Here is a 60,224-nt window from a genome sequence, read left to right on the forward strand (position 1 = left end):
AGTAAGAATATCCACTTTTCTACCAAACATGTTAGGAGACAAGACAGCTACCTCCTTCCATTGTTCAATGGCAGCAAGTTCCTCCTTAAGGTCATTTCTTTTCTTTCTATTCATTCCAAACAAGTGAGATCTCCAACCTTTAAAATATTTTTTAAATTTCTTCAGCTTGATATTAATAATATCAACAATATTATCCTTAGTGACTGGTTGATTCCAAATCTCAGCCACCTTAGGAAAAAAATCTTCATTCTTTAACCAAGCAAGATCAAAATGAAACTCTTTTTTTTTCAAATGAAGGGACCATCATTGGAATTTAAAAGCAAAAGGTTATGATCTGACTTGGATCTGACAAGTTTCTCAACAGTAACCAAAGGAAACAAATCCTCCCAATCAAATCGTGTGCATGCTGTGGGTCGTTGATCGATCCATATCTATTACTGCTCATTAATTTCCAGTTTGCATACGTTGGTCTCGTACGTCCTTTCCCTCGCGCGCCCGCACGGAACGGAATAATCCTCGTGAAAAAACCGTCCTCCCTCACCATCACGCATGGCAAAAGCCTCGTCAAGAAAACCATACTCTAACCCCACGGTCCCTCCCGAACAAAAACAAAACCAACGCCCCTCACAACAAAAACAATCCCTACGAAATCTTTCCTCCTCATCCAATCCTCCGTCCCAGCGATTGTCCCGCCGCTACAGCTACCATGTCGTCCACCACTGCCCCTCCTCGCCTCTCTCGAGGCCGCCGCTTCTGCCCCTCCTCGCCTCTGTCGCACGCACCCCATCCCGGTCAGGGGCTGCGAGATCCAAACTGTGGCACAGTCCGAAGGACGACGAGGTCTGGGCGCAGCGGGATGCGGCGGATCTAAAGGGGTGGCGGGGTCTGAACGGGGCTATGCGGTTCCTGGCGGCAGTCCCTAGCGCATCTTTGACATTGGATCACTAGCCCTGTTTGCCGCCCGCAGGTCGCCGGCAACCATGAGTTTTCCATCGTCAGTCATTGACTCCGTTGCTTCGTCTTCCACCATCCTCCGCCCGCCGCACTGCCCTGACGGTCCATTCTCCGGCCAATGCACCGCGCCGACGTCCACCCGCTGCTCCGTCCAAAGGCCGGACAGCTGCGCCGCGACTACCCAGTGCTCGGGTCTGACTTTGAGGAAGCTGCATCACCCCGAGCCCCCGACCTGCGCGGACCATCTGCCCCTTCCGTCGAACAGGCAACTCCTCCGACACCCTCCACATCCTCTTATTCTTACCGGGTCTTTTGTAGCTATGGCAAGAAAAGTTCTAATTACCAAGAACTTAATGTTGTATGGTCCTGGGTGGCTGGGTATGGTGATTGTAATTTACAGAGAATGCATTAGTACAGGATATTAAAAAAATATTCTCTATATTTCAGGCGGCTAACTGCTTAAAGGTCCTATCTATCTTTGAATTATTCATACTGACCTTCAAGTTTCTAGCGAAGATCTACTTTCCATGGGGTTAAGTTCCAGTTTTCCAATGAGATGCAGATTCTGGTGCCAAATCCATCGTCAATGGCGTAGCTAATGCTGTACTGAAAGCTGATGTATCACTAAAGATCTTCTTGGAGAACATTTTTTCGTTGAGTTCACATGTGAAGTTTATGCATTGGTTCGTGAATGCCGCACAACCATGTGTGCTTGAAAGTTTTTTATCTGGCCACCATCACTGTTGGTTTCTTTATTCTGCATTGAGTAGTTTCTTCAGGCAAGACATGGGTATATAATAGACTTAAAAAAAAGACATGTATGTTTCAAACAGGATGCTCTCTCCTTCGTTCATGTCTGCATTTTCTCATGGTTCTTTTGTCCAAATTCATATGTTTCAGCTGTGCATTTATGTTTCACAATGGAAGAAACAGGTGCTACAGATTAGCTTGATTCCTTTGGTCGTTCAGAGAATACTGCACAAATGTACAACCTCCTTTTATACTTCTATTCTGTAATAGGCTGTCATAGATGGGAAACACATGCAATGGGATTTGGTGCTCTTCTGTGCAGTTGCAAAGAGACTGTCAAATGTTGTGAGCTTCTATTTCAGGATGAAAATAAAATAAAAAGACCCTCTTCGAGGTACTTGTTGATTAAATGGTAGTATGGTACCTCTCTGAATCCAACCATGCATTAGATTGTTGAACCTGCAATTGTTAACTGTTTGGTAGCTCTCATGAAATATGACCATTTCTTATGTCATTTATTAGTTTTTTTGATCGGGTTATGTCATATATTAGTTTGTTCCGTTGCAACGTACGGACACTCTGCTAGTATCCATATTTTGGCTGTCCCATGTCCTTTGCATCGATCTAGCACCACCACACGTCGCCGATCGATTGACATTACCCACCGCCATTTGCCAGGTGCCACGGTCGCTAGCTGCCGCAGCGCAGTCGTTGTATGGCTGGTGCTTTTTCTTCTGAAATTACTCTTACAATACAATGCTTGTTTGTTCCTAATTTTGCCTAATTTATTATACTAAGCACCAGCTGGGTTTTTCTCTCTCAAAGTTTTGTTATGGCTGGACGATGTCAAAGAAAGAGACACCGATAATAATTCTCACTTGACATAGACTGAATCCTAAGCCTCTATGTCCCCTGTGCAGAGCAGGTATGGCTGCGCCTTCAAAGCGCAATGCGCTGGTGAACGTGACAGTCGAGGACACCGGCGCCCTCCATTGCGGCGTCTGCTGGCTCCCTCTCAAGCCGCCCATCTTCCAGGTACCAAACTTCTTTGTCCCTCGATCGATTTCATGTTAATTTGCTTGTGTACATCTAGCTCTGCCGATACACCGTAACAAACCGTGCATACATTGATACATCTCGATCTCATACATGTTTGCTTGCAGTGTCAGGTCGGCCACGTGTTCTGCCTGCCGTGCCGCGACAAGCTGGTCCAGACGTCGGCGCGATGCCCCGTGTGCCGCGGCGAGATCGTCGACGACAACGGGGGCTACCGGTGGAACCACGGCCTGGAGAAGCTGCTGGAGTCCATCCGCATGCCATGCCCCAATGCCGCCCGGGGCTGCTCCGCAAAGCCAGCCTACTACGACCGGCAAGCCCATGTCAAGACATGCCCCTGCCGACCATGCCACTGCCCGGCAAAAGCCTGCGGCTTCGCCGGCTCCATGGCGAAGCTCCTGCAGCACTTCCCCTCCGTGCACAGGTGGCCCTTAACCAAGCTCACGCATCGGCGATGGCAGGAGATCCAGCTCCGCCACGGCTTCAACGTCCTGGACGTCGGCGACTCCTACGATGCCGCCGCCAAGCGCCTTATCTGCCTACTGCTGGTGGTGTCCAGCAGGCGGCGTCTTGGATGCGCCATCTACCCTGTGTGCCTGGACGCTGGCGGAGGCGGCATTGATGGATGCGACCTCGAGCTCGACGTCTCGCGGCACAACGACGAAACCGATAGTGGCGACTGCCCGGCCTAGAGGACCGCTTCCAGTTCGTCATGCCTAAGTCGATTCGGCCGGACATGGAGGGGACTATCAAGGTTTCAGCATATGTTAGTTTTGTGTGCTCGGTCTCCTATAGTTTCTGTCGATATTCGATGGTGTGAAAAGCGGCTCATTCAGTTTAAAGGAAAACAAAACATAGTAAAAGTGGAAAGGGAATGACTAGGGCTATGTTGACTGTGTGATTAACAAATTCTTAGTCGATCTTGTCTCTACTAAGCACATTACCCTCTATTCTGGTCCTGTATTACACATGTAAGTTTGGTAATGATTTTTGATAGCTTTTTTTTAGCAAATGATTTTTGATATCGGAAAGCATATACGCACATAAACTTTCACGAGCAATTTTTATATTGCACCTAAACTTTCACTTGCTATTTTTAAAGTTGCACCTAAACTTTCACGTGCTATTTTTTAAATTATGGGCATAACTCTTAAAATTACATTTGCACCGTTGATGCAACTAAGAAAATTACAATGCAACTGAATAAACATCAGTTAATACGCTAGGGTTGCACAAATAATATGTGAAAATTTGTGTTTGATGATACAAAAAAAACCAACAGAAACAAAAAAGATAAAGTGAAGAAATAAAAAGAAAAAAACTTACGTATACGTATTTTTAAAGTTGCACCTAAACTTTCACGTGCTATTTTTTAAATTATGGGCATAACTCTTAAAATTACATTTGCACTGTTGATGCAACTAAGAAAATTACAATGCAACTGAATAAACATAAGTTAATACGCTAGGGTTGCACAAATAATATGTGAAAAATTGTGTTTGATGATACAAAAATAAACCAACAGAAACAAAAAGATAAAGTGAAGAAATTAAAAGAAAAAAACTTACGTATACGTATTTTTAAAGTTGCACCTAAACTTTCACGTGCTATTTTTTAAATTATGGGCATAACTCTTAAAATTACATTTGCACCGTTGATGCAACTAAGAAAATTACAATGCAACTGAATAAACATAAGTTAATACGCTAGGGTTGCACAAATAATATGTGAAAAATTGTGTTTGATGATACAAAAAAAAACCAACAGAAACAAAAAAGATAAAGTGAAGAAATTAAAAGAAAAAAACTTACGTAAAATTGGCGTGATGAAGAATTGAACAGCAAACCTCACTCAAGACCTCCAATAGATGACCACCAGACCAGCAAGATGATTCTGACTAGTTCTGAACGCTGCCTTATTTATTTTTCTCAAACTATCCGTTTTCTCCTTATTGCACAAATCTTGATGCCTGATCCAACCTCCCACATGCGTTGACTGAGAAAAACTAATTCTCAGGCGACTGCTCGCTAGCAGATTCGAAGTGGAAAACATAGGATTGTGTACTTGCCATCCTAAGGAATGGTTTTTGCTTCATTCGTATGGAAAAAACAGGTTGGATCTAATGTTCATTTTCTCCAAAAACATAAAAAAATACCGAAAATCAGCCAGCGGAAAAGATAAGTGCCGGTAAAAAATAAGTGCTTGATCGTCACATCTAGCCTCACTAATAACTAATTTGCTCATCTTGAACTCTTTTTTTTTAGGCCCAACTTGAACTCGATTGAACACACAAATCTCAGAGGTCACCGCTCTTTTTACTTTTTCTTTGTTTTGAACTGCCGGAGGTAGCCCAGGTTTAATTTGTTGTGTCCTTCATAAGCAGGGCTTAAATTTGGAGAGAAAAAAAATCCAGGTAGATAGCCTCCGACCTCCGTTAAAAATAAAAAGGAAATAAAAACAGGTATCTAGATAACGAGGCAGAAACCGAATCGGACACAACATAAACACACATGGCAAGACGGAAACTAGTCAAACTCGCCTCCAAGACTTTGGCTCTATCTACACTCGTACATGGCCCCCGGCGTCGAAGCGGCAGGCCCTGGCCAACGTGAGGGGGGAGGACGTCCACGGCCCGGCCTGGAATGCGGCGTCTGCTGGCTCCCGCTGAGGCCGCCCATCTTCCCGTGCGCCGTGCGGCACGTGCTCTGCCAGCCGTGCCGCGACAAGCTGGCCGCCGCATCCGCATCATCCAACAAGTGCCACGTGTGCCGCGCCCCGACAACCGGCGACAACAACAACAGGGCTACCGCCTTTGCCACGACATGGAGACCCTGGTAGACTCCATCATCCGCGTCCCCTGCCCCAACGCCGGCCACGGCTGCGACGCCATGCTGGCCACGTCTCCAGCCTTTTTTTTCAAAAATGGAAGCTTGTATTGATCTCAACGTTATATCGAGTGATACAACTAAAGAATATCACACCTTCGGCCTCTGCACCGAGACGCACACAGCCAAAGTACCACACCACAAACTTATTACATCAAAAGAAATATAACGACTCTAAGCAGACTCAATCTGGCGACTAGACCGTCACTCATGATGGCTGAAAATGACCCTGACCACTTGCTCTAGTTTGCTGCACGCCATCAAAGCCAGTTGGCGATCCGCTGGCTCGAGTAGCGTAGACCAAGTACGGAGCCAAAGTGTGCATGAATATAACACCTACATAGGAGAAGTTAATTTCTTGCAATTAAAATATGATCATTTCTACATAGCCAAATTGTCCAACATAAAGCTGCAGCCCCAACCAAAATAAGTGCTCTCAATCTATTATTAACCCCACGTAACCAAGACCCAAACATATGAGAAACATCAGAGGAGGAAAAAGATTAGAAGCTATTTGGACTATTGACCATACTGGTCGAGAGACATGACACCGAAAAAAGAGGTGTACAATAGTCTCATCCTCATGACAGAAACTGCACTTTGAGCTACCCTGATCCAATTCCGCTTTAGCAGGTTGTCTTTAGTTAGAGTGACCCCGCGCCGCAAGAACCAAAGGAATATTTTTATTTTGAGAGGAATCTTTAACTTCCAAATCCCATCATTAGAATTCGGTATGTCAGAGTTAACCAAATCCTGATACATTGACTTGACCGAAAACAAACCACTAGGGTGAAGGTTCCAAAGAAACTCATCCCGTCCGGTGGACAAATTAACATTGACAAGGCGATTCAGGAGCTCCGTCCAGGCCACCAGTTTAGGTCCAACAAGGCTACGCCTGAAGGACACATTCGGTGGGAAGGAAGCAAAAACCTGTGCCAAAGTATCATGCTTATTCCGAACACGCGCTGCCCCCCATGCGCCCTCCAACTGCCCCGCCGCCGACTCCTGCGGCGGATTCGCCAGCTCCTCCAAGTCTCTTAAGCCGGATGAAAAGGGCGCTATCAAAGTCGCAGCACGTTTATACTCCCTGCCTCTGATATGAAATATAGGTACAGGGTATTATTAGACCAAAGATTAATATTTTCGACTCTGTCTATCGTCATTATCTAATTAGCCCAAAGATTAATATTTTCGACTCTGCTACCATTAAATTCTAAACCCCCCCTACTTTTTTCTGAGGACGCAACGGTCGATCCCCGTGATTCGATTAGAAGATTAGAATTAGCCATGTTTATGAGGAAAACCGGGTCCGAAAACCGATACAAATGCACGGTTATTTAAGGAAAGCCGTGCGAAAAACCTTAACAAGAGAATACACAAGAACCAAACAAACAAACCGCCACCACCAAGACGAAGACCTCCTTCGCTCCAACGACGCCGAACAGGGAACGGCTCCTTGCCCTATAATAAGGTAGGCAGAGCGGGGCTTCTTCGACGACCGGAGACAGAAGAAGTTGCCCCAACGGTAGCGGCTCGCGCATCGATACTTCTGTGATCTTCATAATTCTGCCACTTGAAAACTTGATCATGTGGTATCTTCATTGTAATCCAACACTCCTTTCCAAAATAAGCGAGCTCTAACCATGTACAATCTGGAATGAATCCCCTCATGTAGTTTGGAATCGCATCATATAAGTTGGCACGTTACCTAGACACACGAGTCAATCAACACTTTCCTACTCCCATATATATGATAAGTTGGAGCCTTGCTAGTTGTCCAATTGATTTTCTACCGTGGTCACTGGTCCGTTGAGACTTTAAATTGGCAGTTTCTTTGGAGCAACCGGAATAAATGCCAAGTACTTAAGGAAATAATTCTTCTTGTCAGTTAAACATATTGGGTACTCACCACCAGATACACGACTGTCGAAGGCATCGGACTTTCCTGAAGGCTTTCCTTCATGCCTTCGACAAAGGCACCGATATGCCGTGGGCCACCGGCAAAGATGGCCCCAGGACAATTGCAAAGAGCGGCCCACAACAAAGACTACTCACATGTGCACTCCCCCGCTGTGGTTAACAGCGTGTGAAACTGCGTTATCTTTGGAAACCATCTTTTTTTTACCCCTACCCCGCGGGTCAAAATCATTTTGCCGCAATGATCACAATTTTTTTATCAAACTCTTTGCCCAAGGCCTGGCCTTCAGCGGCTTTACAACACGAGAGATGCACTGCCGTCCGCATAATGGGCCAGCCAGGCCATTTCCCTGCGTCACCGTCCAACAGCGCTGCGCTTCAGTGAACCGGGTTGGAAATTTAGTCCCACCTCGGTAGTTTAAAGCGATTTCAACCAACATAAAAGGGCTCCTCCGTCCGTGGTGTTGACTTCCGATTAAATAAACGTATTGATCCTACATGCTCTCTTGCCTGGCCTGTGGGCCCGGTTACTGCATCTGCTCTCTGCCCTGTGGGCCCGATTTGATTGGGGTCCGCCGTAGGTAGTAAGGGTGACAAACCGGGGACGCCCGGTGTAAGCTTCTGGACCCGATCTGCGCAGTCAAATCGAGCGGGCATTTTTTCAATTTTTAAAGGGTTGTTTGCCGAAGGCCCCGAAATAAAGCCTTCGTCAAAGAGCATTTGTTGTTTTCTCTTTTGGATTTTCTTCTTCTTATAAATCTACTGTTTTATAAATATATACACCATTTAAGGGTATGTTTTGATTGAGCCCAAGATTGACTTACAAAAATTAAGAGTACTCTTAATTAGTTTGCTCCTCATCTTGTACCAATACTTCAGTTTGCGGTAGTTTCTCTCCAGTCTGATATTTCATCATAGCAGTATAACAAAAAGTTGATTGTTCTAATCCCCTAAAAGAACTTTTTGGAATTAAATAACTGTAGTTGAGAAACCCCTTTTGGAATTAAATGGAACACCAGCCTTCCTTGGATCCTTGTAACATTATTGACCCCAAGGCATCTCCTAAGAAAAAAAAAAGGGGATATTTCATAAAGGATCTCCCTAACTTAGCCCCTTAAAGGTTATGAAATATTCCTCATTTTCTCAATTCAAGTTGATGGAGGATTTTCCTAATTCAACTGCCATCCTGATCGAGTTGATCCATGTAGAGCAGAGCCACTTTCTCTGCATGACCTCGGTGAGGAAAGGCCATTAAAATTTATCATAGGCCATCTTGAAATCTATATTTAGCATGGTTTCCCTTCCTAGTTACTTCTAATTCATACAACACCTCGATGACTCTTACAGAACAACCACACCTTCCATAATATGTCTGCTAGGAGTGAAAGCAGTTTCGGCTCTGCTAGTTATCCTGCAGCTGGAGGAGTCAATCTGATTGGCAACACTTTCAGATCATTTTGGTGATCACCTTAGGCAAACAAATAATGAATCTGTATTGCTAGATAACATTATCATATTTTAATCTTGGGAATCAGGGAGATAACTCCGTAGTTAACCCCATAGCTTTCAGAAGAAAAACTCCATAGTTGTCTCCCGGGATTCAATTAATCTAATCTCATATAATTCACCTAGCATCTCTTTGTCCCCAAGCTTGACTTGGTGCGAAACCAAGGTATTTGGCAACATGACGGAAAACCGCAGCGCGGAAATCGAGGGGCTCGCATGACGTATCATGCAAGGAAAACAGAAAACGGTGGGGCCCTAATTAGGTGGGCCCCATATATCAGTGAGCCAGGTTAAGGAGTCGTACGTCGGACTATCCGCGTCGATACGCAACCTTCTAGATCAGCACAATACATCTATATCAAGCAAGGCCCATACGTATTAATCAGCTTTAAATACTTACGTTTTTTGCGAGAATTAAATACTTACGTTTTATAATAGACGCGTACGCCACGGCGTATTTTTTTTAATATACTAGACTAATTAGACAGCCGAGTCTGTAATTCTTCCATGGTATTTGCAACAACAGAAAGAAAAAAATCTGTGATAAATTGTGCAATGGAGTCATAGGAGATTTGATGTGGCCGGATTTACCTTCCTTTAGAAGCATATAAAAATTCAAGAAAATGAACCAGCGATGGCATGAACAACGGGAATTAAAACGATAGTAGAGAAAAAAAGTAAAGAAAAACAATGACGACGCTCTACATTCTCACAGCCTCCAAAAACCGCAGCGCGGAAATCGAAGGGCTCGCATGACGTATCACGCAAGGAAAATGGAAAACGGTGGGCCCCATATATCAGTGAGCCAGGTTAAGGAGTCATACGTTGAACGATCCGCGTCGATACGCAACCTTCTAGATCAGCACAATCCATCTATATCAAGCAAGGCCCAAACGTATTAATCAGCTTTAAATACTTACGGTTTTGCAAGAATTAAATACTTACTTTTTATAATAGACGTGTACGCTACGGCGTATTTTTGTTTTAATATACTAGACTAACTAGACAGCCGAGTCTGTAATTCTTCCATGGTATTTGCAACAACAGAAGAAAAAAAATCTGTGATACATTGTGCAATGGAGTCGTAGAATTTTATGTGGCCGGATTTACCTTCCTTTAGAAGCATATAAAAATTCATGAAAATGTACACGCAAAAAAATCATGAAAATGAACCAGCCATGACATGAACAATTGGGAATTAAAACGATAGAGAAAAAAGTAAAGAAAAACAATCTACATTAATTCTCACAGCGTCCAAGAACTGCAGCACGGAAATCGAGGAGCTCGCATGACGTATCACGCGAGGAAAACGGAAAACGGAAAACGGAAAACTGTGGGCCCAGGCCAGGAGTACTGATCCGAGGAGGATCCGCTGAAAAGGAAATCCGCGACAGACGGGAGAGAGATATACATATACGGCACGGAAAGGCAACCCCGAGTACTGATTGACAGACACTCGTCCAACTCTGACTGATTTCATGCCACTTGTTGATCGTATCGAACGGCATATGTCTAACTCCTCTGCTCTTCTGTCCTATGGTGGCCGGGTCACAATCCTTAATTCTGTTATCTCTTCGTTGGCTACCTACACTATGTGCTCCCTTGAAATCCCAGCGAAAATCTTGGAGCATGTTGACAAAGCCCGTCGCCACCTTCTCTGGAGCAAACAATCTGATATTGGCGAGAAGTGTCTGTCCCTGGCGGCATGGGATTTGGTGTGTAGGCCCAAAGCTCGAGGTGGTTTGGGAGTCATCAATCTGAAAATCCAAAACAAGGCTCTGCTTCTCAAGCATTTGGACAAATTTTACAATAAAAGTGACCTTCCTTGGGTTCACCTTTTGTGGAATTCCTATTATACGACCAATGTCCCTCGTGCTGTTGCTCCATGTGGTTCCTTTTGGTGGCGTGATGTACTCAAACTGAACCCAATTTACAGGGGGATTTCAAACTGCATTGTGGCAACCGGAGATAGCTGCACTTTCTGGAAAGACTTATGGAACAATCATATGCTCTCCGAGGAATTTCCTAGAGTTTTTTCTTTTGCCATTCAGGAGGATATCTCAGTCAAGGAGTTCATTGCTGCTCTACCCCATGCTCCCTCTCTTCAGGCACCTTTATCTGCTCTTGCTTTTGAGGAATTCACGACCCTTAGATAGACTGTCTCAGGTTGCCTTGACAGCTGACGGCGAGCATGATTCTTGGACATATATTTGGCAGAAGCCTTTCACAGCTAGTCGATTTTATGCTCATTATTTCGACACGTTGCCTGAGCATCCTATCCTGATTCATCTGTGGAAAAGTAAGTGTGTTATGAAGCACAAAGTTTTTGTTTGGCTCCTTATGATGGATAGGCTGAATACAAGAAACATGCTGAGATGAAGGCGCTATGTCCTTGCTTCTGGCTGGTCCTGCTTGCTCTGCCCGGCGCACCCGGAAGAGAATCTCGACCATCTATTCTTTGCTTGCCCTTTCAGTCAGCAATGCTGGAATATCCTTGGGGTTCATTGGCAGATGAATCAACCCTTAACGGAACATTTACAGCGTGCTAAGCTGGCTTGGCGTAAAGGGCTGTTTTGGGAGGTGTTTATCCTCGCTGCCTGGGGTCTTTGGAAAGTGCGTAACGCCAAGCTATTCGAAAACACCACACTCTCTTCAGCTGCCAGGAGGATCTGCCTCAGAACTGAGCTTCTCCTGCAGGAGCTAGCATTGTGATCTAGGGGATCTAAGGGGGCCTGTCCCTTGGATCTTTTGTTTTCTTTTCTTGCTAATGTAACTTGTACCGTTCTAACCCCTAATACAACGTAGTAGGAGTCTCTCCTGCTGTTTTCCCCAGTCAAAAAAAAAAACTTATGTGATACACATTTTTTATACCACACTTATGTGATACACATAATAAAAAGTACTTAAGTCATTTTCAATATGAATACAATATTATCAATGGTATTTCACATAAGTTTTATACTAATTACTCCCTCCTTTCTCGTTTATAAGGCCTTTCTAAAAAATTAAACTTGTACTAGATTCGTTCAAAACTCCGGTTTATAAGGCCTTTATTTAAACATCACTACTGTTCATTAATATATATACATATGTGAGAGTGCAAGCCGTGTGACGACAAAAACTAATCATCCTACGACAACAATGAAACTTAAAATTGGGTCAGAGAATTAACCAACAAACTTTCCATGCTTCAACAGTCACCATCCATTTTTAGTACTAACTAATGGTCATACTATAATTGGACGGGATTAATTTGCCGTTGGAACAAACAACATAACAAGAGTAAGTATACAACATAATCCTCTCTGGTCGGCATGTATTAGGACATTATGCATGTGTCTGGAATCATTAATTGCAGCCAATAATTGAAAAACATTTTGGGCAATAGTTGTAGATTTAAAATGGACTGTCAAGATCATGCAGCCATCAGATGACAGTATCAACCTCATACCCTCGATCAGCCTATAAATACCCTGCAAAGGCGGGGGTATACGGTGCACAACAATACCCACAAGCATCATAGGCTCCTGCTCGTGGATGATGGAGCACCAGCAAGGACGGGCCAGAAACATCCGGTGGCGGAATCCTCACGGTTGGAGGGGACGGGACAATCAAGGTGTGATCATGGTGAAGGGTGCTGGCCCTCTAGGGTTAGATAAGAGGAGATTCGGGGCAGCGGCGCGGCAGCATGGGCCCAACTGGAAAGGGGACCCTGACGTGCCGCACCCTAATACAGGCCATTGAAATGTGGGCCCCTAATAGGTGAGCCCAACATATCAGTGACCCCATGTTAAGAAGTTGTACGTCGGGCAATCTGCGTCAATATGCAACCTTCTAGAGCACAATCCACCTATATCAAGTAAGGCCATAGGTGATGATTAGCTTTAAATACTTGCGTTTTCAATATAGACCCGTATGCAACCACGTATGTATTTTGAAAATAATATGCTAAACTGTTTAGACGGTCGAGTACATAATTTCACCATGGTATTTGCAACAACAACAACTATTACTACTACTAGCCAAGCCAGCCAGCAGCCAGCTAAGCCCCTTGCATGATGACGCCGCCGTGAGCTGGCAGCGGCACCGCCTCCGCGGTCACCGACTTGAAGGAGGAGGATGTCCGTGCCGCTGCCCCTCTACGGGCTGAGGCTTCCTTGGCCCCATGGTGGCACTCCTCTGCCACGTCCCCGAGGCGCATGGCTGGCCCTGCGTCACGGGGGTCTTCCCCGGGGACAGGGTTGCCATGCGCCTCCAGGCCGGCTTCAACGTGGTTGTCGTCGACCGTGGCTCCGACAGTGCCACCGCCGGCCACTACCATGGCCGCGTTCTGCCTGCGTCCGCGTGCTGCGGAGTTGAAAGGGCCCCGAGGCGCACGGCTGGCCCTGCGTCACGGGGGTCTTCCCCGGGGACAGGGTCGCCATGCGCCTCCAGGGTGTGATTTGTTGGGTGTCGCCAGTTTTTTGCCCCGTAGTCCATGCACAGCTGGTTTCCTGGTAATGTGTTGAACTTCCCTCATTTCACACCCGCTTGTTTGTTCTATAATGACATGTAAAAGTAGACCGGTTTCAGCAAAAATGATTGTGGATTATGTTTGTTTGTTTTTCGGTATCTATACCATTTTGATTTATCTATAACATGTTTGGCGTTTATTTGCCATGCGGAGTGATGTCTCTACATCTGGGGTTCTTTGCTTGTGTCAGTCCATCATGTGACAATGTTCCGCCATACTAGTGATGCAGACGCAATGTCACGCTGGAATGATAATAGGAGCACAGACGCAATGTTCCGGTTGCCTGATATGACCTGGTGCTACCTCTTTTCCAAAAATACAAGGGGTAACATTACTCCATTAACATGTGTCTGTCTTATGTGAGACACATTTTTCATACCACACTTGTGTGATACACATATAATAAGTAAGTACTCCCTCCGTTGTTTTATATAAGGCGTACATGTTTTAGCGCGAATATTAACAGAGCTCAACGACCGAACGGAGACGCACGCACGCACACCTGCATGTCAACGGCCGGATCTGCTGCATGCAGCCGGGAAAGATGCTAACTTCTCTCCAAGCGAGCAACCGCATGAGCGATTTTTCAGCAGTTACGACGCAAATCGCCCCAACGCTTCGACGGGCCAGTGCGTGGGCGAGCGGCCGGCTAATCGCGCGGGCGGGTGAGCGGGCCTGCGCGCCTTACATTGCGTAAAAAGCTAGAAAAAATACACGCCCTACGTAAAAAAACGGAGGGAGTACTTTGCAATATGAATACAATAATATCAATGGTATTTCACAGAAGTTTTATACTAATTACCCCCTCCTTTCTCATTTATAAGGCCTTTCTGAAAAAAATTAAACTTCTACTCCATTCGTTCAAAACTCCAGTTTATAAGGCCTGTATTTAAATGTCACTATTGTTCATCAATACATATACATATGTGAGAGTGCACGCCATGTGACGACGAATACTAATGATGCTACGACAACAATGAAACTTAAAATTGGCTCAGAGAATTAACCAACAAACTTGCCATGCTTCAACAATCACCATCCATTTTTAGTACTAACTAATGGTCATACTATAATTGGACGGGATTAATTTGCCGTTGGAACAAACAACATAACAAGAGTAAGTATACCACATAATCCTCTCTTGTCAGCATGTATTAGGACTAGAATAACTTAATATTCAAAAGATATTTTTTGAATATACAACATAATCCTCTCTTGTCAGCCTTATAAAAGATATTTTATTTCCAATGGACCAATTTTGTACAGTAACCAAGAACCAAGGCAAAATTCAAAAAAAGAATTAATTATATGGTTTTTCAGATGTTGGTATTGTTCACCATATTCAATGTAATTGCACCTTTTAGAAATAAATTAATATCGGTTTTCACATGTCAGTTTTTTTTAGCATATTCCGCACCGTTGCACCTTTTAGAAATAAATACTTACAGACAACGTGGACATGCGGCTCCCAAACCTTATGGAGCACACTGCTCTTATATCGACGAAGGCCATACATGTTAATTAGCAATAAATACTTACGTTTTATTATAGATGCATATGCTGTTGGTATGCTTCTCAAATAAAAAATACTAGACTAATTAGATAGCCGGGTCTATATATATTTCCTCTGTGGTATTAGTGACATCAAGAAAACGCTGCCATGCAATGTGCAATGGATTTCTAAAATTTGAGTGGACAATCGACGATGCCACCATCACCCTCGGTCAGGCATCTGCTTCCTCCCGCTCAACGAGATGCCGCTATTCCAGCTAATCAATCGATCGATCAGTCGATCCGTCCATCTATATATCTTACCTAGATTCATGCTGATCCGTCGAGATTTCACTTGATTAATCGATTCGATCCCTTGAAGTGTCCCGCGGGCGCATGATCTGCACGCCCTGTTTGCATTGATTGGGGGGTGGCGCCAGATCGATGCCATGTCTGGCTGTCCTGGGCTCCCGCTGAGGCCAAGGCGGAACTACGGCCGACTTCCTATGAACGCCGTGCTCGCTAGTGTGCATGTGGCCCGGGGCCCAAGCTACTGCCCTGCCAAAGGTTGCGGCTTTCTTGGCTCCACGGCAGCACTCCTCTGCCACATCACCGATGTGCACGGCTGGCCCTGTGTCACGAGGGTACTCCCCGGGGGACACAGTCGGCCGACATCAACGTCGTCGTCGTTGACCGTGGCTGATGGCGCCACCACCGGCCGCTCCCTGGTGGTGATGCAGCTGGTGCCGGAGCCTTTTGGATGGATTGTGGTCATGTTCTGCCTGCGCCTCCCCCCCCCCCCCCCCCCCCCCACCCCCAATGCAGCCACGTTCGCCAGGGCCTTGTTCCGGTCGCCTGAGAGGACCTGGTGCCAGATCAGCCTCACCTATGTGCGCAATGTCTATGTTGATGATGACGATGATGGCTGCGATGGCGACCTGATGCAGCACTATGAAGAGAAGACTGATCTGGATGTCATGTGCACAAATCTTTGTGCAGGGTACCCCGACCTGGACGATTGCTTCGGACTGCACGTGTTCATTGATATCATTGCCAACCAAGATCTTGATAGTATCCAATTAAAGGAGTGGATGAATGGATTTTTATAAAACGAACGAAGGCAACCCGCCGAAGAGATCAGTGCAGGGTACGGTAAAAGTAGATTCCCGGTGATGGCTGCCGCAAGGACTCTCATAAGCACGCTTGGGTCGGCACTTTGTGGACATCACCACCACTGATGATGACTCATACTCGTTGATGGTGTCTGCACGGTGTATGTAGAACACGGTGACAACGCGGCCATGCGGTCCCAAATCACTCACCGACGGAGTCTGCACGCGCCCACTGCCAGGTGGACCCATTTCCTCTTTCTGCGCCTTGAAAGAACCATGTGTCCCACTTCACACTGCAATTTAGCAATGGTGGCATAGAAGGAAATTAATTTGCGATAACAAGAACGACACATGTAAGCTCTCTGCAATTGTTTCCGTAGGCACACATAATGTACTACCTCTTTTCCAAAATATAACGAGTGTAACATCACTGCATTAACATGCGTCTAACTTATGTGATACACATTTTTTATACCACACTTATGTGATACACATAATCATAAGTAAGTACCTTTTTAGCTAAAATGGTGCATCCATTAATTCTCTCGCATGATACCGCTTCATATATTAACTCATGTCTATTCATGACCGATGCGAGATTTAATTAATTATGCGAGCTTTAATTAATTCTTGATCTACACACCTCATCTCCATAAGGGTTGGATCTTAGTAGAAGGAGAATGCGAGCGCATCATCAGGGAAAGGGTACTCATAGGGAAAATTGAGTTCGTAAAATTACATTACAAGAAAATTGAGCTTTAATTCGAGATCTGCACACCTCATCTCCGAAAGGGTTAGATCTTAGTAGAGGAAGAATGAGAGGGCTTCGTCAAGGAAAGGGTACTCATACGAAAGATGGAGTTCTTGAAATCATATTACAATATACCTGATCCACCACATGACAGATCATTAATAATAATGGTACAAACATCCTCTCCCATGATCCCATTGACCCATTTCACACATTCTCCCATGATCCCACTTCATATAGACACTAGAGTACTAGAGTTACATTACTACATACCCGATTCACCACCGATGCGAGCTTTAATTCTAGATCTACGCGTCTCATCTCTGAAAGGGTTGCATATTTGTAGAGGGAAAATGAGAGGTCATCGTCGGGAAAGGGTAGTCATATGGATGATAGAGTGTTCTTAAAATTACATTGCAACATACCTGATTCCACCTTGACTGCAAACTTTAGTCCTAGATCTACACTCCACTCTGCTAGCAAGCTTGGATCTATGGAGTAGGATTCCAAGAGAGATTGTTAGTTGAAGGACACCACGACAGGTCTTCATCATGGGCTGCAACGTAGATCTCTTTTGGGCACAGTTACCTGATTCGAAGTTCGCTGGGTCGTGATTCATACTTGTGGTTCCTGACAAAACCAATCAAAGTGACACTAACTTATTACACTCGACTCTTAGGGTTTTAATTAGGAGATATGAATAAAATCAGCAACCTAAGCCACTAGTTCAATGGCTTCCATCAAGTATCCACCCGCGAGTATTCTCTACCTTCAATAATTGCATGTGTTACCCAAAACTCTCTTCTTTTTTAATTTGGCAAGGCAGGGACTAAGAGTTTTCTAAACATGCTCACGAATTAGATTGCGAAATCTTTCAAAAGTATAGTCAAGTTCATATGCAATGTGGGCATTTGAGGGCTAGAATTCGACCAAATAAATTCTATGCACAATCCAAGGTAACCTAGCATCAGCATAAAGCGAGAAAGTTTTGTACCATTCCTTGTCCCAGCATGTTTTCATTAAGCACGGAGCAGACGCTATTGTGGTTGTAGTATTCAAAATTGACTTTGGACTTAAAAGGCATTGGAACCATAGTCATTAAAACAAACTGGACACAGATCCCCTGACGCACCGCACCCTGGCATAGGTCGTTGACATGTGGCCCCTTTATATGTGGGCCACACATATCAGTGACCCTGTTTTAAGGTGTTGTCCGTCAGACAATCCACGTCCCTATGGAACCTTATGGAGCTCAATGCGCTCATATCGAGCAAGGTCATACATGTTAATTAGCTATAAGTACTTATGTTTTATGATAGACGTGTATGCTACCCATATGTTTCTTAAAATAAAAAATACTAGACTAATTAGACAGCCAGGTCTACAATTCCTTCGTGGTATTTGCAACAATAAAAAAAAAATCCGCCATGCGATGGTGCAATGGAGTTCTATAATTGGAGCGGACAATCGAAGTCGACACCGTCACCCTAGGCACTGCGGCATCTGCTACCTCCCGCTCACCGAGCTGCTGCTATTCCAGGTAATCAAGCAATCAGTCGACCCGTCCATCTATCTACCCTAGATTCATACTGATCCATTGAGATCTCGCTTGATTTATTGATTTGATCCCTCAGAGTGTGAGCTGAGCGCCCTGCTTTGCCATGCTGCGGGTTGGTGCCACATAGGTGCCATGTCTGGTCATCACGGGCTCCCGCCGAGGCCACATCACGCAACTTCTAGCGGACTTACTCCGAATGCTGCGCTTGCGACCGGTGGCCCGGGGCCCATGCCGTTGCCCTGACAGGGGCTGCGGCTTTCTCCGTTGGAATTTTGGGTTAGACCCAAGGCCCAATCTGAAGTTAATTCTTGAAAAATCTTAAAAGCCTATTCATGTAGTGAGATGAGAAAGTGGAAATAGTCCCACATTGCTAGTTTATGCGGAGTTGGACCAATATATAAGGTATGTTGGTTCTCACCTCTTGAGCAAGTGAGCAAGGGAAATCCCTACGCGCGCTCTTCCTCCTCCGCTCGCCACGCCGCGCGCGTGGATCGAGTTCGAGCCGGATCGTGCTTATTTTTTTGGCAGTCGGAATCCGTTGCGGACGCGTAACAAATTCCGATAATTGCGGAGTTTCCTAAACCGAACCGAAGTCCGCCTGCGTGCCTATATAATAAGACTACCCCGGCCTCCGGACGGACGACGCAAAAACCCTAGCCGTCACGCCCACGATCCAATCTCGTTGTTCGCCGCCAACTGCTACTTCATCCCGTCGACTGCGTGCACAGATCGCCGGGAGAGCAGGCCGATCCTGCCCGGGAGACGGTCGATAAGGTTTTTGCGGAGCGTTCTCACGCGACTGCTCGCTTCTTCACGTCTCTGTTTCGTCGGCATCTTCATCACCAATGGCCGACGACCTCGGAGATCCCGCGGCTCAGGCTGCCGCTCTAGCTCAGCAGCAGCAGGCTGCACAACTCCAAGCACAGCAGCAGGCTGCCCAACTCCAAGCCCAGGCAACTGCTGCTGCACAGGCGCAAGCGCAGGCACTGGCTGCTGCTCAGGAGTTAGTCAAGGCTGCTGCTGCTGCCGGCGTGAACATCGACGCCACCGGACTCGTCACCGACCTCAACAAACAAACACAAGAAAAGAGCACAGCACCGTACGTAATCTGCTCTTTCTTGTTGATTTTGATTAGTAGTTCTATTATTCATGCCGTGAGATTAGATGAGTTTTATTGCTGTGTGTTGCTATTTAATTTGTCTAGTTTGCATGATATAATGTGCTACATGTTTTACACACTGTCCTTCTGGATTAAATATTCATCGAAATTACCTAATTTTTCAACAATCCAAAAACCTTATTCGTGTAGGCAATTTTCGATGTCTCAATTTGCTGTCGCATTGAAACCACCTGTGTTTACTGGACTGCACTTTAAGAGGTGGCAGTATAAATGTCATATGTGGCTCGTGGCTATGGGCGCATGGTGGGGGTACAACACGGGAAGACTCAAACAATTGCTTCTCAGCAGTTGTATGTTGAGGCTTGTGTTGTAGTCGTCGGTGCGATCTGTAGTGTGCTGGGAGATAAGCTCGTTGATGCTTATCTGCACTATCAGGATGCCAAAGAGTTGTGGGATGCGCTCGATGCCAAGTTTGGTGCATCTGACGCTGGCAGTGAGCTGTACGTCATGGAGCAGTTCTTTGACTATAAGATGGTTGCAAACCGATCTGTAGTGGAACAAGCTCATGAGTTATTGACTATGGCTAAGGAACTTGAGCAATTCAAGTGTCCACTACCCGACAAGTTTGTCGCCGGGGGCATCATCGCCAAGCTTCCTCCCTCGTGGAGGAACTTTGCTACTTCACTAAAACACAAGAGACAAGAAATCTCTATGGAGAAACTGATTGGGACTCTTGATCTTGAGGAGAAGGCGAGAGCAAAAGATGCTGGCCCCAAAGGCAACACACAAGAGGGTACGTCCACTGCCAACATGGTTCAGAGGAACAACGACAACAACAGTAACAACAAGGGAAAGGGAAAGGCATTCAATAATGCTGGTCCAAAGAACACTACCACTTTCAACAAGAAGAAGAAAGGAGGCAACAAGGACAAGGATCCTTGCTTTGTGTGTGGAGGACTTGGCCATTGGGCGAGTAACTGCAAGGAGCGCAAAGGAGGACAGATTCGGCAAAAGTTTGCTAATTTGACCATTGGCAACAATGAAGATGCAGGCAGGTATGGTAATTTATTTACTATATTTTCTGTATGTCAGTCCACCGATTGGTGGGTCGATACAGGCGCAACTATTCATGTGTGTGCTGATATTTCCTTATTTTCTTCATACCAGGCCATCAGCTCCTCAGTGATGATGGGGAACGGCGCCCATGCTTCTGTTCATGGTGTTGTCACGGTGGATCTGAAGTTTACTTCGGGAAAGATCGTGCAGCTGAGGAACGTGCAGCATGTGCCCTCCATTCAGAAGAATCTTGTTAGTGGATCCCTCCTTTGCAAGGACGGATTTAAGTTAGTGTTTGAGTCCAATAAAGTTATCGTGTCTAAGTATGGACAATTTATTGGTAAAGGTTATGAGTGCGGAGGTTTGTTCCGTTTATCCCTTTCGGATTTTTGTAATAAGGTCGTGAACAGCGTCAATTCTATTAATAATGAGTCTAATGTTTGGCATTCACGACTTTGTCACATTAATTTTGGTTGCATGACGCGATTAGCAAATTTGAGTTTAATCCCTAAAATCACTATGGCTAAAAGTTCGAAGTGCCAAGCTTGTGTGCAAGCGAAGCAGCCTCGCAAGCCTCACAAGGCTGCTGAGCAAAGGAACCTAGCACCGTTAGAGCTTATACATTCTGATCTTTGTGAGATGAACGGTGTATTAACCAAAGGTGGAAAACGTTACTTTATGTCTTTCATTGATGATGCGACTAGATTCTGTTATGTGTATTTATTAAAATCAAAGGATGAAGCATTGCATTATTTTAAGATCTATAAAGCTGAAATAGAGAATCAACTTGAGAAGAAAATTAAACGTTTGCGGTCTGACCGCGGTGGAGAATATTTCTCCAGTGAGTTTAATTCATTTTGTGAGGAACATGGCATAGTCCATGAGAGGACGCCTCCCTATTCACCCCAGTCAAACGGGGTTGCTGAGAGGAAAAACCGCACGCTGACTGACTTGGTCAACACCATGTTAGACACTGCTGGTTTATCCAAGGCATGGTGGGGGGAGGCGCTATTGACTTCGTGTCATGTCCTAAATCGTGTTCCTACAAAAGATAAAGAAGTCACCCCATACGAGCTATGGGAAAAGAAGAGACTCACACTTTCTTACTTACGGACTTGGGGCTGTTTGGCGAAAGTCAATGTGCCAATCACCAAGAAACGTAAGCTTGGACCAAAAACGGTTGATTGTGTCTTTCTTGGCTACGCATTTCGAAGTGTCGGCTATAGATTCTTGGTTGTAAATTCTGGAGTACCTGACATGAGCGTCGGTACAATTATGGAGTCCAGGGATGCTACATTTTTTGAGGACATATTTCCCATGAGAGATATGCATAGCACATCTAGAGAGGATCATGATGTACCTGCTGAACCCGTCAGTTCAGAGGAACATCAAGATCATGGTGTAGCTCCTGAACCCGCCATCCCAGTGGAAAATCTTGAACAAACACGCGATGAGATTCCTGAGGAGTATGACAATGAAGCCCCTCTTAGGGGTAAGCGACAAAGGATTATTAAATCCTTTGGTGATGATTTCATTGTGTACCTTGTAGATGACACCCCTAAAACTATTGATGAGGCCTTTGCTTCTCCGGATGCAGACTATTGGAAGGAAGCTATTCGTAGTGAAATGGATTATATCATGGCTAATGGTACGTGGGAGGTCGTTGACCGTCCGTACGGGTGCAAACCTGTAGGATGCAAGTGGATATTTAAGAAAAAGCTTAGGCCTGATGTTACTATTGAGAAGTACAAGGCGCGACTTGTGGCCAAGGGTTTTACCCAGAAAGAAGATGAAGATTTCTTTGATACTTACTCACCTGTAGTATTACTATCACTGGCTGCCTCATATGGTCTGATCGTCCATCAAATGGACGTTAAGACAGCTTTCCTTAACGGAGAGTTGGACGAGGAAATTTACATGAACCAGCCAGATGGATTTGTAATAAAGGGTCATGAAGGCAAAGTGTGTAAGTTATTAAAGTCTCTATATGGCCTGAAACAAGCTCCTAAGCAATGGCATGAGAAGTTTGACAAAATTTTAACATCTGCCGGCTTTGTTGTAAACGAAGCTGACAAATGTGTATATTACCGCCATGGTGGGGGTGAGGGAGTTATACTTTGCTTGTATGTCGATGACATACTAATATTTGGGACTAACCTCAAAGTGATTGAAGAGGTTAAGACTTTCTTGTCGAAGTGCTTTGACATGTAGCTGATATTACTCTGAACATCAAGCTCGTGAGAGGCGACAATGGTGAGATCATTTTGGTGCAATCTCACTATGTGAAGAAGATCTTGAGTCGTTTCGGCTATGCTGATTGTAAACCTTCTCCAACTCCTTATGATCCAAGCGTTCTGCTTCGAAAGAATAACAGAATTGGAAGAGACCAACTGAGATATTCTCAGGTTATTGGTTCACTCATGTATTTGGCTAGCGCAACTAGACCTGACATCTCTTTTGCTGTGAGCAAACTGAGTCGGTTCAATAAGAATCCGGGAGATGATCATTGGAGTGCACTCGAGAGGGTCATGCGCTGTCTAAAGGGCACAATGGGCTATGGTATACACTATACTGGGTATCCCAAGGTACTTGAGGGTTATAGTGATTCAAACTGGATATCTGATGTTGACGAGCTAAAGGCCACGAGTGGATATGTGTTCACACTCGGAGGGGGCGCGGTTTCATGGAAGTCTTGCAAAGCAAACGATCTTAACCAGATCAACAATGGAAGCAGAACTTTCAGCATTAGATACATCCACAGTTGAAGCCGACTGGCTTCGTGAGCTCTTGATGGACTTGCCGATTGTTGAAAAACCAATACCGGCGATTCTTATGAACTGTGACAATCAAACTGTGATAGTCAAAGTGAACAGTTCTAAAGATAACATGAAGTCATCAAGACACGTCAGGAGACGTCTGAAATCTGTCAGAGCAATGAGAAACTCCGGAATAATAGCATTGGGATATATCCCAACGGCTAAAAATTTGGCAGATCCCTTTACAAAGGGTCTATCAAGGAATGTGATAGAATCTGCATCAAGGGAGATGGGATTGCGACCCACGTGAGTTACCATGGCGGTAAACCAACCTATGTGATCAGGGATCCCGTGAATTAGGACCTGGGAAACAAGTCATTGGATAACTGAGGAGAGTGTACATTCTTTATCCCACTTCGTTGACGATGCATTACTCTCGTGTACTGTATGGTAGGTTGTTTAACTTAATGTGTTCTAACGCGTTGCATTAATTTGCAAGGGAGATACTGTCCTACAGAGTAGTCTCTAAATAACACACCTATATGAGCCTGACTGTTGGTCGCAGTCTATGAGATTTGGGTGGTCTCTAGTAAGCTCATGAAAAGGCCTGGAGAATGACTTACATGCTCCACACCGCGGGGTAGCATTCGGCAGCCCAGTACCAAACAACAATTTAGTGAAGCTCTAACACAGAAAACCGACAATTCGAGGTTTGTCCATTGTTCAGTTGTGCGTGAGTGAAGCAATTTGTTTAGGTGGATGTTCAACCTTAACCGGTCTCCACTGAAACGCCGGTATATCAAAAACAGAGTCTTGGATCAACGGCAATTTTATGTGCTTATGAGATATTGTGGGGGATTGTTGGAATTTTGGGTTAGGCCCAAGGCCCAATCTGAAATTAATTCCTGAAAAATCTCAAAAGCCCATTCATGTAGTGGGATGAGGAAGTGGGAATAATCCCACATTGCTAGTTTAGGGGGAGTTGGACCAATATATAAGGTATGTTAGTTCTCACCTCTTGAGCAAGTGAGCAAGGGAAATCCCTACGCGCGCTCCTCCTCCTCCTCCGCTCGCCTCGCCTCGCCTCGCCTCGTCACGACGCGCGCGCGCCACGTTTCGTGGATCGAGTTCGAGCCGGGTCGTGCTTATCTTTTTGGCAGTCGGAATCCGTTGATAATTGCGGAGTCGGTTTTGGTTTCCTAAACCGAACCGAAGTCCAGGCAACTGCTGCTGCACAGGCGCAAGCGCAGGCACTGGCTGCTGCTCAGGAGTTAGTCAAGGCTGCTGCTGCTGCCGGCGTGAACATCGACGCCACCGGACTCGTCACCGACCTCAACAAACAAACACAAGAAAAGAGCACAGCACCGTACGTAATCTGCTCTTTCTTGTTGATTTTGATTAGTAGTTCTATTATTCATGCCGTGAGATTAGATGAGTTTTATTGCTGTGTGTTGCTATTTAATGTGTCTAGTTTGCATGATATAACGTGCTACATGTTTTACACACTGTCTTTCTGGATTAAATATTCATCGAAATTACCTAATTTTTCAACATTCTCAGCTCCACGGTCCTGTACCCCATCACTGACGCGCATGGCTGGTCCTGCATCACGAGGGTCTTCCCCGGGGGACACAATCGCCCTCAGTCTCCAGGCCGACATCAAAGTCGTCATCGCTGACCGTAGCTTCAATGATGGCACCGCTGGCCGCTACCTGGTGGTGATGGAGCTGGCATTGGACCCTTTTTGATGGACCTTGGCTGAGTTCTGCCTGCGGCCTTGTGCCCCCGCGTTCGATGGGCCAATGTTTTGGTCGCCAGATAGGACCTGGTGGCAGATCAGTCTCACCTATGTGCGCAATGTCTTCGACGATGACGGCTGCGATGACGATGTGATACAGGACTATGAAGAGCTGACCGATCTGGATGTCGTGTGCACAAATCTTTGTGCAGAGTACCCCGACCTGGATGATTGCTTCGTGGCGCACGTGTTCAGGTCCGTCGATGATTTGGAAAACGGGGATGGCATCGTTGTCAGGGTTAGCATTGTCATCAAGTAATTCATTATATGGTTGCTGCAGTAGATCGATGTATGAACGTCAGTTGATTTAGGATGTCAATCAAATTCTCCAGACTTGCAGTAGTAGCAAGTGTGCAGGTTTGTTGGGTGTCACCAGGTTTTTGCCATGTAGTCCATGCACATTGGGTTTCCTGGCATGTGTTGTCGTGTAATGACTTGTGGAAGTAGACCGACATAAGAGCAATGGTTGTAGATTATGTTTATTTGATTTTCAAAATATATACCATGTTGATTTATGTAAATCTGTTTGGATTTTGTTTGCCATGCGGTGTGATGTCTCTAGTTCTCGGATTCTTTGCTTGTGTTAGTCCATCATCATGCATGATTTGAATTGTTTTTTATATTTTCAACTGACATATACTTTTTTATGTTATCTAATACTTTTTTACATTGTCAAAAAAATACATGTTACTATATTGTGAGTTGTTGCACCCATTTCAATGATTTCTTTTCAGACACCTTCATGAGGACACCCTAATCAAGATGTTAATTACATTTCCATACATATCCATGAGGACCCTAATAAAAAATGTTAATAACATTTCCATACACATCCATGAGGACCTTAATCAGGAATGTTAATAACATTTCCATGCACATCCATCAGGACCCTAATCAAGAATGTTAATAACATTTCCATAAACATCCTTGAGGACCCTAATAAGGAATTCTAATAACATTTCCCATGTTTCATGCATGGGACATGTTTTGATATCAAGCCATCTAGTCTAACTACTGAGTGCAAGCCTACGCATGCGATTTTATTTGGGTAGTATCGCCAAATCTCACCGCCCATGTACACAACGATGGATTCACCTCATGCTAGAAGAGTCAGTGTGGTAAGACCACACAGCTTACATAGCTTCTCTGCACACATGTTTAATTGGGCATGTGATGAATGTGTCACTCATATCTGATGGGGATCAATAGTGCTACTGCACACTTCTGTTGTCAAGTGGAACAAGCATTTTTTTTAACGATTTGTTCATGTTTCATGGAATGCACATTTATTAATTATGTTAATTACATCTAATGCAAGAAATCACAGTAAACGGGTAAGGCATTGGTTGGAGCGAGGCAGCCATGATAAATGAATGTTAATCACATTAAATGCAATCATTCGCTATAAATTAATCATGCATTTGTGGGAGTCATCCACCACCTATGGACTAACTAATGTACTACCACAGAACCAACTAGTCCAAATCAAAAAGCAAAGACGAATGGTGGATGTGAGAGTGGTATAGCACACTGGTGGTAGAGAGACATATTGTCCTAAAAAGGTGATTGCATTGAATGTGATTAACATTCATTCAAAGCAGATGCCTCCAACTAAGTAATGTCTCACACATTCACTGTTATTGCTTTCTTTAAATGTGATTAACATAAGAGTAAAGTCCATTTTAAACCCTGTGCTTGTAGAGGTGGACCCAATCGAACCCTGACCTGCAAATCCCTGAACTTAGCGCCCTGAACTCTCAAATCCCGGTCATTAGTGCCCTTAAGTAGGATTAGCCTCGGGATTGCTGACGTGGCAGGGTCTAAGCTGGGATTGTTTAGGCCACGCTGGATAAGAAGGTTTACCACTTCGAAATAAGAAACTAACAGTTTGCAATTTGGGAAAAAAAACTAGGGTTCGCGTCCCGTAGTCGGCGACGGCAGCAGTGGAGATGTCATCTGGGTCTGTGTCGAGCGGTGGTCGTCGATGGCGGAGAGGCACCGTGGGAGATAGGCGTTCACCGATGCCGTATCGTGAAGATCCGATGGAGTATGAGCCAATGAAGTACTGCCGGCGTGAAGGCGCCGAGGTGAATTTCATGAAGTCCGCGAAATTCTGGAAGAAGGTATTATGCCTGTGTGGATGCGTTGTTAAGTTCAACTTCCAGTTAATTTCTCTCGTTGGTATCAATTAAGATCGAGTCTCTCTTTTGTCTTTTTTGTTCTGGAGTGTTCATTTTGAACAGTTCGGTGGCTGTGGGAGCATGGATCCTTGTTTGGCAAACCATTTAAGGACGGGAATGACCGGGATTAGAAAGTTCAGGGTGCTAAGTTCAGATATTTGTAGGTCAGGATTCGATTGGGTCCACCTCTACAAGCACAGGGTTTAAAATGGACTTTACTCTTAACATAACTAATAAACGTGCACTCCATTAATCACAAAAAGATGGTTAAAGAAAGTTTGCCCCACGTGACAGCATGGCAAGCCGGGAGAATCAACAGCTTTCCTAGAAGGATTAGTAGGTATAGGCAATAACGTGTCTTCACTCTAAAAGTAATGCAATATCTTTTATTTCTGAAGTTTTGGTACTTTGTTAATTAGCTGTAATTTGGTCCGTGGGTGGAGTTCTGGTTCTGCTGGGCGTTGTCCTGGCAGTCTGAGAACATTTAGACAACTTTGAACTGTGTTGATTTCATTAATGAAATCGGGAGGTCGCTCCTTTTCTCTAAAAAAAATCTTTTTGCAAGGAAAAAAGAACTGCAATAATGATGAGGAATCACCTGATAGAAAACATCTCACCTATAATTCTTTCACGGTGGGCAAGCCTGATCTATATCATTAATTTGGCATAAGACTTCTCTTCATAATATCTTTTCAACTTATGCTGACCTGAAACGAAATAGCAGCTAGAAAAAGAAATGAAGTACTATAGCTCCTAGCTCAATAACATGTGACTGCAGTAACCGTAACATGATTCGAACTGTCTGCTAAGGATGGGGAGGGAAAGGAAATAAAGTTGAAGCACAAGTAGAAATCGGCAATAAGAGAGTTCTCCCCACCGATGACGTACGGAGGGTCGCACAGACCGTGCTCGCCGGCAGAGGCTAAGCAAAAACAGAATGACGACGTGAGGGCTATGGCTGCTTGTAGTCTGAGCTCTCGCAGATGCCCTTGTCATAGACCCTGTGTAGCATACGGAGAGAAAAAGGAAGAGGCGGAGAATGATAGATAGGCCATCGCAGGGCAGGGGAGAGGGAAGACGTCAGCCGTCTCTGGATCGAGCGACGGCCACGACAGTTGCTTTTTTTTTTTTTTTAGGGGAGCACGGCAGTTGCTTGGGGAGGGCAGACGGCGCGAGGCGATCAGGATCAGGATCGAGGCGTTGTTTTTATGCCTGCATAGGTGGGCTGTGAACTTGGCCCAACTACGGGCGCTGGAGAAGCCCATCTAGTGGGATTTTCTGCTGCATAGGTGGGCTGGCCGCTGGTGAAGCCCATCTTGCGAAGGGTCCGACGGTACCAATCGCGGGAACAACTCGTTGGTGGGAAAAACGATGGCATGGCAGGAGGAGGAGGCAGAAAAAATTAGATATAGGAGATTCGCATTCTAAAATATTTGTACATTCGTCGTATCACTGTATGGCTGTGCATGGGTGTCGCCGTGTCCGTACAACTTAGCAATGTAAAATCTGATTTTGAAATCTGCAGCTGTAAAATGTAGCAGTTCTGCCACAAAGCCATGAATAGTCAGCGGCGGACCCCGGAAGATTGACTTGTGAATTGTGGCGCCTCGACCGGATTGCTCAAAGCATCAACAAAATCTAGGTGAACTCCGCATGTGGAGTTGGATCGATAAGATGAAAAAACTCCGGAGCATCAGGTCAAGACAAGGCGCACAATGCTAGAAAACGGTTCGGCCCTTAGGTCAGGCTCCCACGCGATCTAATCCCCAGGCGGTGGCGGCTGCATGGCTTCTCCCTCCGCCGGCGCCGGCAGTCTGCCCAGCCTCCGATGGCTTCTCTGGCCACGGAGGTGCGACAGATCCCGGCCGTTCGCTGGCGGAAGGACCTCTCGTTTTTTGTTTTAGGTTCTTTTAGTGTCTTCTTCAAGATGTCGTGGCGGCGGCGACGTCTTGCAACTGGAATAAGGCCCTCCCCACCCTATCTTCGCTCCGGCGGTGCGCCTGGCGCCGGCGGAGGGCGGGTGGAGCTGTGTGTCCTGCGAATCCCTTGGGATCCGGCCGCTTTTCGGGTTTCCGGCGAATCCCTTGGGTTTCGATCGGCTTTCGTGTTTGTTCGTGTGGCTTCAGATCTACATCTTCCGATCTATGGTTCTTATCTTTGGTGATGGTTGCTTCTCAGAGGCGCTGGTTCTTCGAGGCCTTAGCACGACAACTACCCCAGCATCTACTACCATAAGCTCTCTTTTGGCAAGTTTTGCCCGGCTCCGCTGATGGAGGGGCAATGACGGTGGCCCGCTTTCGGCTCGTTCTAGTGCTTGCTACCGTCGCTAGTAGTCTAAATACCTATTTATAATTTTTTTATTACTTTTGGGATTCTTTGTACTGCCGTTGGTGATTATTAATAGTTCGGGGATCCTCACCGCGAAAAAAAAAAGGCGCACATTTCTACCAAAATGACACCAAAACTCGTACGTGTATAGTGCAGAGCCTGTTGAGCCCTGATTTGCTCATTGCAGATACTCCTCTCTTGGTCTAGCTCTTTATGTAACAGTGTAATGTCGTGAGAAAATAATATTATGATGCTCGATCGATTGAATCTCTCTCCCTGGAAAAGAAAGAAAACCTTATCTCCTCGCTCGATCTAGTCCCGTCTCGTTCTCCAGCAGCTTGATTAATTTACTATATCCATCCCCGTCGGTGGAATTAAGTATACAGTAGTATATATGTTGCTTGTTTGACCAAACTAACTAACTTCATTGCATGTGCACCCACGAAAGACGAAGAACACGTAGTACTACACGGTAGTATCACCCAACCTACCTCCTCATAATCTCATTCTATAAATACCTCGCTACATCGACCAATGCGTTACACAACACCAGGCGCTGGGTAACTAATTAAGGTCAGCTGATTCGATTACTTCAATCGAACGAGATGAGCTCCTTCTCCTCCGTCGACGGTGTGGCCTGCGGCGGCGGGAAGAAGACGTCGTGGCCGGAGGTGGTCGGGCTGTCCGTCGAGGAGGCCAAGAAGGCGATCCTCAAGGACAAGCCTGATGCAGACATCATCGTCCTGCCCGTCGGCACGCCGGTGACCGCGGACTTCAGGCCCAACCGCGTTCGCATCTTCATCGACACCGTCGCCGAGATCCCCCGTGTGGGCTAGCTAGCAAGCTAGCTATAGCTTGAGTAATAATAAAGTAATAATGGAGGACTAAATGCGTCGTGTTATATGTTCATCCCATGTGTTTGATCAGTTAATATAAGCATGTGTACGTGTGTTTGAAATTCTGTCCATGGCACATCGGGACCGGGAGAATAAACATGCGGCTCCACCAGAGTCACTTTGTTTGCGATCTCGTCTCGCCTATGTGTAATAACTTCCGTGCCATTAATAGCACTAGCTAAGCGTCCGTGCGTTGCAACGGATAGACTACATCTTAGTTTTTTCATGTTTGTTATTCTTCTTTGCAAAGTTATGAGACATGAGATTTGCCATCATATTTGTGGGCGAGTTTGTACGAGCGCCGAATTGATTGTTCTGGCGTGTTTTCTTTTTCTGATCGGCAGAATTGAGAAAGTGTTATTTGTTTTGGACGAATGAAAATAATCTGAAAATGCAGTTTCCTTTTTCTGGACGAGTTTCCTCTTTCTGAGCGGTAACAATAATCTGGGATGCAGTTTCCTTTTTCTGCTCTCGGTGGCAGAAGGGAACCATTTTTTTACACTGATTTTTTTCGCTCCAGGTTGGGACGACGTACGAGGGACGGACGCCAACTGCAAATCAAGGAACAGTAAAGATAAAGACTATTACGGGTATGTTTCACCGAGCACCGGCGAAACGTACATATATCTTTACACTTGAAAACTACCGTTTGGATACAGTGGTTTCAGAGATGGGTTGTACTAGTTCTTGGTTCTTCAGAAGCCGATGCCATGCCCCGTCACGCCGGAGTTGCTGAGCGTGGAGGATCTGACGCTGGAGACCAAGCCAGGTGCCCTCGCTCCGTCAGGTCGTAGTTGATGTCGTCTCCTTACCTCTGGAGCCACCGAGCATAGAGAAGAGAACAAGGTCGCCTGGCCCTCGCCGCCGTCGAGGTTGCACGGCAGCCTGGACGCCCGGCCGAGCTTCTGGGCTCGTGCTCGGCTCGCCTGGGCTCGACCTCAGCCCGGTATATCAAAAGCCAGAGCCGAGTTTGCTTTTTGGGCTCGTTTCTATTTTCCTGCCGAGCCAGGAAGGATCGGTTCGGGCTGCTCGGCGAGCCCAAAGCCTAGAAGATTTTCAGCTCAGCCCATCGACTCCCGCAGCCCACAGGCGGCCACAGCCCATGGCGTGAGGACTCCGACTTACGTCTGTGGGCTGCGGGAGTCGGTGGGCTGCGGGAGTCGGTGGGCTGGGCTGAAAATCGAGACTTGTGGGCAGTACTAGTTTTACGCATACAATACGTCGAAGCCAAGGATGCAATTTCTTTTCCAATCGCACGATGAGGTGAAAGCCCGAGTCTTTTCTGGCCGTGCGTGGACTTCGGTCGGCCCAGGTCAAGCGCGGCGCCCTATAACATGTGACAAGCGCTGTTCCCAGGACAGACCTATTTTGGTTGCATCGATCTAGCACCACCACACGTCGCCGATCGATCGACATTACCGCCGCCGTTCGCCACGAGCCACGGTTGCTACTGCCGCGCCGTCGTTGTAGTGGTACGGTGCTAGTGCTTTTTCTTCTGAATTACTCTTCCAATACAATGCTTGTCTCGTGCTTGCGGGTGCTCGTGCACTATATGGGTGGCCAAGGCGCACACCCATAAATGGCAAGTCATATCCCTCTTACCTAAAATAGAAAAGTGTCGGTCCCCGGGTACTCCCTCGCGCTTCCCCCTTATTCTCCGCGCGTCAAATATCTGGCTGTCATGTCAGGCTGCCAAAAGAACTTGCCCTTTATCCAAGCAAAAAGAAACAACTCTGCGGACCTCTGCTTGCTTTTTCGTTCTCATCCCCTCCACGATCCCATCTTCTCCTCTGTCATCCCAAGTGACTTTCTGGACACCATGATTTACTACTTCGTAGCAATCAAAGTTGCTTAAGGGATTGCTAGCGAGCAAAAGGTCCTCAAACCACCCTGATTTTGTTGGTATTTCAGCATAGCACTTCTCTAGTCAGTACAAGTACATGAAGATAAAACCACTTTTGCTGATAAAAATGGCCTGAGGCTTTGTAAAAATCACAGACACAGAGATCCATGCACCACAAATTTGCTTATCTACCCAGTAGATAAAACCTAATCAAAGTTGCTTCTAAACTGGTAGAAATCACAGGGACAGAGATCCGTGCCCCCACAAAACTGTTTATCTAACAACAGTCAAATAAATAAAAAAGAGAAACACCCAGTAGATCCATCTCGTAGTCATAGTTGCTGGAGAGAAAACTGTGGCAAGATAAAGTGTAAAGAGTTGTAGCACGCTGCTATAACCCCGTGTTGGACACCTGTTAGCTACAGAAAACACAAAAAAGCAAAAAAAAAAAAGTTAGGTGCACTATATTGCAAAGGTGTAAGGTGTATATTGCAAAAGGTGCACTATACGGAAAACACAGAAAAGAAAAGCAAAAAAAGCACTTAGGTGTGCTCGGCGTTTCCGATATTACAAGTATGTTGCCCAAAAACAGAAAAGAGAAAACAGATGCACTGTAGCCGTATGATTACTTAGGTGACTCTTTATCCTCACTGCTGCTTTGTTCTTTGCGAGAAAAGACCACTAAACAGTAAACACACATAATTCTTTTGTTCCCTAATATCAACATTTGATCTTGTCATAGTCAAACCTTATGTTTTGTTGCTTCTTGTTACTTCTTTGACCTTGGTACTTCCATGTCTAAAAAAAGCAAGCTTCCTGAGGAAATAGAATCCGGCAAACATGCTTTACTTAAAGGCAAGAAAGCTCCAAAAAAGGAAGGAGAAGAGAAACGATTAAACAGACAAATTATTCTCCTTATGAATGCAACTTGAAATTCAAAAAATAAGCGAGGAGGCAACTTTTACTCCAGAAAAGTTGGGCTATGAAAAAACAACTTAGTGTCAACTATAACCTGATATTATGCTTCTTAGAATAAGCAAATTCTAAGTCAACATGTAAGCTAGGGAAGCAACTTTTATTCTAGAAAAGTTTAGTGAAGTAAAAAAGCAAAACTTAGTGTCACCTATAAACTGAAATTATGCTTCTTAGCAATGCGGCTCCTAAATCAATATTTAAGCTGAGAAGCAACTTTTACTCCAGAAAAGTTTTGTCAAGTAAATACAGCTTAGTGTTATAAACTAAAATTATGCTTCTTAGGAATGCAACTGTCAAGTCAAAATTTAAGCTTACAAGCAAATTTTATTCTAGACAAGTTTGGTGAAGTAAAAAGCAACTTAGTTGGCAACATAAACTGAAATTATACTTCTTAGGAATGTAACTTCTAAGTCAAAATTTAAACTGAGAAGCAAAATTTACACCTCAAAAGTTAATGCTTTCTTAGGGATGCAATTCTAAACGCAAATTAATGCTTTCTTAGTGATGCCATTCTAAAGTCAAAATTAAGCTAGGAAGCGACTTGTGTCCGAGAAAGTTTGTTGTAACAGCTTAGCACCCACCAGAGCTGTAATTATGCTGATTAGGATGCACCTACTAAACTCAAAATTAAGCCAGGGGAGCAACTTTCACTCCGAGAAAACTTGGGTGACGTAAAAGCAACTTAGTATCGCCAGAACTGAAATTATGATGATTAGGATGCAACTTGAAAACTCAAATTTAAGCTACCAAGAACTCAAGTGTCAGCATTTAGGAATAAACCTCAAATGAACACAATGAATTGCAAGCTAACTCTTGAGCCCCAAAAATTGCTTGTGTCATCAGATTAAATCTGATCTGCAAGAGGCTTTGCCTAGTATGCATTTGCAGGCTCTCACTCAATAAAAATCACAAAGTAAATCCGATGAGTTTAGCTCTTAGCCCCTATCTGCTAGGGGAGAAAACCGATATAAAATTGCATAAAAATTAGCTTAGATTGGGGCGGTTTTGGGAAGTATGTGAGAGGATCTAACCTTGATAACCCAACGGAACAGTATACGTGGCCTGCCGTGCTCAATGTGCTCGCCATCCTCAATGCCCCCTGTATTAAAACGAGGGACCTATAGGGCCTATATAGGACATAGAATGGTCGAGTATATTGAAAAGCCAGTGCAAGCATGGGTTGAGTCCAATTTTTTTATTTTAGGCAGGGGAGTCACCTCTTGTCTTGTGCCTCTAGGACGCCTACACTGATCCCAGTATTCTCGGGCACCTACAAACAAATAGATAGTGCAAACACAAATTAACAAAAATGATTAGCTAGGGGCTTTGTAAAAAAGCAACTTGAGCGTGCGCAGGGGGAGCAAAAACACCAAACCCGCAACAAGTTGTTGACCCCTGAAACGACTACTCCTGCATTTTCAGCTAGCAGAATTTGGCCCCCCTGTGATTTTCATCTTCCTCGTTGAGGAATTAAATCTGCAGATTTATCTTCTTCAAGGGCTCCCCCAGGTGCTTCGTCTTCGTTTGGATTCATGATATCAGCTGCAGAAAACACACTGGTAACCAAGCAACAAAAGCCCTTATAGAACATATAACATCAACAAAAACTACAAGCAAACAAAATATTCTGCTAACACACACATTAGCTCTCCATACAATCTTTTTTTTTTGCCGAGGTCAAATAGCAGGAGAGCTTCCTACTGTATTAAATAAACTCAAAAAGGGCTACAAGGTTACATACAAATTTATATGCCGGAGCAAAGAAAAGAAAGGGGGAAAACCCCAAAAGCTAGAGCAAGGAAACTATCAGAGACAACTTGCGTTTAAAAGTCTCCTCGGAGGTTCTATAAAACAGCGATTCTAAATCAGCTTTGAGCCTTGCATGCCAAGATGGAATGGAAGTTGTAGTGTCGTAAAAAATCTTGGCGTTGAGTTCTTTCCAAATAGCCCAAGCCGTGAGGGTAAAAAATTTCCCAATATATTCCTCTGTTCCACACAGCGTTCGCCTCTCAGCAGCAGCAGGTGCATGTCCCAGGAGATGCCCAATTCAGCCCAGCAGCTCTGACTAAATGGGCAAGCAAAGGGGACAGGCAAAGCACACAATTCCAGTCAGTGGGAAGAGCGAAATGCTTGCGCCTGAGCATGTTGCTTGCAGTGAGTCTATCAATAGCAAGCAACCAAACTCTCTATACAATCTACACAGGCTATAGGCTCTGCCATCTTAAAAAACCTTGCAGGCTCTGTACCATCTCCAATATGAACTGTGTTAGCTCATATTGGACCAAAAAAGCTTGCATGTGTTTGCCAGGCAAATTTCTGAAGCAAAAACAACATCTAGGCTGGGCAAACACATCTGAAAAAAATGGGCGCGTGACATTAGCTCTATAACATCTACAGAACTATACAGGCTCCATAACATCTACAATCCCTTGTAGGCGCTAACCCATCTACAATGAACTAAGTTACCTCATACGGAGTATTGCACACCAAAAACTTGCCTAAGTTTTGGAGGAAAAATTCTGAAGAAAACAACATGAAACAACATCTAGGTTAGGCAACACATCCTGTGTCCTACACACTGAAAATGCACGCATGAATTTGCCCCCCAAAGCAAACTACTCCGAGGGAATCGAAATCCCCAGCAGCCTAAAAAATCGCGAACGCTTATATCCAACCCAACAACTGCAAAACAAGCACAAACCCTGCGGGATTTAGACGGGAAAATTACTTAGGTAAAAATGCTCGATTAATCTCCCAGCGCTGCTCGATCCGTCTAGTCGAGCACGATGCGATGCTCGAGCCCCCAATCTCTTCTCAAACACAAAACAGTACGCGCCCCTGACCTACCCCCGCAACATGCAGTTCCACCTTCCGACCAACCCAAACCTTCGAACTCACCGGAGTGCTCCCTTCGTCGCCGTGGAGAAAAACGCCGCCAGCCGCGCCGCCCCTCGTGTGGTACCCCGCGACGCGCGCCTCACACGCGCAGCTCCGAGTTCAGGGCCGCTCGCCGCCGAACAAGACCGCCGGCCCGAAATCGCCACTGGAAGCGCCGGCGGGGAGGAGAAAAATGAAGACGGGAAAAGAGGGTGGGGACCGTGGGGGAAAGGGAGGAAGCTGAGCAGCGCCTCCAAAGAAGACGCCAGCAGCTGGGCCCCACTTGAAAACATGCTTCAAGTCTTGTCCGAGAAGCGGCGCGCCGGTAAGGAATCGATCGTGCGGTCGGCTTCGCATTGGACGGCCCTGAAGCGTGTGCGCCTGAAGACGGCAGAAAGTGCATAGTCACTTTTAAGCATTTTTCTTTTGCCTAACTTACTGAGCACCGGCTGGGTTTTTTCTCTCTCAAAATTTTGTTATGGCTGGACGATTCTGACTTGACATATATAGACTGAATCCTAAGCCTCTATGTCCCCTGTGCAGAGCAGGTATGGCTGCGCCGTCAAAGCGCAATGCGCTGGTGAACGTGACAGTCGAGGACACCGACGCCCTCGATTGCGGCGTCTGCTGGCTCCCTCTCAAGCCGCCCATCTTCCAGGTACCAAACTTCTTTGTCCCTCGATCGATCTCATGTTAATTTGCTTGCGTACATCTAGCTCTGCCGATACACCGTAACAAATCGTGCATACATTGATGCATCTCGATCTCGATCTCATACATGTTTGCTTGCAGTGTCAAGTCGGCCACGTGTTCTGCCTGCCGTGCCGCGACAAGCTGGTCCAGACGTCGGCGCGATGCCCCGTGTGCGGCGGCGAGATCGTCGACGACGACGGGGCCTACCGGCGGAACCACGGCCTGGAGAAGCTGCTGGCGTCCATCCGCGTGCCATGCCCCAACGCCGCCCGGGGCTGCTCCGCAAAGCCAGCCTACTACGACCGGCAAGCCCATGTCAAGACATGCCCCTGCCGGCCATGCCACTGCCCGGCAACAGCCTGCTGCTTCGCCGGCTCCAAGGCGAAGCTCCTGCAGCACTTCCCCTCCGTGCACAGGTGGCCCTTAACCAAGCTCACGCATCGGCGCTGGCAGGTGATCCAGCTCCGCCACGGCTTCAACGTCCTGGACGTCGGCGACTCCTACGATGCCGCCAAGCGCCTTATCTGCCTGCTGCTGGTGGTGTCCAGCGGGCGGCGTCTTGGATGCGCCATCTACCCTGTGTGCCTGGACGCTGGCGGAGGCGGCATTGATGGATGCGACCTCGAGCTCGACGTCTCGCGGCACAACGACGAAACCGATAGTGGCGACTGCCCGGCCTAGAGGACCGCTTCCAGTTCGTCATGCCTAAGTCTATTCGGCCGGACATGGAGGGGACTATCAAGGTTTCGGCATATGTTAGTTTTGTGTGCCCGGTCTCCTATAGTTTTTGTCGATATTCGATGGTGTGAAAAGCGGCTCATTCGGTTTAAAGGAAAACAAAACACAGTAAAAGTGGAAAGGGAATGACTAGGCTATGTTGACTGTGTGATTAACAAATTCTTAGTCGATCTTGTCTCTACTAAGCACATTACCCTCTATTCTGGTCCAGTATTACACATGTAAGTTCAGTAATGATTTTTGATAGCTTTTTTTTAGCAAATGATTTTTGATATCGGAAAGCATATACGCACATAAACTTTCACGTGCAATTTTTATATTGCACCTAAACTTTCACTTGCTATTTTTAAAGTTGCACCTAAACTTTCACGTGCTATTTTTTAAATTAGGGGCATAACTCTTAAAATTACATTTGCACCGTTGATGCAACTAAGAAAATTACAATGCAACTGAATAAACATCAGTTAATACGCTAGGGTTGCACAAATAATATGTGAAAATTTGTGTTTGATGATAAAAAAAAACAATAGAAACAAAAAAAGATAAAGCGAAGAAAGAAAAAGAAAAATACTTACATAAAATTGGCGTGATGAAGAATCGAACAGCAAACCTCAATCAAGACCTCCAATAGATGACCACCAGACCAGCAAGATGATTCTAATTAGTTGTGAACGTTGCCTTATTTATTTTGCTCAAACTATCAGTTTTCTCCTTATTGCACAAATCTTGATGCCTGACCCAACGTCCCACATGCGTCGACCGAGAAAAACTATTTCTCAGGCGACTGCTCGCTAGCAGATTCTAAGTGGAAAACATAGGATTGTGTACTTGCCATCCTAAGGAATGGTTTTTGCTTCATTCGTTTGGAAAAAAGAGGTTGGATCTTATGTTCATTTTCTTTCAAAAACATAGGAAAAGTACCAAAAATCAGCCAGCGGAAAAGATAAGTGCCCGTAAAAAATAAGTGCTTGATCGTCACATCTAGGCTCGCTGGTAATTAATTTGCTCATCTTGAACTCTTTTTTAGGCCCAACTTGAACTCGATTGAACACACAAATCTCAGAGATACAAGAAAACACAGGAGGGCTGATCCTTCCGTTCCTTTTTCGGTTCAGGTAGCTCCTAGCTAGGGACAGTGGCGGATCTAGGTTTTTGAGACAAGGTGATTCAATGTATAAACTTTTATCCCAATATAAATTATAACCAGCAATTTTTTTACCTCAAACATACCAATAGTATTGAATTTGGGAAGAGAAAACCCCGGCATTGGAACAATTTTGCGATAATTTCAATTCGATCAATGTGCAAATCTTAATTCGATTCAATGAAAGACCGAGGAAAATGTCGCCGTCTCCGTGTAAGCTGCTGCCCCGTCGCATGCTCGCGTTGATGAATCGTATGTTTGCCGTCCGCTGGCAGTAAGCGATGATGATGACGAGAAATATGATGCGATGTTAGCTGCTCATGCTCGTCTGCTCGGCAAAAATACGATACGATGCCAACTGCTCGTGATCGATCGCTAGACTGCTACAAGGTCCGATCTGATGTGGTGATGCGTACACTACACAACAGAAAGAAGACGAGAACTGGCCGGAAAGATGGACTATTTGCTCGGAATGATTTTTCATGTTTGGTGGATTTAAGATACACTAATGTATATGTATACGGGCTGTATGGACCACCTGGCCACCCTATGTATCGGCCGGTCGCTAGGGAGCACCGTTCTGTTTTCTTTTTCTTTGTTTTGAACTGCCAGAGATAGCCCGGGTTTAATTTGTTGTCCTTCATACGCAGCGGTTAAATTTGGAGAGAAAAAAATTCAGGTAGATAGCCTCCGTTAAAAATAAAAAGGAAATAAAAACAGGTAGCTAGATAACGAGGCAGGAGGCAAAAACCGAATCGGACCCAACGTAAACACACGTACGTGGCAAGACGGAAACTAATCAAACTCGCCGCTCCAAGACTTTGGCTCTATGTACACTCGTATATATTTCCCGCAAGGGAACCAAGATACGATACGATGGCGCCCCCGGCGTCGAAACGGCAGGCCCTGGCCAACGTGAGGGTGGAGGACGCCCGCGGCCTGGAATGCGGCGTCTGCTGGCTCCCGCTGAGGCCGCCCATCTTCCAGTGCGCCGTGGGGCACGTGCTCTTCCGGCCGTGCCGCGACAAGCTGGCCGCCGCATCCGCATCATCCAACAAGTGCCACGTGTGCCGCGCCCCGACAACCGGCGACAACAACAACGGCGGCGGCTACCGCCGTTGCCACGACATGGAGACCCTGATAGAGTCCATCATCTGCGTCCCATGCCCCAACACGCTGCGACGCCACGCCGGCCACGTCTCTATCTTTTTTTCTCGAAAATGAAAATTTGTATTGATCTCAAATTATATGGAGCGATACAACCAAAGAATATCCTGACAATCTAAGAAGGAGACGTGCCCAGCGTTGTCTTAGCGTGCGGCGCGCTCCGAGATTTGTGCAACGACATCGAGAAGAGCACAGTACGCCCGAATATTCTCATCCCGATCTCCTCCCCCGATCCTCCTCTCTCCTCCTCCCCCGATCTCATCCTCCCGATTGCTCTTGTCGGCGGCGTGTGGCTCGCGGAGCGGCGGCCGCAAAGGGCAGCGGCGTGCGGGGTGGCCTAGGAAGAGCTGCGGCGGCGTGGGGTGGGCGGGCGGCGCGCGGGGCGGCGGCCGCGAGCTCCGACGCTACCTCTCCCCCGCGCCCTCTGTCTATTTTCCTCCCCATCCCATCTCACGGAGGAGCAGCAGCATAGGCCGGGGCCGGAGCAGGGAGGTCGCGGTGGCGGAGCAGCGCACGCAGCGGCGGCAGCGAGCCCCGTGGGCCGTGTTCGGGGCAGGGAGGTTAGGGGACGGAGCAGCGGCCGCAGTGGCGGCAAAGCCCCTCGGGCCGAGGCCGGAGCAGGGCACGGCGATGCGTCGCCGCGGGCGCCCGTGGCGGCGGTGAAGAAAACCCATGGCGGGGCAGATCCTGCGCATGAGCGGGCGCTGTGGCGCAGGAGGATGGAGGCGGAGTAGCGACGGGCCGCGGCGTCGCACAAAGCATGCGTGACGGCGGAGCGGGAGGCAAGCGCGGCGGCGGCAGCGCGTGAAGTCCGGCCTGACGCCCCACTGCCACCCTCCTTCATCCCGAGCAGGTCCACTACGACACTACATGCACGGCCTTCCCCTGCAGCTCCTCGACCTGCTGGCTGCCGCCAACTCGGCCCATACGCTAATGGCTGCACCGCCGTCGGCGACCAGTGCGAGCGTCGCGTTTAGGGGCTGTTTGGTTTAGCGCCTTTGCCTGTCGTTTGGTTTAGCGCCAGCATTTTGGCGAGCAGCGAATTCGTTCGCCTAGGATCTGGCGAGCCGTTGATTTGGCATGGTGGCGCGGCCTCGGCCGGCGCGTACATCTCGCGGCGTGCTCACCCTCAACCGGCCAGCTCCTAGATGCAAAATAAGCTGGCGACCAAGCGATAACCTGGTAATCAAGTGGCATTAACCTGATAAATAAGTGACTATAACTCGGTAAAACGGTGACAATAATTCGGTAAAACGGTGACGATAACCTGATAACCAAGTGATATTTTAAGTTGGTAAAACAGTGACAATAACCTGGTGACAAAGTGATCTTAACCCGGTAAACAAGTGATTTTTAACATGGTAACCAAGTGATTTTTTAAACTTGGCCAACAAGTGAACATAACCTGATAAACAAGTGATATTAACATGGTAAACAAATGGGCATAACTCGGTAAACAAGTGAGTATAACCTGATAAATAAGTTAGCATAATCCAGTAAACAAGCGACCATAACTTGGTAATTCTAACGAAAAGAAAAGTTGTCTAAACATATCAATTTGTAGATCTTGGGATGATTAAACTAAGGTGAAAACAACTCGTCACTCGGCTGCACTGTTTAGGAGATAAAGAAGTTTCCAACAGAAAATCATGTGGATTTAGGTAGACCAGACGGACGCCGCGTGCTAGCAGTAGGGTTCGACGGTCGCCTTGTCGAGGCAAGCGCTGATAACGGGCGCCGCATGCTAGAACATGAGTGCGCACGCCGCCCATAATTTTGTCCACCAAATTAAATTTTTATGCACCTCAATAAATATGTCTAATTTAGAAGGACGGAACTTTATTATCAAATTTTTATAGGCAGCAAAAAATTATCTCTAATTTAGAAGGCTGGACGGTGCTACGATGTGCTCAGTGCTCTACTACGATCAGCCAGCGAGGCTGGACGGGCTGCACCAGCACTACTCTTGGGGTAATCTGGTGTTGTTGGGCCAGGCTGCTGGATTATGGGGCACGATACGAAAGACCACGTAGACGCACGCGGGCGCGGGAAGACCGTGGGGGCGCCGTACGCTAATTAGCGTGGGCACGGTCGCCCTATATATAGTCCAGTGCGGCACGTGACTCTTCAATTTTGGGTATTACTTGTTGTATGATGCTCCTTGAAACTTATCCTCGCTAAGACTTCGCCTTATGAAATGCATATCTTTTCTTTCAGTACTTGCTCATGTCGACCCGATTAAAAATAGATCGATGAAAGAGAATTAATGAGCTCAACTTAATCCGTTTGATAATGTGATTCGTCATAATTATCCTGGTAAGCAGATGTAGATAATCTGAAAAATATGCACAAATAATCTGGTAGGTAGATGAAAATAACCTGGCAAACATGACAGTACTTTTTATAGGTACTAATAAATAGGGGAAGATAACCTAGTAAATATGCACAAATAATTTGATAGGTATAAACAAATATCGTGTAACCATGAGACTTATTTTTATTAGTCGTATTATGTCACGTAGATAATCTGATAAGTAGAAACAATTAACCTGGTAAGTAGGAAATACTAACCTGATAAGTAGGAACAGGTAATCTGGTAAGTAATAACACTCAACCTGATAAGTAGAGACAATTAACTTGGTAAGTAGCCACAATTAACTTGACAAGTATATGTGGATAATCTAATCTGATAAATAGACACGGTTAACTATAGTAGGTGTGGATACTGGTAAGTAGACGTGGGTAAGATGACAAGTAGGTTGGTAAATTGACAAGCAAACGTAGCTAAATCGGCAAATACTGATTAAGTCAATAAGTAAGCGCGTATACAATGAGTAAGGACAAACAGATAAACTAGCAACTAGGTATTGCAAATGGGCAAAGTTAAACTTGAAGTATAATTTGCGAAATATGCGGTAGTGTTACGTTTTTAAGGACAACTTGCACGTTTGACAAATTTTATACGTTTTAGATAGATCAATTTTCTATACCGCAAAAAGTATGTCTAATTTGAAAAAAAAAACATTAAAGCGATGGCCAAGCAGCTACTGAAGCTGGGCTGAGATGCGAGCTGGCGTTGCTGGGCCAACGAGCTGGCGTTGCTGGGCCAAGCCGTACTGCACGCGGCTGCGCGGACGTGCGCTCGCAAGGACAGGACCGCGCCGCACAATAAGCTCGCCGGGCACGGTCGCCCCGTAGTTGGCTCCAAGAATATCACGCCTTCGGCTTCTGTGTCGAGATGCACGCGACCAAAGTACAACACCACAAACTTATTACATCAAAAAAAATATAACGACTCTAAGTAGACTCAATTCGGCGACTAGACCGCCACCCATGATGGCTGAAAATGTTCCTGACCACTTGCTCTAGCTTGATGCACGCCATCAAAGACAGTTGGCGATCCGCTAGCTTGAGTAGCGTCGACCAAGTATGGAGTCAAAGTGTGCATGAATATAACACCTGCATAAGAGAACTTAATTTTTTGCAATTAAAACATGATCATTTCTACATAACCAAATTGCTCAACATAAAGCTGCAGCCCTAACCAAAATAAGTGTTGTCAATCTACTATTAACCCCACGTAACCAAGACCCAAACATATGGGAAACATCACGAGGGGGAAAAAGATTAGAAGTTATTTGTACTATTGACCATACTGATCGAGAGACATGACATCGAAAAAAGAGGTGTACAATAGTCTCATCCTCATGATAGAAACTGCACTTTGAGCTACCCTGATCCAATTCCGCTTTAGCAGGTTGTCTTTAGTTAGAGTGACCCCGCGCCGCAAGAACCAAAAAATATTTTTATTTTGAGAGGAATCTTTAACTTCCAAATCCCATCATTAGAATTCGGTATGTTAGAGTTGACCAAACCCTGATACATTGACTTGACCGAAAACAAACCACTAGGGTGAAGGTTCCAACGAAACTCATCCCGTCCGGTGGACAAATTAACATTGACAAGGCGATTCAAGAGCTCCGTCCAGGCCACCAGTTTAGGTCCAACAAGGCTACGCCTGAAGGACACATTCGGTGGGAAGTAAGCAAAAACCTGTGCCAAAGTATCATGCTTATTCCGAACACGCGCTGCCCCCCATGCGCCCTCCAACTGCCCCGCCGCCGACTCCTGCGGCGGATTCGCCAGCTCCTCCAGGGCGGCACTCCTGGACCACGTCACCGGCACGGCGCACGGGTGGCCGTGCACCAGGATCACCAGGTGGCGGTGGATCGAGGGCGTCCCGCTCCGCGACGGCTTCAACGTGCTGGACGTCGTCGACGACAGCGGCGGCAGCAGCACCCACCTCTGCCTGCTTCTGGTGTCGTCGCACGAGGGATCAATCGGGCACGCTATATCTGTTGTGTGCGTCGACAGCCGCCGTTACCGGTGAAAGCTCAAGCTCGAGGCCTCACGGTACATGCCTCGTGATGGCGATCTCTACCGCAGACACTGCCAGAAGTTCGCTTCCAGGCTCGCGAGCGATGATTTATCGGTGGGATGCCCGACCCGAACGACTGCTTCCGGTTCATCCTGCCCAAGTCTCTTAAGCCGGATGAAAAGGGCGCTATCAAAGTCGCAGCACGTTTATACTCCCTGCCTCTGATATGAAATATAGGTACGGGGTATAATTAGTCCAAAGATTAATATTTTCGACTCTGTCTATCGTCATTATCTAATTAGCCCAAAGATTAATATTTTCGACTCTGCTACCATTAAATTCTAAACCCCTTCTACTTTTTTTTTGAGGACGCAACGGTCGATCCCCGTAATTCGATTAGAAGACTAGAATTAGCCATGTTCATGAGAAAAACCGGGTCCGAAAACCGATACAAATGCACGGTTTATTTAAGGAAAGTTGTGCGAAAAACCTTAACAAGAGAATACACAAGAACCGAATAAACAAACCGCCACCGCCAAGACGAAGACCTCCTTCGCTCCAACAACGCCGAACAGGGAACGGCTCCTTGCCCTATAAGAAGGTAGGCAGAGCGGGGCTTCTTCGACGACCGGAGACAGAAGAGGTTGCCCCAACGATAGCGGCTCGGGCATCGGTACTTCTCTGATCTTCATAATTGTGCCACTTGAAAACTTGATCATGTGGTATCTTCGTTTTAATCCAACACTCCTTTCCAAAATAAGCGAGCTCTAACCATGTACAATCTGGAATGAATCCCCTCATGTAGTTTGGAATCGCATCATATAAGTTGGCACGTTACCTAGACACACGAGTCAATCAACACTTTCCTACTCCCATATATATGATAAGTTGGAGCCTTGCTAGTTGTCCAATTGATTTTCTACCGTGGTCATTGGTCCGTTGAGACTTTAAATTGGCAGTTTCTTTGGAGCAACCGGAATAAATGCCAAGTACTTAAGGAAATAATTCTTCTTGTCAGTTAAACATATTGGGTACTCACCACCAGATACAGGACTGTCGAAGGCATCAGACTTTCCTGAAGGCTTTCCTTCATGCCTTCGACAAAGGCACCGATATGCCGTGGGCCACCGGCAAAGATGGCCCCAGGACAATTGCAAAGAGCGGCCCACAACAAAGACTACTCACATCTGCGCTCCCCCGCTGTGGTTAACAGCGTGTGAAACTGCGTTATCTTTGGAAACCATCTTTTTTTACCCCTACCCCGCGGGTCAAAATCATTTTGCTGCAATGATCACAAATTTTTTATCAAACTCTTTGCCCAAGGCCTGGCCTTCAGCGGCTTTACAACACGAGAGATGCACTGCCGTCCGCATAATGGGCCGGCCAGGCCATTTCCCTGCGTCACCGTCCAACAGCGCTGCGCTTCAGTGAACCAGGTTGGAAATTTAGTCCCACCTCGCTAGTTTAAAACGATTTCAACCAACATAAAAGGGCTCCTCCGTCCGTGGTGTTGACTTCCGATTAAATAAACGTATTGATCCTACATGCTCTCTCGCCTGGCCCGTGGGCCCGGTTACTACATCTGCTCTCTGCCCTGTGGGCCCGATTTGATTGGGGTCCGTCTTAGGTAGTAAGGGTGACAAACCGGGGACGCCCGGTGTAAGCTTCTGGACCCGATCTGCCCAGTCAAATCGAGCGGGCATTTTTTTCAATTTTTAAAGGGTTGTTTGCCGAAGGCCCCGAAATAAAGCCTTCGTCAAAGAGCATTTGTTGTTTTCTCTTTTGGATTTTTTTTCATCTTATAAATCTATTGTTTTATAAATATATACACCATTTAATGGTATGTTTGGATTGAGCCCAAGATTGACTTACAAAAATTAAGAGTACTCTTAATTAGTTTGCTCCTCATCTTGTACCAATACTTCAGTTTGCGGTAGTTTCTCTCCAGTCTGATATTTCATCATAGCAGTATAACAAAAAGTTGATTGTTCTAATCCCCTAAAAGAACTTTTTGGAATTAAATAACTGTAGTTGAGAAACCCCTTTTGGAATTAAATGGAACAACAGCCTTCCTTGGATCCTTGTACCATTATTGACCCCAAGGCATCTCCTAAGAAAAAAGGGGATATTTCATAAAGGATCTCCCTGACTTAGCCCCTTAAAGGTTATGAAATATTCCTCATTTTCTCAATTCAAGTTGATGGAGGATTTTCTAATTCAACTGCCATCCTGATCGAGTTGATCCATGTAGAGCAGAGCCACTCTCTCTGCATGACCTCGGTGAGGAAAGGCCATTAAAATTTATTATAGGCCATCTTGAAATCTATATTTAGCATGGTTTCCCTTCCTAGTTACTTCTAATTCATACAACACCTCGATGGCTCTTACAGAACAACCACACCTTCCATAATATGTCTGCTAGGAGTGAAAGCAGTTTCGGCTCTGCTAGTTATCCTGCAGCTGGAGGAGTCAATCTGATTGGCAACACTTTCAGATCATTTTGGTGATCACCTTAGGCAAATAAATAATGAATCTGTATTGCTAGATAACCTTATCATATTTTAATCTTGGGAATCAGGGAGATAACTCCGTAGTTAACCCCCTAGCTTTCAGAAGAAAAACTCCATAGTTGTCTCCCGGGATTCAATTAATCTAATCTCATATAATTCACCTAGCATCTCTTTGTCCCCAAGCTTGACTTGGTGCGAAACCAAGGTATTTGGCAACATGACAGAAAACCGCAGCGCGGAAATCGAGGGGCTCGCATGACGTATCACGCAAGGAAAACGGAAAACGGTGGGGCCCTAATTAGGTGGGCCCCATATATCAGTGAGCCAGGTAAAGGAGTCGTACGTCGGACGATCCGCGTCGATACGCAACCTTCTAGATCAGCACAATACATCTATATCAAGCAAGGCCCATACGTATTAATCAGCTTTAAATACTTACATTTTTGCGAGAATTAAATACTTACGTTTTAAATAGACGCGTACGCCACGGCGTATTTTTTTTAATATACTAGACTAATTAGATAGCCGAGTCTGTAATTCTTCCATGGTATTTGCAACAACAGAAAGAAAAAAATCTGTGATACATTGCGCAATGGAGTCGTAGGAGATTTGATGTGGCCGGATTTACCTTCCTTTAGAAGCATATAAAAATACATGAAAATGAACCAGCGATGGCATGAACAACGGGAATTAAAATGATAGTAGAGAAAAAACGTAAAGAAAAACAATGACGACGCTCTACATTCTCACATCGTCCAAAAACCGTAGCGCGGAAATCGAGGGGCTCGCATGACATATCACGCAAGGAAAACGGAAAACGGTGGGCCCCTAATTAGGTGGGCCCCATATATCAGTGAGCCAGTTTAAGGAGTAGTACGTTGGACGATCCGTGTCGATACGCAACCTTCTAGATCAACACAATCCATCTATATCACGAAGCAAGGCCATACATATTAATCAGCTTTAAATACTTACGTTTCTTTGCGAGAATTAAATATTACGTTTTATAATAGACACGTACGCTACGGCGTATTTTTTTCTTAATATACTAGACTAACTAGACATCCGAGTCTGTAATTCTTCCATGGTATTTGCGACAACAGAAGAAAAAAAATGTGTGATACATTGTGCAATGGAGTCGTAGAATTTGATGTGGCCGGATTTACCTTCCTTTAGAAGCATATAAATTCGTGAAAATGAACCAGCGATGACATGAACAATTGGGAATTAAAACGATAGAGAAAAAAGTAAAAAAAAAAAAACAATCTACATTAATTCTCACAGCGTCCAAAAACTGTACAGCGGAAATCGAGGAGCTCGCATGACGTATCACGCGAGGAAAACGGAAAACGGAAAACTGTAGGCCCAGGCCAGGAGTACTGATCCGAGGAGGATCCGCTGAAAAGGAAATCCGCGACAGACGGGAGAGATATACATATACGGCGGAAAGGCAACCCGCGAGTACTGATTGACAGACAGCAAAGGTAGTACGACTGCTACTACGCTCGCCAATTAAGCCAGCCAGCCAAGCTCCTTCCTTGCGTGATGACGCCGCCGTGGGCTGGCAGCGGCAGGGTCGCTGACCTGACGGCGGAGGACGACGTCGTCTCCCTCGACTGCGGGATCTGCTTCCTCCCGCTCCATGAGCTGCCGCTGCTCCAGGTAAATCAGCCGATCCATATCTCTAACCTAGATTAATTCATGCTGATCGATCGATCCCCTCGCAGTGCGCCGGCGGGCACGTCATCTGCAAGCCCTGCCTCGACATGCTGGGGTTGGCGCCGGACAGGTGCCACGTCTGCCACGGCAAGGCGGCCGTCCGGGGCTCCCGCCGGGGCCACGGCCGCGACGTTTGGCCGTCCTACTACGACCGCCGCCCCCGCGAGGGCGCGGCCCGGGGCCCGTGCCGCTGCCCCTCTATGGGCTGCGGCTTCCTGGGCCCCACGGCGGCGCTCCTCTGCCACTTCACCGAGGCGCACGGCTGGCCCTGCGTCACGGGGGTCTTCCCCGGGGACAGGGTCGCCATGCATCTCCAGGCCGGGTTCAACGTTGTCGTGGTTGACCGCGGCTCGGACGGCACCACCGCCGGCCGCTACCTCGTGGTGATGAAGCTGGCGCCGGAGCCGTTTGGCTGGACCGTCGCCGCGTTCTGCCTGCGTCCGCGTGCCGCGGAGTTTGAAGGGCCTTTGTTCTGGGCGCGTGATCGGACATTGTGCCAGATCAGTCTTACCTACGTCCGCAATGTCTTCCGCGGCAAAAAAAATGACGGCAGCGAGGATGAGGATGGCTGCGGCGACGACGACGACAGCTGCGGCGACGATGACGGCTGCAACGACAATGAAGGCTGCAAAGACGACCTGATTCAGCAATACGAGGAGACGACCAATGCTGACGTGGTGTGCACGAATCTCTGTGGAGGGTGCCCCGACCTGGAAGAATGCTTCGAGGCGCATGTGTTCAGGTCAGTCGATGTTGTGGGAGACGAGGATGGCGTTGATGTCATCATTAGCATCATCATCAAGTAATTCATATGGTTGTTTCAATAGATTGATGAATATCAGTTGCATAATTATGATGTCAATCGATTGCTCGAGGCTTGTTGTATTATATGGTGTGATTTGTTGGGTGTCGTCAGGTTTTTGCCCCGTAGTCCGTGCACAACGGGTTTCCTCGTAACGTGATGCCTCATTACACACCCGCTTGTTTGTTTTAATGACATGTAAAAGTAGGCGGTTTAAACAAAAATGATTGTGGATTATGTTTGTTTGTTCTTCGGTATCTATACCATTTTGATTTATCTATAATATATTTGGCTTTTATTTGCCATGCTGTGTGATGTCTCTACATCTAGGGTTTTTTGCTTTGTTGTGTTTTTAAACGGTCTCATACTTTTGCATTGTCAAAGATCAATACTCTCTCCGTTTCAAATATAGAGCGTAAGACTTTTGTTGGCGGTCAAACTTTTGACCAAACTTACTGCTAAAATTATTAACATCTACTCCCTCCATACCGAAATAAGTGAGGACGTCACTTATTTCAATTATTTCGGTACGGAGGGAGTACTATTTCAAATTAATACATTATGAAAATATATTTTATGGTATATCTAGTGATCTTAGTTCGAGACTTTAAATGTTGTTTTTTTTTATAAAGTTGGTCAAACTTTAACAAGTTTGGCAGTCAACAAAAGTTATACGCACTATATTTTAGAACGGAGCGGGTACATGTTATATTGCTAGTTTTTACCCTAGCTCACATCCACAGTGTGCGTGGAAAAGCTACAAGTCTATATTAAACTTTCTTTTCATACACATCCATGAATCTGGGTGGGCTGGTTCCACCACACGGAACCAAACCACCTGAGCGTCACAAAACCTCATACGTATTGATCACATACCGGTCAGTTTAAGAATTTTGTCCTCGGTTGAGGAACTGGTGGTGGTACTGGTATTAGCTCATTGGAGATGTATATAATAGGGTTTGCATAATCATAAACGGTCGAGAACAAACCATTGATTGAGTGATGAGGGTAATGGTTGTATCCCTAACCCACCATGGATCAAACATCAATTTTGGTGCTCTATGTTTTGCACTTCGTGCAGCAGATTATTCTTTCAGTGGTATGTGCGAGATGTGAGTGGTGACTTTACCGATCTCAAGGCTATGGTTTTCTAAAAGCCATATGTGCGTGCTTGCATAAGTGTGCTTCTCTACGATGTAATCAGTATTCCTAAAAAAAAGCAAACAGTCGATGTTCATAACATAACTAATGGTTTTGTGTGGCTAGCTATAGCTTCTTTGAACCAAAGACGTTAAGTGATCCGACAATGTTCCGCCATACTAGCGATGCAGACGTAATGTCATGCCGCAATGTCATGCTGGAATGATAATCGGAGCCCAGAAGCTGCTGCTGCTGGTGCTGCAACACTGCATGGCCCTTCATCCTGTGGCAGCATCTGTTTTTTTTTTCATTCGATAGTTTAAGGCATCATTATCTGTTCCCATTGGCATATTGATTGACACATTCATTTCTACATACTCCCATCTTGTAGTAAGTTAGAACTTCTTTTGAAGGTCGTCAACTGCATCATAATTTTGGACTGGCAGATCATGAGCTTTCCCTCTGTTTGAAGTCAATTCTGCCACATTTGCAATGCTTGGGCCAGGCAAATAAAATCTCGACACAATTACATCATGGTCAAACAGCATGAACAGCAAAGTTTTTTTGCATTAAAGTGTTGCATTTCTCGCAAAAAAAAAAGTGTCGCTTGAGAAGAAATTAGCGATGAATGAACTCACAATGGGACTTAAGCAATCACACTTTGCAATGTGGACTGATGTTGCAGTCTTGCAGAACAGAGTAGGCAATGGAAAACCACGTAGAAGAAATAATTGGACACCTAGAATCTCATTCTAGTACTGAAAAGAAGCATATGTAATGGCAGCCGCATTGCCAGTGAGATCAGGTCCTCTGCTCCTCTCCCATTCTGCCAAATATGAAGACCAGCACATATGAACTACACCACCGACAGGCTTCTATTAAACCTCTGCTCTAACATGTGTCCTCAATGTAATGGTGTATCCAGAAATGGTCCAAATGGATGTTGCCAGGACTAAGTGAAGCTCCGGACTCTGGGAGCAAGGGAGCAAGATTATAGGTAGTTTACTGGCGACAACGGAATCCAGAAAGAGCCCTCTGTAGTTATAAATATATGTGTCTGCATTCTGGCGCAACAAGTGCTAATTTCACTTCAGGGAGGAAACAACTGCTTATTCAGCAAGAGCACTACAGCAGAGAGACCGCCACGGGGAAATGGAAAATCCCAAAGCTTTCAGCTATAGAATGTGTGGCTATCAGAATTAGATGCTGCTACCGCCTGCATGATGTTCTGCCAGAATCTGCTTCTTCCAATGTCCGATTGATATATTTCTGCAACTTCAAGGCTTGAGGACCAGGTCTCACAACATTCACGTCGTTCCACTGGGAACATGGGTCAGTGAACCAGCTCTTCCTGCCTGAGCACCAGGCACCAGGAACAGGTCCGTGGCCCAAGCGCCTTAGTAGCTTGCCATCAATCTTGTTCAGCAATGGCTCTTTCTGCTGAAACCGCCTTGCAAAAGGCCGTCCACTATGCACCATCTTATCATAATGTTCCATGTTAAGAAAAAGGGGCTCTGTATGAGGTGAATCCTCCCACACCTTGAACCTCAAGTCATTGTTCACGGTGGAATTACGGAAGTCATGTGAGTTGCATATGACTGAGTGGAAGTATCCTTCCTGAGGTAGCATTACATTGTTGAAGTACATGAGAAGAATCCGAGGAAGATTCTCCCAACCAAGAATACAGTACTCTATAAACCGTCGGTTCAGAATGACCCATGGAGAACCTAGTAAGAAGGAAATGAAGAAGGATAAGGAAATTATCTAGACTGGCGAAAGAAAATCAGTGCAGAGAGAAAGAAATGCCTGTAAAGAACTTAAAAGCATCAGGAATTGGTCGTTTCTGTGTGGCTCGGAAGAAGTTGGTCCTCCCTGACAAGTATATTCCGGCATCCACTATCATTGATTGCACTTTTTCAGATCTGCAAGTGAATTGTTTTGTCAAAACTACCAATATTAGCAGCTAAAAATTATCTCCAAGTTCAGATGATCCATACTCTTTCTGTCCAATGTCACTAGTGTGATCAATGAAGTTAAATTCCCTTGGAACATATGATAAGGCATGAATCAAGTCTGCAACACAACAGAGTAAAATGTACAATAGATAATACCATAATCAGTATGAACTTAAGCACTTGACTATGCAAAAAAAATTAACAAGAAAATATCAGTGATATATGTGCAAGATACACTGGAGATGTCATGCGAAAAACAAAACAGCTCCAACGCTCGGCATGGTACAGCACATACTAGATACTAGCAAACAAATTATACATAGCATGACAATCATCAACATTATTTGAGGTTAGCTTTATAACTGACATATAGGCGCAGTGCATGTTATAAAATGTACATTATCTATTCTACTTCAGATATATCAAAACCAAGGGAAAAACAGGGGCCTGAATTTAACCGTTTAAATTTTAAACAGACAATAATGTTCATCCGTAGGGAGGTTAATAAATAACTGCGATGGCACTACATATGTGTGGGGAATAGCCACTTGGTTCCTAATAATACCCAGGTTCTGTAAGTTGTAAACAATTGCTACCTTGTTCGTGTCACAATTAAGCATAGACACTCCTCCATTTTTTCTTATGGAAGAATACTCCTCCATTTGATGTTACAAAATGTACATTGTCTATTCTACTTCAGATATGTCAAAACCAAGGGAAAAACAGGGGCCTGAATTTACCGTTACTTTGAACAGACAATAATGTTCGTCCATAGGGAGGTGTGTGGGCAATAGCCACTTGGTTCCTAACTAATTCCCAGGGTCTGTAAGCTGCAAACAATTGCTACCTTGTTTGTGTCACAGTTAAGCATGAACACTCCTCCATTTGATATTAGAAGATTAACGAAAATGTAGCTGGCAAGATTAATTTCGTTCCCAACACTATTGGAGAAATGAAAGACCGACATGGGGCCATCTCGTGTCAATTAGAGACCATGCAACGAAAATCCAGGAGTACCAACACAAATCCGCGTTGGCCATACCGTCCTGGGTGACGAGGGGGTAGTCGGCGGCGTTGAGGGTGAGGAACCAGTCCCAGTCGGGGTGGAGGCGAAGCAGGACGGCGGCGGCGCGCAGCGTGCCTGCCAGGCCAGACGACCCGACAGGCGTCCCCGCGGTGGGCGTGCCCACGACAGCGACGTTGTCGAAGGCGACGGCGGCGGGCGCGGCGGCGGCGACACCGGCAGCGAGGTCCCGGCGCTCGTCGCGGGAGGCGTCGGCGGAGAGGTGGAGCACGTAGCGGTTGCGGGGGTGGTAGACGGCCAGGAGGAGCCGGAGGAGGCGGGGCCCGTCGCCCTTGGCGCCGATGAGGAGGTAGGCGAGGCAGGGCAGCGCGTCGGGGCCGCGGCGGATGCCGGCGCCGGCGGCGGCGCGGGCCGTGGTGAGCCCCGGGAGGCGGAGGCGGGCCGGGGAGGAGTAGGCGGAGATGACGAGGAAGAGGAAGGAGAAGAGGAAGGATACGGAGACGAGCGAGAGGAAGAGGATCCACCGCCACCGCTCGCCCGACCCGGTGCCGCCCCCTCCCCCGGTGCCCCCTCTCACGCCTCCCAACCCCATGGAAGAAGAAGAGGAGGAGCCGGAGAGGGCGCCAGATCACGCACGCTCTGGCTCTGCAGGGAGGTAAACGGAGTGGCGGCGGCGTGGATCGGCTCGCCGTCGGTGGGTCGCCGTCGTCGTCGGTGGTGCTAGACTAGAGGCCGCGAGAACATCGCGTCGCGTCGCACAGCGAGTGATTTTTTATTGTTTCTTTTCGCGAGTGAGTGGGAGGAGTTGTCGGGAGAGTATGACAGGTGGGCCATGGGCTGGAGGGTTTTCTTTTTTGTTTTTTGAGCGGAATGGGCTCTTGGAGGTAGGCACCGCGGCCCCCTGAGTTGTGTCCGCCATGCCCGTCTGGCCGTCTGTTCCTGTTGGTCCATTTTGGGCCGGCCTAGTAATAAGATCTCCGGTATATTGCTTAGGACTAAATCTGTCCAATTCGGTTATCTCGTCCAAACTCAAAACCCCATCCCTTGCTTCATGTTCGGCGTCGTTGGAGCGGAAGTGGTTTCATCTTGTCTTGTGTGTGTTCTTTGTCAAGGTTTTTCGCATGGTTTCTTTTTAATAAGCCGTGCATTGTATCGGTTTTCAGGCCCGGTTTTCCAACCTTTTATTTTAATCGAATCACAGGGATCGACCGTGGGACACCTTGGGGGTTTTGCATGACGTCGACTTTGAATGAAGCTACACATGATTCAAAGAAAATCTACTCCCTCCGTCTCATATGAAGTGAGTCAAATTTGTCTAAAAATAAACGTAACTATATACTAAAATACGTTTAAATACATGTAACTTACGTCACTTAATATGGGACGGAGGGAGTATAATTTTACATGTGTAACGTGAAGACGACATGTCTCTCCTTCCAATGTCGTGGGAGACATTTTTCTCTTTTTCCATCCTTTTTCTTTGATTATTTATTTTTTATCTTCATTAATCATAAAACGTTGGAAGCTGTTATTTTACTTGTACTTACAAAAAGTTCCAAAAAATTCCAGAAGCTTGGTGATCATATTTCTGAATTTTGATATAGATGAACATTAAAAGTTGTCATGGACATCTCTCGCGTAAGCTTGGTGAACACATTTTTAATACTCCTTACAACAAAGGATGTCTTAACTTTAACTAAATTTGAATGCATCTGAACACTAAGTCATGTTTAGATACATCCAAATTTGGACAAACTTGAGACATCTTTTATTGGACGAAGAGAGTACAAATTAACATTATTCCTTCCTATACAAATTAATTGTCGCATCTTTTTTAGATTCGCATGTACATACACACCGGAACATGTCTAAATACATCCATATGAACACAAAGCTATCTTCCTCTGTGTTCCCACAGCCACCATTGTCCCCCTTCCACCGATGCCGCCGTCTCAATCCCATGCCTTCGCGCCATCTCCTCTCGCCTCTCCTCACACGCCTCATCCTATCCCTTCCCTCTGTTGGAGACAGGACGAAGGGGCACCTCTGGCCAGATCCTTGGCCGCCTAGATGGACAGGACGCAACGCGCTACGTGTTCCCTCCAGTCAGTATATTCATTGCCGCGGCTGCTGAGGAGGATGAGGCGTCGAGGACGGCAGTAAGAGGAGGCGCTGCAGTCCGTCGAGGAGGAGGACCGTAGTTGGGATTTTCGTTTTTGCATCGTTCGTTTCCACTTTTGGCTTTCCCCAACTGTTTTTCTCACATTTCCTGTCAATATTCGTGCTTCCTACGGTGGAATCCTACTCCAGTGCTTTTGATTTAGCCACTGTGACGAGGGCATCCCTAGTCCTTTGTCATCTTTGCCTAATGATGATCTTATTGTTCAAGATAAACCCAATGATCTACGCATTGGACCAATTACACGAGCACGTGCCAAGTTATTAGAACAACAGGTGAACTCACTCCTAGCTGCACCTAATGTTTATATTGATGAGAATTTTATACTGCCTAAGTCTTTGTATCGTTGTGTAATCAGGTTTGAGGCTGAGGCAACCGTGGAGCGTGGAGGAGACGAGGCCGCGTGCGAGGATCATCATGTGCTGTGATCCAACATCAAGATATGCGCGAGGGAGGAGAGGGAGGCAGGCGCACCACAAATGAACATGGAGGATATAAAATGCTAGAAGAGCAACTTGTGTGCAAGGGGCAGCCAACGACAAGAATGATCTGCCCACCCCAAGTTGAGTACGAGTATGAGGCGCACCAGGACAGCCTACGACGAGCCCGACACGTCTAAGGGGCGCCCGGACCTGCGAGTCCTTGTTTATGCCAAGTCCTATTCTGATTGGTTGTATGAGTTTGAGTCGAACCTAGTTTGAGTATGAGTCTGAGTCCGTTTGTGTGTTTGGGCTGCCCCTCGTCTTTATATACAAGGGCTACGCCTAGTGTTAGGGTTAGACCACGTTTTAGCTTATTCAGAACCTTTTGTTGAATTGCTCTAAGCATTCATCTGAAAGTATATAATTCCTCTTTGTTTCGATCAGGAATTTTATCTACACCATCTTCGTTTCGATAGGGTGTTTTATCTACTGAAAGTTCGAGCGTAATCTGTCGTTTCGCTGGGAATTGGAAGATTGCGAAACCGCTTGTGGTCGGCGGACTACTGCGCAAGTGTGTGGTGTTGTGAATTTCCATTGGGTTGCAAGTTCGTCGTGCGGCGACGAGTGAACAGCCGGAAGATTTGTAGATTCATACAAGTTACCCATGTTGCTCTCTGAGAAAATCGGGCCACCCCTTATCATCTTGGTATCGGATTTCCAGTGTTTCCTCGGTGAGCATAATTTTACCCGTACTTAGATTTTTTTTTCATCCTATCCAGAAAAAGCCATACAAAAAAATTTAGGTTAGATTTGCCATAGCCTTAGTTGCACCGTTTTTACTTGTGTTTAGTTGCTGGTCGTCGTCCTTTGCGTAACTTTTTCTTCCGTTTAGTAGATCGTCTAGGTTCTTGTTTCCGAGTCCTTTTGCAATCGGCGAGATTGGTTTTCTCCTTGTTCTAGTCGGAGTCGCCGAGATCAGTTTTGGTTCGAGTCCTACTCCAAGTCAGGTTTGTTGTCTCCATATACAAGCCAAGATCGGTTTTTCCTTTTCCAAACGAGTTCTATCCAAGTTCAGCTTGGGGTCGGTTTTCGTTTGCCGATCCGAGTTGCTGAGTCCTAGTAGGTTTTGGTTTCCGAGTGATAGCCTTTTTCCTTCTTTGTGTAAGCCAACCTATTTGAGTCCTAGTATATTTTTTGCTCACGAGCTGCTCTTGTAGAGTTGTTTTCCATACGAATAGATCCAATTGATCTGTAAGTAATTTGAGTTCCCGGAAAGCTTCGGCCGCAAGGAAAGAGTAGGGGAGAGAAAAAAAAATGGCTATCCGCAAGGAAAGAGTCTGGAACTCTCTCCGAAATTTTTTCGAGCCTGTACTGTTTTTACACTTCCAGGATCGTTTTTGGCTATCCGCCGTTGTAGCGGAAAATTTGTGATCCAAAATTTGCTTTTTTCCAATTGTCGTTTGAGCAATCTTGTGCCCGTTTCCTTTGAGCTTTTGCTAGTGTCTCTCCTTGTGCATTGCAACACGAGCTTACCTCCGACATATATCATATTTTCAGCTCTTCCATATAGTTGCATTTGCCCCAATTATCTCCACCGTGTGTGTTTTCCGTGTGAGTCGAGTCATACGATCAGCACTAGGCCTTCTAAATTTGGTGTTGTTAGGTATCCCAACCAAGCTCCACTTTATACACCTTAGTTGTCGTGTGATAGTCTTGACCCATAAAATTCGCTTGATCACACACACGTGCGTTTCAGACACCGCAGCGGTAAGTAGCTTTTTCAATTCACTTCGGAACAGTAACATACCTTGTTATTTTCAGTTTTGAGTGAGTTGAGAGTTTCCACCTATATATATACACTTGGTTGCTGCTGTTTTTGTGTCTACCATGTCTACAGACGTTGATCAGTACGATGAAGAGAATGTGAAATCATATGTGATGTGTAACATTGGCAAGTGTTTTAGATGAAACATTGATGCGGATACTTCGGATAATATGAATATTTAAGTGATGACATGTATCTTGTTTGGACTTAGTGCTTTGCTAGTGGTGTGCTGATGCATTAGTTTCTTATGTGAAAACATGGCGTGAGTTGTGTGAAACTTACCCTGAGTCAAGTCGTGGACTTGTGCTCGTACTGGTTATTTGTGTGTTCGCTTTCAGGTGTTGCCGGAGCTAGAAGAACGTGGTCGATGACGGGATCGAGAGACGAAGCTTGGGAAGCTGAGGTCGAGGATCAAGGTCATGCGGGACGTTCGTGCGAAGGAACAATGGAAGTGAAGGCTACGATGATCCGGGAGGGCACCGGTTTGTCGTATGTTGTTTATACCGGAGATGTACGGTATTGAAGATATTCGATACGTGATGGTCGAGTTTTGAAGACATCACAAGAAGAGTTGATGGCATGAAGTGACATCGAGGTGAAGATATGTAGGTCCAGCCGTGGCTGGATGAGAGCTGTTTAAAGATTAAACAGTAGCATCATCAAGATGGCGTCGGATGGAAAAGTGATCCACATGAAAGTTGTGCGCGTCATCGATACGAACCACTTTGCTTTTGGAGTGATCTCAATCCGAGGTCGTATGCGGGCCCCAGGGCAAAATACTGACCGGGACAGAGGAGTCCGTGTTAGATTCGGATTCGGTTTAGGGTTGCGAATTTTCCCTTATAAATAGAGGGCATCCTAGCTAGGGTTTTAGCAAGGACGTGAGGGAACTCAAAGCTTTGGATCTAGATCAATTTTTGGAGAGTTCTTGGATGCATGGTTGCATCTTTTGTAATCGATCGACATCGTTGCAATAAAGAAATTCGTTGGCGGTGTCATCTCTGTTCTTCTCGGATCTTCGTGAAATCTTCGTGCTAGATCTTTCTAATACTTTGGTGCAGGTTCATCACAAGTTCATAATACTTTGTTGCAGGTTTATCACGAGATCAAGAGAAGATTGCGATTAATTCATCTTTCTTGTTATTCCTCGAAATTGGTTTTAGATTAATCCTCGTAACTTTCTGTCAGTTGTTACTATTTTGATCATATCTTTTGATTGGTAAGTCCAATTGAGCTGATTCTTGTTGCGTTGGTTAGATAATTTTAATACCTTTCTTTTCCATACTCATACGTATTTTTTGGTTCATCCAATCAAAAGTTACGGCTGTTTTACTATCACGGACAGAAAGGTGATTTAGGGTTTGAACTTTCGGGAAAAGTTTTAATTTGCTTCCGCGCAATCATTCACCCCCCCTCTGATTGCCTATCTCGATCTCACAGAGAAGAAGCAAGATCCTACCGCCCCGGTGCAGTTCTATCAATATGAGGCACTTCGTATACCGCCCCGGTGCAGTTCTATCAATATGAAGCACTTCGTATGCACTTTCAGCATCAACTCGACCTTCAAATTGATCCTCTCGCAGAGCAAGTGCAGAACATGGAGCTGAAAGTGGACAATACCGAGAAGACCGTGAATGACACGCATCAATCTATCACCGCGTTGCAGCAGTCGGTTGACGCACTACAACGGTCCATTGGTGCTATTCAAACCACTTTGGAAGGGTTGCAAGGTGATGCCGAGAGTGTCCATGGTCGTGAGGAGGCACATCGTGAGGATGATGGCGGTCGGCGTGAACGGTTTCAGCAAGACAATCGTGATCTCCGAGTGCACCATGACATTCCCAATGGTCGTGGTGGTGGTCCGCATGGTCGTGGATTTGCTCATCATGATGTTGAAAGTGATTTCAGGCAGCCACACCATCGTGATGAAGTTGGCTTGGGCAGACCCAAGTTTACAATTCCAAAGTTTGAAGGCTCCACTGATGTTGAAAAGTTATGGCGCATGCATGAGTACACCGAAGATAGAAAGATCAAATTGGCGTCCTCTGAATTTGATGGTTATGCTTTGCTATGGTGGGAGAACCTTGTGTAAACATGAGAAGAGGAAGGATTGCCTGCTATTGTTACTTGGTTGTCCATGAAGCGAGAGATGCGTGAGCGTTTTATTCCACGCAACTACATCCGTTCTCTTTATGATAAGTTGCAG

General features: G+C 45.9%; 5 protein-coding genes and 1 long non-coding RNA gene across 9 annotated transcripts; 4 read left to right on the forward strand and 2 right to left on the reverse strand.

The window, feature by feature from the left end:
- The first annotated feature begins 599 nt into the window (after positions 1 to 599).
- Positions 600 to 3,752, forward strand: LOC106866142 (E3 ubiquitin-protein ligase sina). 3 transcript variants are annotated; one of them, XM_014898895.2, is made up of 3 exons: positions 600 to 2,098; positions 2,625 to 2,739; positions 2,868 to 3,752. In XM_014898895.2, the coding sequence occupies exons 1-3, from the start codon at positions 1,938 to 1,940 to the stop codon at positions 3,450 to 3,452; spliced, it is 861 nt and encodes a 286-aa protein (XP_014754381.1). In that variant the 5' UTR covers positions 600 to 1,937; the 3' UTR covers positions 3,453 to 3,752. The 3 variants fall into 3 exon arrangements, with proteins under 3 accessions (XP_014754381.1, XP_024314197.1, XP_024314198.1); XM_024458429.1 differs by having other exon boundaries at positions 600 to 1,219; XM_024458430.1 differs by having other exon boundaries at positions 600 to 1,219; positions 2,630 to 2,739.
- Positions 3,753 to 30,254: 26,502 nt separating this feature from the next.
- Positions 30,255 to 30,837, forward strand: LOC100844775 (subtilisin-chymotrypsin inhibitor-2A). Its single transcript, XM_003568863.4, has one exon. It carries the CDS (start codon positions 30,337 to 30,339, stop codon positions 30,565 to 30,567), a length of 231 nt encoding a protein of 76 aa, XP_003568911.1. The 5' UTR covers positions 30,255 to 30,336; the 3' UTR covers positions 30,568 to 30,837.
- A 1,665-nt stretch (positions 30,838 to 32,502) lies between these two features.
- On the reverse strand, positions 32,503 to 36,563 carry LOC104582745. Of its 2 annotated transcripts, none has more exons than XR_001405931.2 (5): positions 36,344 to 36,563; positions 34,821 to 35,001; positions 34,663 to 34,715; positions 34,477 to 34,572; positions 32,503 to 32,889 (listed from the first exon to the last, which is right to left on the reverse strand). It is a non-coding gene; the product is annotated as an uncharacterized LOC104582745 (long non-coding RNA). The 2 variants fall into 2 exon arrangements; XR_730731.3 differs by having other exon boundaries at positions 34,821 to 34,987; positions 36,344 to 36,561.
- Positions 36,564 to 36,872: 309 nt separating this feature from the next.
- LOC112270743 (E3 ubiquitin-protein ligase SINA-like 10) lies at positions 36,873 to 37,696 on the forward strand. Its single transcript, XM_024458817.1, has 2 exons — positions 36,873 to 36,980; positions 37,115 to 37,696. Exons 1-2 carry the CDS (start codon positions 36,873 to 36,875, stop codon positions 37,694 to 37,696), a joined length of 690 nt encoding a protein of 229 aa, XP_024314585.1.
- Positions 37,697 to 48,871: 11,175 nt separating this feature from the next.
- LOC104583228 lies at positions 48,872 to 49,477 on the forward strand. The gene has a single exon (XM_024458818.1). It carries the CDS (start codon positions 48,872 to 48,874, stop codon positions 49,475 to 49,477), a length of 606 nt encoding a protein of 201 aa, XP_024314586.1.
- Positions 49,478 to 51,123: 1,646 nt separating this feature from the next.
- LOC100845291 (beta-glucuronosyltransferase GlcAT14B) lies at positions 51,124 to 54,362 on the reverse strand. The gene is made up of 4 exons (XM_003568865.4): positions 53,611 to 54,362; positions 52,611 to 52,686; positions 52,420 to 52,535; positions 51,124 to 52,340 (listed from the first exon to the last, which is right to left on the reverse strand). Exons 1-4 carry the CDS (start codon positions 54,182 to 54,184, stop codon positions 51,823 to 51,825), a joined length of 1,284 nt encoding a protein of 427 aa, XP_003568913.1. The 5' UTR covers positions 54,185 to 54,362; the 3' UTR covers positions 51,124 to 51,822.
- Positions 54,363 to 60,224: the final 5,862 nt, after the last annotated feature.

The sequence above is a fragment of the Brachypodium distachyon genome, chromosome 2 (assembly GCF_000005505.3).
Source record: "Brachypodium distachyon strain Bd21 chromosome 2, Brachypodium_distachyon_v3.0, whole genome shotgun sequence".
Classification (NCBI taxonomy): Eukaryota; Viridiplantae; Streptophyta; class Magnoliopsida; order Poales; family Poaceae; genus Brachypodium; species Brachypodium distachyon.

What these genes read in the sequence shown, in the direction of transcription:
- LOC106866142 (XM_024458429.1), top strand. Translation starts at nt 981, where the DNA reads ATGAGTTTTCCATCGTCAGTCATTGACTCCGTTGCTTCGTCTTCCACC. An exon ending in CTGCCCCTTCCGTCGAACAG is followed by an intron (nt 1,220 to 2,624) that starts GCAACTCCTCCG and finishes TCCCCTGTGCAG; the next exon opens with AGCAGGTATGGCTGCGCCTT. An exon ending in TCAAGCCGCCCATCTTCCAG is followed by an intron (nt 2,740 to 2,867) that starts GTACCAAACTTC and finishes GTTTGCTTGCAG; the next exon opens with TGTCAGGTCGGCCACGTGTT.
- LOC100844775 (XM_003568863.4), top strand. Translation starts at nt 30,337, where the DNA reads ATGAGCTCCTTCTCCTCCGTCGACGGTGTGGCCTGCGGCGGCGGGAAG.
- LOC112270743 (XM_024458817.1), top strand. Translation starts at nt 36,873, where the DNA reads ATGGCTGCGCCGTCAAAGCGCAATGCGCTGGTGAACGTGACAGTCGAG. An exon ending in TCAAGCCGCCCATCTTCCAG is followed by an intron (nt 36,981 to 37,114) that starts GTACCAAACTTC and finishes GTTTGCTTGCAG; the next exon opens with TGTCAAGTCGGCCACGTGTT.
- LOC104583228 (XM_024458818.1), top strand. Translation starts at nt 48,872, where the DNA reads ATGGGCTGCGGCTTCCTGGGCCCCACGGCGGCGCTCCTCTGCCACTTC.
- LOC100845291 (XM_003568865.4), bottom strand. Translation starts at nt 54,184, where the DNA reads ATGGGGTTGGGAGGCGTGAGAGGGGGCACCGGGGGAGGGGGCGGCACC. An exon ending in CCCCCTCGTCACCCAGGACG is followed by an intron (nt 52,687 to 53,610) that starts GTATGGCCAACG and finishes GTTGTGTTGCAG; the next exon opens with ACTTGATTCATGCCTTATCA. An exon ending in TGCTTTTAAGTTCTTTACAG is followed by an intron (nt 52,341 to 52,419) that starts GCATTTCTTTCT and finishes CCTTCTTACTAG; the next exon opens with GTTCTCCATGGGTCATTCTG.